This window comes from Peromyscus eremicus, chromosome 22 (assembly GCF_949786415.1).
Source record: "Peromyscus eremicus chromosome 22, PerEre_H2_v1, whole genome shotgun sequence".
NCBI classification, from domain to species: Eukaryota; Metazoa; Chordata; class Mammalia; order Rodentia; family Cricetidae; genus Peromyscus; species Peromyscus eremicus.
Genome location: NC_081437.1, coordinates 27423578 through 27495666, shown reverse-complemented (window position 1 = coordinate 27495666; position 72089 = coordinate 27423578).

The following is a 72089-nucleotide window of genomic DNA, read 5'->3' as shown; positions in this document are numbered from 1 at the left end:
TGTGTATTTGCATATACACACATATACACAATTATAATGAATTGTATGTTTTTGAATTATCATAGGACACAAAAATGACTGAAAATTTTAATGCAAACAAAACACCAATTAAAACCCATTTATATTAGCAATTACTTCCACTAAATTTATGGAAAGTTACATTTTAGAGGAAATAATATGAAATAGGCAAGCTTGTGTCTGTGAGAATGAAATAACAGTCAATGAAGATAAAGGAATACTGACTGAGTACCACAACAGGATGGATGTTTCAGAAACCATGCGCCAAAGACATTTTCACATGGCTCAGAGTATTTGCAGTGATGCTAGTCTCTTCACAGCTGAGTTCTCATAATAGAGGAAAATAAGAAGTCCTGTTAACTGGTCCAAAGTAAATTAGTAAAGGGAGCTCAGATGTGTATTCAGTTTGGGACTTGGGTGTGGCTAAAACTTGGGTAGTGTTTTAAAGTATAAGACACATTGGTTGATACATTATACTTGGCACCTGTATGTAAAGTACAGTAAAGGCATGACAATAATGAATGTTCCACATCTTAACTGTTGGGGACCCATTATCCTGGGAAGAGCTGAAGAGAAGAAAAGCAGTGGGGAAGAGGTAATTTTGCTGAATCGGTGAATACAGTTTTCTTGGACAACAGAAAAGCAAGCTGAAGTTATCTGACTCTTCTTAGGACTGAATATCTAAATGGCTGTCATACAATATCCTCGGATTTTCTGTATTTCAAAGATGATTAGTTATTTCAATTTTTTTTCAAATGTACATGAATAGAAAAGTAGCCAGTTGGGTAGAGCTGGTATCTTTTGAGTGATAATAAGTCTACTTACTGCATGGTTTGAAAATAGCATAATTAAATGAAAACTAATGATATTTCCTTTGCTCTGTGGCAATACATAATATGGATATAAAGAAGAAAATTATTTAGGAAATCCTAGTGCAGATACTATTAGCAAAACAGAATATCACTCCTGGAATACAGAATTTGGAGATGGCTAAGATTTCCTGAGAGTGATTTGGAATTCTTTCTTAACATATTAAGAGACACTTGGGGAATGTTTCTCTGTAAATATCACATACGCATTTATTGGTGGCTCAGTTCCCAATTAGTTTGTTTTAAAATATTCCAAATGAGCATAGTATCCAATTAATAAAAATCTTCCTAAGAACTCTGGATAAAAGAATGAGGTGAATGCAAGCTTCAGTGTTTACATTCACACTCAATCTACTTTTATATTTTTTTATAGTCCTGGGATGTAAAGGAAATGTCTCTAGACACCATATTAGGCTAGCACAATGCCTGACATGCTCAGCAAGTCCTTTATCCGAGCTTCACAGCTCCAGAAAAGGACCATTGCAGCCATAACCACAATGCTGTTAAGGAACTTTGTCTTGCAATAATTGTATATGTTGATTTAAAAAATTATTTCAATGAATACTTATTTAGAACACACAGTGGTAGACTAGCAATGAGTCAATCACTGACATTTATTCAATGGTAGTTTATGGTTTGGTACAGTTGTTCTCAAACATTAGATTCAAACTGAAAATCTTGTGTGTATGAATGTGTGTGAGCATGTGTGTGTGTGTGTCTGTGTGCACATGTAACATGCACATGTATGTGTAAGCACATGTACTCTTCTTCATAAATCATTAAATCCACCTGTAGCTTCTATATCTGTACATTCTACTTCTTCAGGCCTCTAGAAAATTCAACAAAGATTGAGAAAATTAACAAATTAAAATAGGAAGAATTGGCAAGTGTTGTTAATGTGCATTAAAGTGGACACTGTCTACTTAAGGCTCATGTGGCTTTTATCAGGCTGGTATAAAAGTTGCGCTGCACGGTTGCTGCCTCAAGCAGCGTGGCGGCATCCGGTTCTGAGGAACAAGAGAGCATTTGCCCCTTAGCCTTGCTTCTAAGTGTGACCATTTCCTCAAACACTTCAGGCTAGGAACACTCGTCCCTTTGGGTTTACAGTTCTGTGATGATCCTGTTTCTCTCCTGCAGCTGAGATTTCTGGAAGAAAACAAGGAGCTGCAAAATGAGCTGGTGGGATTCAGCAGGAACAACGGCTTCCTCCCACACAGCGTATTTCGGAGCTTTCTCCTCCTCCCCTCCTTTCCACCGGCCCTCTTTGTCCTGCGGATCATCATTTTCAGACTTTTGTAGAAGAGGCAACATATGCTGCCCTAATTCTTACTCTTTCCTGGCTTCGAGACAAGAGCTCCTTCTAGGATTTTTTTTTTTAAAAAGACTCTTAAAAAGCCTCTATTTGTTGACTTACTTGCTGGCTGTGGCCTGGCTGACCTAAAGGCCTGTGGGGTCCAAATCGGCTTTACATTTCCAGCTGTCACAGAAGAGTGTTCCTCCCCTCTTTGCTTGTTTGCTTGCTTTTTCCTTTTCCTTTGCTCATTTCCTGTGCACGAAAGTGTTGCATGAAGTGGGCAATCAATCCAATCTCGTTTCTCTGTGCAGAGCCAACATCATCCTCTACGCAGGTTGTACATCCCATTGCCCCAGGAGAGCCATTCACACAGCTCCTCCTGTGCACGCCCCCCCCCCCCCCCCCCCCCCCCCCCCCCCGGAGTCCTGGAATTCAGTATCCGTGCTTGGAGACCGTTGGAGGAGTTCTTTCTACCACATTTTAATTGTATGCACACAGGTAGAAAATTCAGACCATTGGTATTTTCATGTTTGGTTTTTTTTCTCTATTCATAGATTTCTCAAAGAATCCCCTGGTAAACCATGTTCTACTAAAATCCTTCACTCTTTCAAAGCACTTAAAATGATTTGCTCTTGTTCCACATTAAGATCCAGTAATAATAGAGAGGAAGAAATAAAACAGCTTTGGCGATCAGCCTTCCTTTTCTCCTTAGTTTATAAACAAAGGCATTGTGCAGTGCAGTGAATATCATTCCCAAAGTTATAAAATAGCAGTGTCTGTGACCCATTTGCTTATTTCTCACCAGGACATTGTGTCATTACATTAAATGTAGGTTTATAGGCCATTTTGCAATATTCAAATAAAAGCTGTGATACAGATATAAAACCATTTCTATCCATAACAAAAAGTAACCTCATCATAATGGAGTCTCCATAACCAAAGTACAGTCATATCTGGAAGATATGTTCTTAAGTTATCATTCAATGGATTAACATTGAACCTAGATTTTCTACAATTTCTTTTCAAGTGTTAAGAACTGACCCTAATTTTGACTAGGTACTTCATTAATATTCATTTGTGTATAATTGCCTTAATTTCAGTGATAATGACTTCAGCTACCAACTGTTTGATTGATGGGTCTTGCATCTTCTCTGGGAAGGAGCAAAGATATAAAAATCACACCATTCATGCATGCCTGGTATTTTTAGCTGCCTTTAATTACTAACCAGCTAAATAAGCATGCAAACCATGCTGTGATTGATAGGATCTCTGGGTTGAAGTGATTTTTTTCCCTGAGAATTTGGAAGATGCTTGAATCAATTGAGTACTAAAAATAACCACTGAGAGCTGAATCTTCCAGTATCCGGGTGCTTGTGAATAAAAGCATCTACCAAGAAGGGAGGATTAACCCGCAGTCTCAAAGATGATCTGAAGAGGAAGAAACATGAAGTTCTTGTTGAGTGAGAGCAACCAGCATGATAGAAGTCCAGCAGCAATCCAAACCTTTAGTTAGTGAGGACATGCTACGCAGCATCCTTCCGGGAACAGTCAGAGACAGGAATCGCAAGTCAGTGGGGGCGAGAGAAAGCAGAAAGTACAAAATGTGCAAAATGTGCAATTGAGCCCTGTGATTTATGGCTGGGAAAACAGGTTTTAGCTCAGAACCACGTCTGCCCGGAGGATAGCATTTCTCCTATTGTAACCTGATCCCGCTGAGTAAAATCATGAGGAAGGAGTGTAACCTAGAGATCTTTGGAAGTGTCTCCAGTGTAAATGCTTTCAAACTAGGCATACTGCAAGAACAGTTGTGATGAACCAAAGACAACAATGAGCACAGAAGTCACCTAAGTCTGGGAAACAAGCTCGCCAAAATAGGAAGTACTTTCAGATACCTTTTTCAAGCTAATAACAATAGCATTTTCCAGTAGAGCTATGCTAACAGACCATTACTGCGGCTGCACAGATATTTTTCATTCTACTACCAAATATCTTGCATCTGGTGGACTGTGAAGTTGGCTTTCTGCTGTCTCCTATATTCTTTTATGTTCTCTTGCCATTGCCTGTTTCCCTTTCTCCTTTCTCTACCTCTTCCCTCCCCCTATACCTGGCTAAAATCCTAGAATCCAGTATCATAAGAGGTTGAAAAATCTCCCAAATAACTAAGACATCATAATACTCTTTTCTCCAGCCATCTGAGACTTAAGTCTGCAAGGTACATTTTTAAAAGTTGGATAGAGGTGAGCATTCTGAGGACTTCAATTTACAATGTAGTTGATCGTCATTTCCTGACATTATTTCCCGCCGGGCGGTGGTGGCGCATGCCTTTAATCCCAGCACTCGGGAGGCAGAGCCAGGCGGATCTCTGTGAGTTCGAGGCCAGCCTGGGCTACCAAGTGAGCTCCAGGAAAGGCGCAAAGCTACACAGAGAAACCCTGTCTCAAAAAAACAAAAAAACAAAAACAAAAACAAAAAAAAAAACAAAAAAAAAGACATTATTTCCCAATATTGGATGAATTTAGATGTGTAAAAAGTACAGCAAAAGATGGGGTTGAAGTTTTAAAAATGCCTTTCCATGTCATTCAAATAGGTATTACAACAAGGAAGAAAAACAATGGGGGGATATCTCTAGTTGACAAATTAGCAGCCATTTATTAGTTCTAGGTTGCTTGTTTGTAGAAGGCATTCATTAGCTTCAGGGAAGGTCCTTGCTAAAGACTGGAAAGTTAACCATAATGACAAATAGTAAAGGTGAGATGCATGTGCTTCCTGTTAAGTGATCTCTAACTCAATAGCATGCAATGACTGTGTTTCCACTTGTATAAAATTTCGGTGTACAAGGCTATCTTTTCCTTCTTGTTTCAGAGAGGTAATGAATGCAGATTTATTCAGTTATTTGGTAGGGGGGCAAGGTTAACAAACTAAACACAAAGCCAAAATCAAAAGTAAAATTATACTTATGATGCTCTGCGTGTATGATTTTTCAAGGCTAGGATCCAAGGAGATGACCCTGGTGAAGAAGTCCTGTTGGTTTTCTTTCGACAGGGCAAAGGCTCCTCAAGAGACCTTTTAGCACTGGCTTTTGTTTATCAGACACTTTCACTGACTTGTTCCTCCTTCAACTGAGTTCCTTTCTTCTGCAACTGAAAAAAACAGCCCTGTGCTCCTTTTTCTCTGTAGCATATATTGGAAAACAAACAAAAATAAAAACAGAGCATTGAGATCTTGCATTTCTAGCTTCTGAAGGCCATGTGGGAGAGAAGGGAAGCTGCAATTATGTTAACATATGGAGCAGAGTGAGCCGCTAATGTACTTGGTTTCTTTTATTTATACTCCTTCTGTTCCAAAAAGCCTGCCTGGGCTTGGAGCACCCGATGACACTCTCACACGGTGCCAAGGTGTGTTCTTCCTGGAACTGGAGCTGGATTTTGTTGGTGTTTTCAAGTGACAGATAAAAATGGGAAATTAAATGCCACAGCTAGAGTCTGTTGTCTACATTAGCTCTGAGCTGGTTAAGTCAGGAGTCTTCTAGCCTTGCTCTGCTGGAAGAGACAGAGAGTACCCACTCATCTCCTGTGGGAGTCTTCTCTTGATTTTCTTGTTTACATATGATAGTCACAAGCATCTGCTTTTCCTGTAGGTCACCAATAAGCCCTCCCCTGCTCCCACAGAGTCTCAGAACTTGGGAGGAGTAGAGCAGTAGCAGGAAACCAAATACATCTCTGTTCTTCAGGTAACTGCTGCCTTTAAAAGAAGTCAGTAGACACTGGAAGAATAAAACAATCCATGTAGAAGATGGGGAGAACTATTTATGGAATAAATTAGTGAAAGAACATGAGCTAACATGGGTTTAGAGCTAACATGAGTAGAACAGACTTTGTCAAGTGTAGAAAAATGTATGAGGCTACAGCTGCCATAATGGTGAAAGTCAGACTCTTTTAAGCATTTACTTATATCATCTCAGTTAAAGAAGCCAATTAAGGTTGCCTTATTATTCTCCTTTTACATGCGAAAGATGGATCTTAAGAACTTAAGTGATCTTTATTCAGTCGTGATGCTAGATAGTAAAGGAGCAACGATGTGAATCCATTCTTACCTGATGCCAGTACTAGCTCCTGTCACGACTGTGAATATGTCGTCTCTGCAGGGCCTGTGCATATATGTGTGCATATTATATGGGCAAGTTCATTCACAGACCCCCTCTTTGCCCATATTCTTTTCTCTTCATCATTATAATTGGAACAGTTCTATTTGTTTGCCATGCTGTGTCATAGTTAATACTGTCAGCTTGATTGGGTACGGGATCAACTCAGAGATCTGCTTCTGAGTCAGTATCTTCAGACACTTCTTGGAAGGATTAACTGAGAGGGTTAGACCTTCCCTGAGAGTGGGGAGTACCTGGGTCTGGATAGAAGTCATAGGGGAAAGCTTTGCTATTTCACCGGCTTGCATTCCTTCTTTGATTATGAGTGCATTTACACTGTTACTGCTGCCCTGGTTCTTCAGTGACTCTGGAAATCAGTGTAGACCGAAGACCAGGGCCTCTTCAGAAATCCTCCAAGCTTTCAGCTTCAGACTGGGACCGCTGAGGTATCCAGGCAGGCCGACTGAGGAACTACTAGGTTCTCAGCCTTTTCAGTGTTTTCAATGTAACAGCCATTTTTGATGACCCAGCCCTTATCATGTAAACCAATCTAGCAACTCCATTCCTAATATCTACTTACTCTCTGGCTCTTGTTCCTTTAGAGAATTCCGATGAATGCACAGTAAACTAAAATGTCAACTTTCTTTGAAATTTAGATTTCCCCAGCCATGAAAGACTCATTTCTCACTCAATTATGTGTCTATACTTATTTTATAATACTAATCTTGCTAGAAATTGAATCAGCCATTCAGCTACAGCCTTAAATTCCACATCAGGCTACAGCTTCTGTGAGGAGCTATGTTCTAGCCCTCTTTATCTCTACTTGCCTAGAATATCTCAGTATCTTTTAAATGAAATCAAATTGGAAGTCTTTGGTACATCTCTTATTTCTTACATTATTCACTTCTTAGATTTTTGGATTTGAATATTTATAACCCATTATTCTGCTTTAAGTAAAGATTTCTAGAATTTTCACAGTTGTTCAGTGTGTGAGAATTTGTGATTGTCCTGAGTAAGTATGGACATAGTCAGTTTTAGAGAAACTGTAGTTATAAATCCCATGACTCACCTGTATCTATGAGGCAGGAACTAAGACAAGCAGCCTGAGGGTATTTTTCAAACATTGATTTAAATGAACAAACAGTTGTTACAAGAGCTTCATGAAAACACATGATGTATAGCTGTATTAAATGTAATTTATCCCCTCCTACTTAACATCTACTACACTAGCATTCATATAATAGTGCTAGTCACAGCTATCTGAAGAGAATGAAGACAAATGTGTTAGTGTTCAGGGGTAGAGGAAGGTCATCTTGATTGAAATATTCAAGCTTTTCCTCATCTCAAAATCTCAGTTATGGAGTGTAATAAATTACTCCGTTGTCCCCTGAGAGTTAGCAGAGATACATTATTATCCTCCCTAGCTCCCTAGCTCCCTAAAAACTAAACAAGTATTGCTTTCTCTCACACTGCTCACACTCAGTTGCTCTGTACTCTCCTCAAGGGGCAAAGCATCAGGGGAATGTATTCCTCTCTGGAAATGGAGATGAAATCTTGGAAGCAAATTACTTCAATGAAGTGGCAGGTTATGGTCAAGAGCAGGTGAAGAGGATCAGCTGAGGAACATTAGCCACAATGAAGGACATGACATCCTTTGGCTGGCATGATGAAATGTGCTTCTCGTTAAACAACCAATATGAATACAACCTGGAATGTTTTGGAGACCTGGAAACACATCTAACATCATTTTCTCATATACATCACTTCAGTTGGTTGAGATAATCCCAAGATACTGTCATCTCTAAAAAGTTGAGATCTTACCTATGTTCCATTAAATGTAGTATAATTTTTTTTCTGTTTTTTTTTTTTTTATCTTCATAGGAAACCATTAATCGTGGTCTTCTCTAATCTAAGCCTTTGCTGCTATGGAATCATTTTTTTTTTTTACTATCACTCTTTTTCTGTTATTCTCTAATACAATGCTTGTCAGTTTCTACTTTGAGGTATTTTTGTATATAGTAGAGCATATTTTATAGACAGTCAAATTTAAGATCTGTTCGGAGTCAAACATATCTTTCTTAGTCACTACCTTATGGGAAAAGGGGGACAGAAAACAAAGAAAGGAAACAGAAGAACAGAAAAGGGAAACATAGTAAAAGAAGAAAACAAAAAAGAGAAGACTAAACAGCCCCTTTTAAATTATCTGCAGAAGCTGCATGTACACAGAGGTATTTTAAGTCAGGAAACTCACAGTCACATTCCAGTGCTCTGTTTTTCTAGTTGAATGAACCTAGAACCTCTTGAAATATCAATTTCCTTCCTAAGCAAATGTTCTTAAGGCAACCTACATGGTGGAGTTGTTTATAGATTAAAAGATTCTGGTGTCTAATGAAGCAAACAGGATGTATGCTCATCAGGCAATATGGACAACAATGTTGCCTTAACCCTTTCACAATGGAACCTTGTCCTATCAAGCCAGTAACTGATTTCAATTGCTTTTTCCTGTAAGGGGAGGGGCTTCCTCAGTACCTGTTACTAAGGAGAGGGGATTATGCATGTTGGTTGCATAATAATCATAACTAATAAAATTTTATAATCCTGAAGCATACCCTTGCTTTCTCTGGCACATTATCTATCGCACACAGAGTCTTTGGACCTTTGCATGGGCTGTTTGTTTCAAAGGGGAACTCACTCATGTGGAGGTGAAGCAAGCTGATTGGCTCTTCAAATTGAGTTAATTTGATTAAAATGCTGTTTCTATAAGAATGGGCTTCTTTTTTTTGTCCTGAAAACAAAGTGATTCTCTGCCCTCTGTGACTTTGCCTGCCTCCATCCATTAATATAAGAATATAAGTCAGTTTCTTGAAAGAATCAAGGCGTGTGTGTGTGTGTGTGTGTGTGTGTGTGTGTGTGTGTGTATTTGAAAAAAGTGTGTGTGTATATATATACACATATATATCTATATCTATCTATCTATCTATGTATCTATGTATCTATCTATCTATCTATCTATCTATCTATCTATCTATCTATCTGTCTATCTATATGAGTTTTATAGATAATTGCTTCACTTAGACTACCCAGTAGGTCAGAGAAACTATCTAGTCATCTAGTCAAACATTAATTTGTCAGGTAGGGAAAATATCTAGAACAAGAGTTGCCTGATGGTGTTCCATGTATTTAATTGTCTTGTGTAATAAAAATGAAATGTGTTGATTCTGTGCTGATTTCTTCATCACATCATGAAAGGTCCCATATATATGAAAAACCTACATATATATGTGCGCATGTACACACACACACACACACTTTTTTTTCTTAAGTAGCCATATCAGGAAACAATAGAAAGCAAGTAGCAGAATCTCAACTTTCGTCAGCTTTCACAGCAAGAGTAACTACAAGTAAGAAACTTACAAGTAAAGAAGCCCTGTGTGTGTTGGGTTCTGGATTTCTCTGAGCCTGTATTGATTATTTTTCCAGTGCTGCCCTTACTCTTGAGTAACATAGTGACTGAAAGAATTTCAAGCATCATATCTGGTCCTAATAGCATCATAGGATGGGGAATGTATGTACTTTTCTTCCTGGAAGACCTCCATAGATTTCCTTAAAATTGGATTAATTGGAGTAATGACTTGTGTCCTTGCCAAGCCCATCACTGGCAAGAGGATAGATACGACTAGTATAGACTAGCCAGGATGTATATCTGAGGCAATTTCTATAGAATCCAGAGATAGAGATATATGATTGAAGAGTTTTCTGTTAAGTTAGACCACAATGGTAAAACAATATTGGGATTGGCAATATGACTCTGCTGGAAAGGGAACTTGCCATCAAGACTGATGATGCTGGTTCATTCCCCAAGACCCACATGGTGGAAGAAGAGAAACAACTCTTCTGACTAACACACACACACACACACACACACACACACACACACACACACAGTGACTTGTAACTTAACAAAATTAATTAGTTAATTAGTATAATTGTTATAAGTTTATTATACAATGTTAATTAGTTAATTAGTATAATTGTTATAAATTTAAAGACTATTGGTTGCCTTTCCTCTGGCAGTCTGGATAGATAAAGACATTCCCTAAAGTGGAATCCTTTTGAGGGGCACTGTATATGCCCTTGCATAGATGCCCAACGACATCTGCCTGTCAGGTAATACAGATACACATGGTTAGGGCTTAGCTGTCCTTTGTACTCTTGCTTAGGAGGAGCCAGAAGAAGCAATGAAGATGTCTCACTAGAGCTAAGAAATTATCCTCACAGTAGTAGAAGTGCTGATTTGTCAAGAACCCTAATTCTTTTCTCCCTTTATTTTATGTTATTCCTGACTATGTGCTTATATAGTTCTTAATAATTTTGTTGAACCCAAGAGCCACTTCATATTCCTTATCACTTAATGAATACAATTTTGCTTGTGAGGCTGACTGCGTGAATATATTCTCATAAGCCTACATCCATAAATTAGAAGGTGGGAGCATATAGAACCAAAATCCCATGACTTTCCCTTTTACTCGCTTGAGCATCTGGAAGCTTGTGTTTTGTTTTGATCCATACATCCTCTGCCCCCTCCAAGACTTGCTCCAAGCTGCCAATCTCACTGAAGGAACTTTTCCTATCCACAAGATGTTCACAGCTAACTATGTGAGATACTAAGACTTTGATAGAAGAAAATGACTCAAAAATTCCCCTCAAAGCTATTCTTTTTCTGAAAAAAGTAATAATAAAGAAAAAATTCAGAGTCATGATTTTCTTGTGATATCAGCAGTTGTTTCTTGAAGTCTCTTCTGGGTGGGAGCAAAAAAGAAATACACTGGAGAAGAACAAGAAGCCAAGGAGGTTGGTAGAGGGCACAGTGTTTGTGTTTCTACTGTAGTGTGTGTGTGTGTGTGTGTGTGTGTGTGTGTGTGTGTGTGCGTGTGCGTGTGTGTGCATGTGTGCAGAGCCTCCTTCTAAAGTCTTACCACTCTATTCTGAAACTCTATTCAGAAACACGTGGATTTTTTAAAATCTCCATCCACCACTAAAAGAGGGACATTTGTTACATGTGATGAACATCAGTTGGCACCCAGTTCTCACCCACTCTGGAGTTTACTGTTCAGTCCTGATATTTTTGTATTGTTTTTATGAATTTCTTTGGTCACAGTTGCTAAATATTTTTCAAAAGCCAAGCTCTTGTGCAGTAGAGAGAAAAGAAAAGAAAAAAGTATTCTTAGTAGGTGAAAACCTGTTCAATAAATATGTGTCTCATGTCAGTGACATGTAATTTCCTGTTGCATGTGTTTTTCCTATACAGGCTGTGGTGGGAATAGAAGAAAGTTTTTATTTATTACATTAGCTGAAGTTTGTGGTATCTACACTATACTTCAACAATCACGGCTGAACGCCAGCTATCAGCTTTTCTGTTCAAAGGAGGAAATGATTCCGGGAAGGACAAGGTAGTAAATCATTTTATATGATCAAAATAAGGACACCGTGAGCAGGTGGCTTCTAGTGGGGAGTGGCAGGGCCAGCAGCTGGGAAGAATGGAGTGGAGACGTAAGGAAGGGACATTGGCAAAGGTACACATGTAGACAGGTGATACGCTGGTAACCTTAACCCCCTCATCACGAAGAACAATTCTGAGTTTGTCTTTTGATTTATGTGTGTGTATGAAGGCATGCATCAGTGTTGCTGAATTTACTAACAAAGACTGGCATCACATTTTCAGGCAGATCAGCAGCAGAGGTATGACACATTGAGCTTTCCAAGGTCCAGTCCCCCATCATTTGCATGGGAGCACATTCAGTCTCTGGAGGCTTGCACTAAGTTAAGACTACTTTGTATCTCTGAAGAGTGCCAGCACTAAGGAGCAAAAGCCACATCTGTATCTTTGAGCCTGCATTGTGACTCTGGGATGTGGATATTGCCGGAGGGATTTCAGTAGAGAAAACCAATTCTGAATTATGTATTTTTCTAGCCATTTTGGACCCAGCCAGGCAGCCAGTCTTCCTACATAGCCAGGTCAGTAATTGTGTGCCCAGAACCTCCAGACAGCAAGCATTCATCAGCAAGCTGCATTTGGAAGCACAGAACTCCCAGGGCAGGAGAGAGACTGGGCTTCCACGACCAGTTACTCTTTGTCTTCTGAAGACTCATCTTCACTGAAGTACAGTGGGATAATGATGCTACTCCTACTGTCTCCTCAGAGGCCGAGTTGTGAGAGGAAGCACTCAGCCTCTCTACTCCTTCGTTTTCCTTGCTTGACTAAACCTGAGGACATGAACAGCTTCAGGACACATCTCACATTTACCTCATCTCCTCTTTTCCCTCCCACTTCTCAATAGCTTTGAGTTTGAGCTCCTTCCTACATTCCGTAATCGTAAAGTTAGATGCTGCCTTTAAATCAATATTTCTTTACAGCATTCCTGGAAGGGATCTTACTCCCTCTGCCATGTCCTCAGGTGATCTCAGAGGGAGGAACTAAAGCCCCAAGCAAGAACCATTTGCTCAGGTTTAAAAGGCAGAATTAGTGTTCGTTTTCCATCTTCAACAACCCCACCCACAAAGGACCCTAACTCCCAGGAAATTATCATATGGAGCAGAGGTGAGTCCATCTAGAGGATGTGGGTGGGACTGGCCAAAACCTGGCCCAAATGAAAGCATAGTAACAGTTAAAAGAATCAAGGATTTATACAACTGAGCTGGCATCCTTTGTATGCAACATGCCCATTTTAAATGTGGACGAAACCCACAAGCAATGCTGCCAGTGCATTTGATATCCACTTGTTACTGGCAATTATGCAGATTCCAAACATCACAGTCTTCTCTCATCTTTATTCCTCCATGCAGGAGGACCTTAGAACCCATGTCATGTTCTCTTTGCTTTATCATAGTCGTAGACATGTTGCCCCGTGGCTAGTTACCGGAACACAAACCCAGATGACTTGAGCTACTATAACAACTGTCCAATCTCCCTAGCTGTACTTCCTCTTCACTAAGCCCAGGCTCTTCCTCTGCAAAGGTCAGAGGTCATCCCATTCCCGCTTCTGGAAAGTTTTGTTGTAGTCACAAATGAGATTTCAGCATGGTTCTTCTCCATTGAGTCCCTCTGAGATGATTATTTTGACTGCGTGGTTCTTCTATCAAAATACAACACTTCTCAAGTTCTCTGCTGCCTTGGCAGGGAATATTATCCATCTCATCTGTACATCTCTCACTAAGCATGAGGTGTGGCAGGCACTAGGAGACTCAATGAGTGGCTTGACTCCATTGCTGTGAACTTGCTATGGGGAAAATACATCAGGTTAAGGTTTTGACTTGCAGTATCCCCAGTGTTAGCCCTTAAGTCCTAGCTTGAGAAGGATAATAATGAATTAAAGGCCTAATGTTTCTTATAAGGTCCAAGCTAAGAACAACTCCCATCTAGATCGATACACCTGTTCCTCGCCTCTTGATCTTTCTGACACACGAATAGCTCCTCTTTCATCGTGTCTGTTGAGAGATTTTTCCCTAGTGTCCTAAAGCTCATCTATATTTAGCTGGTTTCATCATTAGCTCTGCCTGGGGAATCCCAGAATCCAAGACCAACTACATGAAGAGACCTGAGGGTGTTTATCTGGCTGCTATTTATCACTATAGCATTCTGTCTTAACGATGCTTTGTGAATCCCTGTCCAGTTCATCGTTCTGTTATGGAACAAAACTGATTAATAGGCTCTGAGCTTCCCCAAGTGCAGTGAGACACTGCTGTGTAGTGGAGGGGAAAAGGCTCCAGACATGGAAAGCCTAAGATCTTTTAAATATGGCCTTTATCCTTCCTAAACTAGCCGAACAATGGAGCAGTCACATAACTCTCTGAGCCTTAGTACCCTCATATTTATGTGCAAATGAGTTTACTAGATACGTTATTTTTTTCACTTATGTGTAATGTATGTGTCTACAGGTGAGTGTCAACATGCCAGTGCACCCAATCCTCTGGAGCTGTAGCAACAGGGGGTTTAGAACCACAGTGTGGGTGTTGGTCATAAAAATCGAACCAAGTCCCTCTCCTGGAAGAGCAGTAAATGCTCTTTACCACTGGGCCATCTCTCTAGCTCCTCCTACCCCCACTAGATTTTTTTTTAATGGTGTTCTATAGTTTAAATTCTGCAAATTCTATAGTCTTTGATTCCAACTCTTCTGCTGCTTTAGTTATTATTATGCTTTGATGTTTAAATGTTTGGTTATTAAATTGTAGCACTGTTTTGGAAGGTTGTAGAATCTTTAGGAGGTGGAGTTTTGCTGGAGGAAGCAATTCATTGTAGGTGGGCCTTGATGTTTGATAGTCCAACCCTACTTCTTGCCTACTCCTTGGTCCTGACTATGGTCTCAACTAGACTAGCTGCCTCAAGCTCCTCCTGCCATGCCTTTCTGAACATGATGGACTAAATCCAGTTTTAAACCTTAAAATGAAGGTGAGTGCTTCTCTTAAATTGTGTCTCATTGATGTTTGGGAACAGCAATGAGAAACGTAACTGATCCATCCATCCATCCATCCATACACACACACACACACACACACACACACACACACACACACACACACACACACACCATTATTGTGCTAAAATACCTAGCATAAATAAATTAAGGGAGGAAAGGTTTGCTTTGTTTCAGATGTTCCAGGGGTTATGTTTATGATGAAAGGAAGAATATCCCAGAGTAGATGTGTTCATCTCTTGTATCTACGATGCAGAGATAGAGAATGTCATACTGGTTTCCTTGATTTTCCTTTGCAATTTCATCTGGGCTCCAAGTCTGTGAGATGATCCCATCTAGCTTCATGATGCTGTCTTCCCTCTTTTAGTTAGTTCTCTCTGAACAGACCCTCATAGATACACCCAGAAGAAAATGTTTGACTAATTTCCTAGACACTTCTCAACACTATCAGAATGAAAAGTCAAGATTAGCCATTGTACCCACCATCAATATGTCTAGAGTATTTGGCTTAAAGGGACCCATCTTGACTTATTGTGGACAAGTCTTAGTGTGGACAACTGTTCGCTTCTGTATAAATCTAAGATTGACTATGGGCCATAGATATTGATAGCATGCTGTCTCTAACATAGATTCATTTAGATGGTCTAATTCATTTAGATGAGTAATTTGTGAGTCCCTCTAACTAGCCATTATTATGGTCAGTCAGTGTGACTTAATGGTGGCCAGGAAAGGAAACCAGAACTTCTAAATGTAAAATTTATGTCACCATTGGACCCACATCCCAACCAGAATTTTTAATTCATAAAGTTAAACCCAGCTGAGTTTGAAATCCATTGCAACCAGTCACCGGAGGGACTATATATCTCTCTCTTTCAGTGGAGAAGCCAAGCACAGCGATTCAATTACATCCGCACTGAGTCCTGCTCTCTAAAGACTGAAAGGCCAGAGGGAAAGGCATCAAGGGGAAGACTTCCATGCTCCTCTTCACCCCCCTTGGCTAGAAACAGCATTGTGTTTGTGACCAGAAAATTGAAACGGAATGAGATCCAAGATGGCAGTCACTGCCTTCTGTTCTATTAACCTCTGAGCTGAACATCTCTGCATGGAGAAGGGTGACCAAGAAGAATTACCTCTTCAATCTTAGCACAATGCCCTCCCAATGTAAGAAAGTAATCCTAGAAGTTTTTGATTCACATCCAAAATGCCCATGATTATAAAAGTCATTAGGACAGAGGTTTTTAGATCAGCCAAGCAAACCAGGTATCTGAAAAATAAATAAATAAATGCACGCCAGGATTTCAGAATAAATGAGAGATGAAATGGTAGAAGTTTTATAATAATTATTGGCTCTCAAATTAATGGTAATAATTACTGCAGCAAATTGCCATGTAACTGTTCAGTGAACAAGTTTATAATCTAATCCTACATTTGTAACTGGTTTCTCTCTGTTTTCATGTCTTGAGGATAAAGCTTCTTGCTTTAGAATAATTCTTGCTTTAATCCCTACTTACCTAAGCCCTCATTGTGCATAATGAGAGCAAAATGGTTGAAGGAAAGGTTCTAATGAATGCCAATCCTGCATTCTGCACAAAAGGATCCACCCACTGACCTGTCCCCAGACAGTGGTGGGGGTGAGCGTTCTTTAAGAGCTGAAAAATGAGTTGTGAACTCTGGACCCCATTCTAGGCATCTGTGAGCTCAGAGTAGGTGAGGGAGGAGAAGCACACCTCCTCCACTTTCCTCAGTTTGAAAAGGACTAAGTGGCTTTCCATTTTCATTTCAAGCTGAGTGCCCAGTTGAAGGACATTTTCCTAATGGAAAAGCATAGTTGGCTTTCTTCTTTTTCTTCTAAGGTGTCCTGCTGGTTCCTCTTGTTCTTATTAGGGTCATTCTCTTGGCTTTTGATAATTGAATATCAAAGCTTTAAAGTCCTTGCTTTAAATACTGTTAATTTTGGTTGGCAGTTTATTTATTCTCATTTGCAAAATATCAGACAAGAAGCAACGAAGGAGGGAAGAGTTGATCTTGGTTCGTATGAGTTGGATGAGATGCAGACTCTACTGCAGCAGGAACATTCAACAGCTGGTCACACCATGTCCCCAGAAAGTAGAATTCTGATGTTTTTCCTTTCTTATTCAGCTCAGGACCTCAGACTATGGGATGATGTTGTGCACATTCAAAGTGGGTTTTTCCTCCCCAAGTAAACCTTTCTGGAAATACCCTTACACATATTCCTAGAAAATAGATTTCTATGCTGATTTTAAATCCAATCAAACTGACTATGAAGATTAACTTCACAGTGGTCTACTCATCATTAACTATATAATTATTGGGTCAGATAATCATCTGATCACTCAACAGGAATTGATTGTACTGAACTTATAGAAAGTGCACAGTATGCTTTCTGTGCTCAGGGAAGATATGATTTAATATAGATTTACAACCCAGGAAGAACGTAAGACATATGACTCAAACTGGTGACTGCCAAGTAGCAAAACCTAGTGTGAGGGAGGACATTCTATAGATTTGGGTCATAGGTAAAGCCTGATGCTGGAGAGGGCTTGAGATCATCTTTGAGTAATTTGTCATGTCATACTTGTTGAATAAATGAAAGGGTAGATAAAGGGGCTCTGTGTAAATACCAAAGTTTGAGAACCAGGTATTTTGATAGGAAACATGCTCCAGTGTATGATAACCAATTAGTAGGTGTGAATTCCACAGTGTGAGGAAATAGTACTCTAAATGAAGTTGAAAAAGAGTTGAGGACTGTACACCTTTACGTGTGAAGATCAAGGAAGTCACATGGCAGAGTCGTTGGCGCACATTCCACAAACAGCTGTCGAAGAAACTAATATGTCAGGTCTTATTAGGAACTGGTTAAATACACCTATGTGGTCATTAAATGGGAAAACTTAATCTATAGTCCTTGCTTTGAAAATGACAGGAATTCGAGTAAGCCACCTGTCCTTTAAGACAGAAAATTTCTCATTGACTTGGTGTAACTGTGGTAGGTATCACTAGTAAGCAACAATTTTGTAGATTGGAATTGAGCTCTTGGGTTTAAAATGATGGATAAGACTCTTTGACACAAGAGGAATCCCCAAAATATAAATTATTACTACTATACCTCCATCTAATAAGTGTAGAGACTGATGAGGTTTCGAGTGTGTGTTGAACTATGCACATGTTGGGGTTAGAGGAAGAACATGAATAAGATAATATCACCATCTTGGGAAGACAGTGCTATAAAGGGTAGGTGGTGGGATCAGTCCACTGAGGATATGAGAGCTGATGCCTCTCACATTGAAATGCTGAGGAGTTCTTTTAGTAAATTCACATTGGGGAGGGACTTCTTAAAGTATTTATTTTTACTTCATCTGCATTGGTGAGGGTGTTGGATACCCTAGAACTGAAGTTACAGACAGTTGTTAGCTGCCGTGGGGGTACTGGGAATTGAACCTGGGCCTTTTGGAAGAGCAGTCAGTGCTCTCAACCACTGAGCCATCTCTCCAGCCCCCAGGGAGGGACTTCTTAATATTCAGTACAGCAATACAATGGTACAAGGCTTGAGTTTATCAGTTTAGCAATATTGTCATTATTTCTTATATATATCAGGCTCATCTTCACAGCCATTGCCTAGGAAGCTGTCCTGAGGAGATAGGACTATGAATTAGAACATTATTTGTTTTAAGGTCTGTTCAATTTCTCATATGTGTGGCAAAAAGGAGTAGTTGCTGAGAAATGCAGTATCCATATTTGCTAGGTAACCTTAAACTTGCAGGTCCTTTAGACAGCTGTATTCTCCTTGTACTGTAATTCTAAACAAATTTCTTATCTTTTTAACACAAGAGAACCCTCAACCGAAAATTAATTTAGGGAAATTGAAAGTCCTTTTTCTGTGTTCACCTGTTTGTAAATGATAAGGACCATAAACAATAGTTTTAATAATTCGGTCCTTTGCCCAGGAGTAGCAGTTTATGATCCAGGCACCATCTCATTCCCACATGAGCTGATCCTCCATTTCAAGCCAACACTCACTTTCTCTGATGAAATGCAAGGGCTCATCCCAATTTAATACATGGCTTCCTTCATACGGAACACGGGAGGCAGAGTATCTGCTAGAGAGCCGGCTAAGATAGTTCCTCTTTCCACCAGACTGCAAGGGAGAAAATTAAATGAGGGGAAAAAAAGTTATGCTTATTTGTGTTTTCTAAAACAATTTAAGTGTTGCTTAAAAAAAAAAATTCCCATTACAGGATAGCTATTGCTGGAACAATGTGAGATCAAGTGGACGGTGGGTGGAGGGACTAACAGCAACAACCCTTGAAGGGCACTTCAGAGCCAAAGACACATGAAAATGCAACAGTGGAAGAAATGTATAACTCATATGTGAAATTTATTCAGGCAGTGACAGATATTTTAAGAGGCAGAAAGTACATTTCTTTGCAAAAAAAGAAAGTTCTAGATTCAGTCAATACTTTACTAGTGTACAGTACATCCACGCTCCCACTCGTCACGTTTTCGGGATAGGTTGAGAGCTCTGAGGTCATGCCTGGGTATACGTTCATTATGCCCATCATTTCCCTCACTGCTTTCTTTGCCATGGGACGCTGATAATTCTTAGGCTGTGTTAGTGTCCCTGGTACCCAGCAAGCTCTCTCTGTGGTTTTTCCTAGCTGTCATGTATGACAGACAGACCTGGTTAGTCAATCTAATGTTCCCCTCGTCAGTGTTCTTATTCACCTTTTGAGATAATTATATTTCACGTGATGCTTTACTTAAAGAAAATAAAATAACCATTTGTTTTTCAAAGTAAGGGTACATGGAAATTCACCTGGAATTCCCTGGAAATATCCATAATCATTTCTCAAGGTCAGAACTGATGTCCTTGCTTATAACCCTATGGGACACATATACTGATTCAATTTACCCCCAAGTAAAGTAGACATCCCCTAATTTCTCTGAAGTTCTCTACATCAGAATGTCTATCATTGGAAGAAAATCATTTCCTAGAGTTATGCTTCTGACAATTTTATTAAAAAATGATCTGAGAGTCAATGTAATTTGAATCATCAAAATAAGAGAGAAAAATCATATAATCATTGCAATATATGCCAAAAAGCCTTGCAAAAAGTTCAGCACTCTTTCGTGGTAAAATATGTTAAGAATATTATAAATAAGGAAATATTTTGTCCTGATGAAAAAGAGTCTACCAAAATTTTTTCTGTATCATACATAATATGAAAGAATAAATGCTATTATTTCTAACATCAAGTTCAGGACAAGTATATCCTCTGTAACTAATAATGTTCAATATTGTCCTGCTAGATGGTAGTTCTTGCCAGTTTGAAAAAAAAGATAAATTTTATACACACACACACACACACACACACACACACACCCTTCTCAAAGAGAGCATAACTGTCTTTCTGGGAAATTCCAAAGTGCAGAGATTGGCATAGTTCTGCATAACTGCTCCTCGGAAGGAAGAGAGAAACAGATTCAAAGCCAGCCTGGTCCACATAGCTAGTTGGAGGCCAACCAAGATTAGATAATGACACCCCAGTATAAACAAAACTATTCCTGAGTCTTTAGTGAACTTAAACTAATGCTATATAAGTACAAGTGCCATTAACAGTTTGTTTTTATATACTAACACCAATCACTGGGAATGCAAAAAAAAAAGTTTAAAAGCCAAATTACAATAGCATAAAATATAATAGTTATACAATCTAATTATAATATGTAAAGCACCCATAAGAAGAAAAATATAAAATTACAGGAAAAGAAACCAAAAAAGAACCTGCATTGGAACATTTTATGGCTTTCAGTTAAACTCATTCTGATTCTTCTTCTCTCTCTAAACCTACACAACCTACAGAGAATAAAGTCTCTGCCATTCCACAAATTGTTAGCTGCTTTTGTGATGATATAACATCTGATGATGACACAGCATTTGCAGGTGTATGTCCGGTGCTGCAGGAAGTTGTCAGTCTGTAATTTCTACTTTAGCCATTGAGATAGTACAAGGGGATTGTTATTCATACCCTGGGGGGGACAGATGTTTATAATCCCTACATTCCAGAAGCTGAGGCAGTAGGATGATGAGATTGAAGGCAGACTAGGCTATATAAGAGTCTCAAAAGAAAACAACAACAAAAAGTAAAGAGAGAGACATAATAATAATAATAATAATAATAATAATAATAATAAGGGTTAAGTGAGAGAGGGAGAGAATCTAATAAGGGTTAAGTGAGAGAGGGAGAGAATCTCAGGCTAAGTAGGATTATTTATTTAGTCAGAAGACCCCAATTGCCAAGTTCTTACACCACAGAGCTTGCATGGAGCAACAGACTAGCTGGAGATCGGCAGGCAGAGGGAAGAGCTTGTTATGCACCCGGAGATCTAAGATTAGCTGGCATGCCTGTACCTGTTGGTACACTGGCTCAGGGATTTTCACCAGCTATGCTTTGCCTCCTCTGGGGTGAAGCTTTTACCATCTGGTGGACATATGGTTTGCGCGTGTCTCCCCCATGAGGCCTTCACATGTTCTTCTCGATGTGTCTAGTTCACAGGTTATCCCACATTCCCTACAATCTGTCTTCCTTCTATAACGGTAAGACAGAAAGAAACCCCATCATCTCTCTTCTCAATAATGGATTCCATATCTGGAATCAGAAGACCAAACCTGCAGTTGGAATGGGCCTGGTCTGAAGACCTAGCCCTGCATTCTCATCAGCACCTGCTGGGAAACCTTATAAAGCCTGGGTTTCCTGTGAGCCTCTGTGCAGCATCCTCAGCCCAGTGGGTGCTTCTGCCCCTATCTTTATCACCCCCTTCCCCCTGGCTCCTTATTTGCAGCCTGCTTCCTGGCTTTGAAATGCAAAATGTGTTATATCTGGAAAGTGACAAGTGAAGATTTTTATCCATTGTCTGTGTCTGATGTGATAGCACAAGCTCTGTGTTTTATACTTAAAACACAAGCTAGTTTTGTATGAAAATGCACATACATAGAATGCAGGGGCCTAGGGAAGTGAGTTGATGAATGCATCCTGGTAGGCAATTAAGAAAGGGACAAGATAATGCAGGGAAATTATATTTCTCTCGTTTTGCCCAAGATTCAGTGCCTTTCCCTTCTAATATATCAGCCACTTCTATCCGCACGCCACATTCGAATTTTCCTGCTTGAAATTTATGGGTGCACATTGGCTATGTATCATTGCTCTTATTTAATTTCATGGCAAACACAAGCGCATCCACACTTCCCTCTAAGCTGCACCTTGCTGCAAACAACAAATCGAAGAAACATATGCCTTCTCTTAGAGAACGAGGCAAGGGATAAGGATTGTGTGAAGGGGAGGGAGGCTCTGACAGATCCTTCTCTTTGGAGCATACCCAGGTGACTCACAGCCCTCCAGGGCCTCCTGAGCTAAGAGGGAGTCTACTGCCACTCTTGTCATTAGAGGCCAGCTCAAAGATGATTTCTCTAGTTATGCTAATACACATCAAATTCTCAAGAGACTACATATGGCCTGGAAACTTAGCTACCTTTCAACTGCAGCATATGTTTGCTTTCCAGATTCCCTATTTTGCAGCATCCCAGTGGAGCTAGATTTTATTCTGATACTTTCATAGTGTTTATGAACAAACTTAGTCATGTCCTCATTAAATACTAGTGGCTGAGTGCAGGATTGGTACCGTCACCCCAAATCCTCCTTCTTCAAGATTCTTATACTGTGCTTGACATTGCCACATGGCCTGAATGTTTATGTCTCTCCAAAAAAGGTATGTGCCAAGGGTGTGTGTTTGTGTGTGTGTGTGTGTGTGTGTGTGTGTGTGTGTGCACATGAGCATATGTGTATGTACATGTACACTTGCATGTGTATGCAGAGAAGCATGTATGCAGGCCAGAAGACAACTTGGTAGAATTGATTCTCCCCTCTCCTCTGTGGGACCTGGTGATCAAACTCAGGTTGTTAATCTTGGTGGCACATGTCTTTATCTGCCAAGTCATTCACTTGTCCAATGTGTTCCAATCTTAATTCCCCAAGGTGATGATATTTGGAGACTTTGGGTTATGAAAATAGACCTTTTGGGGTAGTTTTCTTGCCTTTTATAAAAGAGGCTAAAGGGAGATGTTTCTTCCTTCCCACGGCATGAGGACACAGCAGAAGGTGTCATATGAATCATCAAGGGGGCCTCCTTGACATGGAAACTGCCAGTGCTTTTATTTTAAACCTCCCCACTTACAGAAAATGTTTCTGCTGCTTTTGAACTTCTCAGTTTGCAGTGTTTGATTAGAGCTGCCCAAGGGGATTAATGCACCATGATAGTCTACAATTTTTGTGCCCAAGTTTCGAGGTCCTACACTGGAATTTGGTACAGTTATTCTAAAAGTTACATTGATAACAAGCAATAATGGCATCTCAATATTAAGGCTCTCTTCTGCAGTGAAGCACATCTAAATATTTAAGGCATGTGGTAGCATTTAGCCCACATATCAACTTGATGTAGGCACACATAATGATCCCATTATACAGTTGAAGACATTGAGATTTGGAGAGAAGAGATTATTTGATCAAGGTCATTAATTCATTAAGTGGCTGAGATAGGGCTTTGGAGCAGGTCTTTGTGACTAACCTTTGTGCTTAGTCAAATGAGTATACAACCCCCCAGTGATTAGCAGTTCCAGGGTGCTAATTATTATCTGTCTCAAATGAGACTTCTGGCAACTGACAGGATCATAAGAAATGAGATAATGAATAGCAAGCTGCAATGAATAAAGGAAAAAGGAAATTACATGTCACAGAATTTTGCCTTCACATGATTTGGACATTTTGTGTCACAACTATAGAGCATCACAGAGTGGATTCTAATCAGGTGAGAGAGGACAAGAGTGGAGTATGCCAGGAAAGGGCACAGGCTGAGCTGGCAATGAGTGTGGGTTGTCTTTTCCATAAGAATTTCCTGAACTCCTGAACGGTAGACCAGAGCTGAGAGGAGAAGCTGCATTTATATGTACAGCAAAGTGGGCCCTAGAGCCAGGGAAAAATTGTCCCCCAGGTACCAGAACAGAGTGTCCCCTTAAGGATGAGTGACAGCTTGAATATTTACATCTTTCCAAAGTTCATGTGGAAACTTAACCCTCAATGCACTGGTTTTAAGCGGGGGAGCATTTAGGGAGTGGCTGAGTCATGAGGTCATTATCATCACGAATGGGATTCACATTCTTATAGAAGAGATTGAACTAGGCAGGCCCATGTTGACCTTCCCTTCCCTTCTGCTCCTGCATCCTTTCTGGGGCACAGCACATGTCTCTTTCTCCATGGGAAGTCATAGCAAGAAGTCATCCTGAAAGGACAAAGCAAGCCTTTACCAGGCACCCAATGGACTGCTCACTTGTGGCCTTCCCAGCTCCCAGAACTGTGAGAAATGCATTTCTAGCATTCTTCCATTATCCAGTCCAATGTGATTTGTTTTAGCAGCAGGAATGCACTAAAACAACAGGGATGCCATTATTTATATTCTTGTATATTTAAAATGTGTAGATGTGCATAGACTTTCCTAAGTCAGATATTCGGCCTGTTATTTGGGGATGTCTTAAGTTCCTTCTGGGATATCTATAAGATCTTGGAATCGGGACTCACAGAGGTATGTTGCTTGACCAATGGTTATATATATACCAGAAGGGGCAATTCTACATGCGTGTATAATTAGTCATGAGTATGAGTGCATACCATGTATAAGAGAGCCAACTGTTATTGCATGTGATGTAGCCAGAAAGAATAGAAAAATCGTTTGTAGCAAGAGCTTTCTTTGTCTAAAATAAAACAGTTGTTGTTATTGTTATTATTAAATTTTCCTCAACCACTTATGTGATCCTTTTGCATTGACAGGACCCATATCTCAGTTCCTTCTCTTAACTGTAAGAACTGAGAGCTATACCTTAGTGTCAATCCCTGGGTCAGTCCCAAATGAAAGAAGCCTCAATTGATCAGGCTCAGAACTCCAGGCTATTTTCCAAAACTACCTTTTAGCCCGGAGTCTGAGAACCAGCTGATCTAAGTAGCTCTCCCCTCATGCCTGTAAACCAGTTCAGTCTCCTTGACTCTACCGTGTACTGAGGGCTGAGTTTCCTCTTGGTAATCTGTTCTCTACTCAACCTGCATTGTTGGGAGCCTGCTCCTCTAAGAAAGAGTCCAATACCATTAGAACTCAAAACACAAAATCAAACCAATAAACAAATATAATTGATAGTATGCCTATACTGACTAAGCTTTGTGGTTCAGGTTGTGCCTTTACAGTTAGCTTTCCTGAGGCAAATAAAACACGTGTGTGTGTTTTATATATATATATATATATATATATATATATATATATATATATATATATATATATATATATATATGGTAAAAGGTACTCCACTTTCTAATGCAACTGTGGTTTGAAATATAATGTTATGTCTTTATCATGGACCTACAGTTGTCACACTCAGGTATTTATTTCCCTGGAATCAACCACTTCAATTCAGTGGTGGTGAAAAAATACCCAAAAGCTATGAGCAGTTACCTTATCCCTCTGAATGTTCATTTATCTGTGGAAAAAAAATTGCTCCTGTGGGAAGTCCCCTACCTATCAGCCATCGTCACCACTTCTGCCATATCACACATTGCTCCCACTGGATCTAAGCTTGTTCCTGTCTGGGTACGATTTGTATATTCAATTCTCTTGCCAGATTGTGAGGTCTTCTGAGAACAGGGTCTATGTCTTTTTCTAATGCTTGTTTTCTAAACACTTCACACGATGCCTGGCACTCACATCCAAAGAATGAATGAGAAAAATAAAGGGATAAATGAATTATTAAAAAAAAAATCACCTGTACTGGATCATGACATCCATCTTGCAAACAGAGAGAATATTAGCTCCATGCTATGGGGAAGAGCTAAGACCTGGACAGCCACGATGGTTTGCTTGGCCAGAGTGAAATTGGGACACAATTGCAAAACTGTCAGCTAAAATCCAGGTTGCATGCGAGACAGGAAGCCTGGGTCCCCTCTTCCATTTGTACACTTGTTCAGTTATTTTGCCTGGGTCAATTGCCTGAAAGTGTAGTTTTTGCTACAACAATATTTTTGCAGAGATGCAATGTTATCTTGAGCCAGTTATAGGTCCTTGATGTCCTAAAGTGGTAATTATTGCAATGTAAGAAAAAAGGCATGCCCTATGTTTTTGGAGGCTTGCTCCTTCCTATTAATTCAGGTGCTGAAGGTTGTGACTCTTGTCATCTGAAAGATAATTTTCCTCAGATTTAATAATCGCAGTTAAGTCTCAGATTTGATTTTAATTTCAGACCTTGATGTCATGAAGTATTAATTATCTCTATTACCTACTGATAATATTCCTACAAACATGCCCATGTTTGATTGGCAGGAATTTTTATTAATTTACAAGGATGAACTCAATTAGAAAAGCTCACTTACCGGCCCAATTCTGCGAGTACACCTGTCATTGGGAAGGGAGCACATTCTGAGCCAATGCACAGTTGCAAGGATAGAGGGTCAAGTCATATGTGCAGAGTGGCTACAGTTGGCTGATTCTAGCAGAGATTGATTGACACACATTTCATTGTCTGATCTACCTGATTTTGGTTTAAAATGAGCAATGAAAAACCTTTGGGACTAATTAAGATTCTTATAGTAAAGTAATGAGAGATTATTTCCATGTCTGCATGGCTTTCTTTTCCCCCTTCACTTCCATGCCTAGGGTTTTACTCGGGGCTGGCACAGTCACACCTCATTTAAGGAACTACATTTGTTTCCACAGTGCTTTAATTACACACTGGGAAAAGAAAGAACCCCAAACCTGAAGCCTAATGAATGTTAATATTTTATGTTAAGTGAATTGGCTCCTCACAGCTACCTACCATACATCTAAGAAAGGAGAAACTAGATCAGTGGAATATAACAACAATTTTTGAGTGAGCTAGGGACATTGGAATTTGAGGGAGCCAATCCTACTTATCTCCTGTCCTGTGTGCCACTTAGAGAAGAGGCAGAATTTGACTTGGACAGATTTCTCTTGATGAAATGAATATGTGAAATGAATAAATAAACAAATGCAAAGTTGCTTAGCATGAACTGAGTTCTCCAGTACAAGGAGAGGATAGGGGTCTTTTGTTGCCCATCCTCCCCCAAGAAGTGCATGTTTGGTAAATGACTTTATAAAAATACTGCATTCTTATTCTATATTGGGAGAGAACACTATGCTTAGGCTTGGGGAATAACAATGCAGAATTATAGAATTAAGAATTGCTAATATTGCCTTTTGGTGCATGCTTCCCAGTAGAGTGTAGCTGTCTATACAAAAGGCCCATACACAGTCAAGGAATGCAGGCCTAACTGGTTCTCAGGGAAAAATATCATTAATTCAGACCTGCTTGGTCATCTACCTGGAAACTTGATTGGGTTGGATGGAGGTGGGGGTCAGGGAGCGTAGAGTGAAGTTCAGCTAGAGTAAAATCCTCGTCATGGAAAAGCTTAAATCAGTTTAGAAGACAGTGATTTTTGTTTGTAACTTGGAACTAAGGCAAACAAAGTTTTTACTGTAAATATTTGCCTGTGGAATCACTTTATCTAGTGCAGTAGCAAAAGGAACAGAATCCTTTGTACCATGATAACACCAATAATATGGTATGGAAGTCTTTTATTCAAGTACCTTAAAAGGGACTACTGTGGAGGGAGTGTGGTGGGAAATACCTTGAATACAGAGATGCCCTTTTCTATGTCCCCTGCTGTTTATCCGCTTGTTTCTCTGGCTAAACTGCAGATAGATTCCATTGCATACTGGTTGCTATGGTTTGACCATGTTAGCTTCTAAAATTTATGTTGAAAATTAATCCCTGAGCAGCAACCTGGAGAGGAGGAGATCTGTGGGGTTGACCAGGCCATGAAGATGCTGTCTTCACAGAATGAGGACTCATACCTTATTAAAAAGTCAGGAGTAACTAGCTAAGTGTGTCTTGCATCACTGTTCATGTCTCTATCGTATGAAGAAACAATATTTACTCATTCCTCAATGTGAGAGCAGCTCCTTCTTGGGCACTAAATTCTGCTAACTAAATCTTGTAAGCCTCCATAGGTGTGACTGCTATACCTGTGTCATGTCTAAATTACCCAGGTGGTGATGGTTTTAAAGTACCAGGAATGAATTTAGACATTCTTCAAGACTTGGCTTGAACGTAGAGAGTATCACCAAAATAATGTGTCTTTAAGAAGACAACACTAAGGAATCCCATGAAAAAGACCAGAAAATAAGAATCCTGGAGAAGGTGATTGGCCATGCCAAGAGCTCACCCTGAAGTATATGGTTTTGCTAATTCCATACAGGCATAGACAGAGCTGAGATGCTAAAAAAAAATCTTTTTTTTTTGTCTTTAGAGATTAGGATAGGAGAAGGAATATTGAGGACCAGAGAGGCATTGTCTGCATGCCTCATCAGAGATATAGTTTTCCTGGCCCATGGGGTTAGTGATGGGCAAAGAACCTCCTGCCTCCAGATGAGTTCCTCCACAAGTGGTTTCTATGGAAACCTAATGAGCAGGAAGTTAATGTATACCATAAAAATAGTTCCATGCTTATGCAAAGTGCTCATTATGATAGCCTTGAATAATTTCTAATTGCAGGATTATCCTGTATCTTTAATATATTAAGTTTTGGTGCACATATACCCTTCCTAACTTTCTCTAGGTACAGATTGCTGATCACACTCTGAGCAATGTCATAATGGTTTGCTCCTACAATATCTGGGGATGGTTTTGTCCTTAGTTTAAGGGAATATATGATGGATGATGTTGCTATGTATGCTGTGAACATGTTGCTCTGATTGGTTGATAAATAAAATGCTGATTGGCCAGTAGCTAGGAAGGAAGTATAGGAGAGATAAGCAGACAAGGAGAATTCTGGGAAGAGGAAGGGCTGAGTCAGGAGTCACCAGCCAGACACAGAGGAAGCAAGATGTGAAGGCAGAACTGAGAAAAGGTACCAAGCCACATGGCTAAACATAAATATGAATTATGGGTTAATTTAAGTGTAAGAGGTAGTTAGCAATAAGCTTGAGCTAACAGCCATACAGTTTGTAAATAATATAAGCCTCTATGTGTTTACTTGGGTCTGAGCGGCTGCGGGACCAGCAGTTGAGAGAGATTTGTCCTGACTCTGGGCCAGGTGGGACAAAGGAAAACTTTCAGCTACAAATATATAATATTGAAGATGTTTTCAGTCACTCATTTGTTATACTTATTGAGATAATACATTTTGATGAAATCAATATCAAGTTTCCAGAATGATGTAAATTGTAGACTTAGTTCTAGCCCCTGTGGAGCAGAAAACACCTCTCTGCCCCACAAAGAAACAAACAACACATAGAAAAGTCAAAAGCATCAAATAATTAGAAATGGTTCATAGACTTGTAGCTCTTATGAAAGCAATAGAACAGGAAACCATGTTAGGTCTTTCTTAAAGAGACAGGGTCCTACGAATTAAAGTTGGCCTGACTTAAGTTCACCACATTTCTGTCTGGTTGGCCCCACCCTTTTCTCTGCAGTAGGCCATCTGAGCTGCTCCACAGCTCTCATCTAATATGCTTCTCAAGGATCTTAGAAGTCAGTCCAAACTTAAGATAATCTGGAGCTGGAAGGATGACTCTGTTAAGAGGACCTACTGCTTTCACAGAGAATCATCCTTAGGTTCACAGCACCACTACCTAGCATCTTACCCATGGTTCTAGCTCCAGGAGGTTTAATACCCATCTTCTAGCCTCCACAGGTACCTGCACACGCATGCATAGACTCACACTCAGCTGTGCATGCCTATAATTAAAAACAAAAATAATTTTTTAAAAGGTGTCTTGGGTAATAAAATTTGGTTTCACACTTTCAATGTATTTTGTTCCTCCATTTTATTTTGGTTAACATACCATCTTGGTCCAATTCTGTGCATAATCCTCTTATCAGTATCGGTCTGATAGAAATACAATGTGGAACATGTTTGCAATTTTAGACTTTCAAAGAGACATGTTAAATAGGAAAAATTGGTAAGATATTTTCTGGTGATTGTGATCTTTAACTCAAAATATTCTCAAAGTATTATATCAAGATGTAATCATATAAAACAACCAATCTAGCATTCTATATTTATTTCTCACAAAAATGTTTTATAATCCCAATGCATATGTTACTGTTCTATCACATAGTAATTTGTACCATCCTACATTCTGGTACTCATTTGTGATATGGACTAAAGACTGCCTTATTGAATACTCAACTTTAGAATAGTATTTCTTATAGGTGGTCCATGCAATCTCTGCTTTGGAGTCATATAGGCAATTTTAAAAAATATAAATTATTGAGTACTATTCATTTGCCCATTAATATGAGCTCCTGGAATTAAGAATCAGCAATTGTTACATACACCGGGCATTTTGATTGCTTTAGAAAATTTGAAAACCACTGCTCTGAACATTCAGGAAAACTTCTTGTAGATATGTGAGGACTTATACAAAAGAATTATTTCCACACTATAAGGCTTTGCCAAGAAAATTTATAAAACAATAACAGAATCATTTTATAATGCACAGAAAAAGCATTTTTCATTGTTAATGTTCTTAAAATTTCAAAAAAATCCTTGTGCTTATAATGTTGATTTCTTATTTAGTAAGGAACTAAGTTCAACTTAAACACCAAGACCATGCTATACTTGTATGAGGACTAAGTAAAATCAGGCTGGGTAAGGCCAGCATGTGCAGGGGTGAGCATGCACCTGTGTCTCCTGCATCTTTTCCTGCAGAGAGAAACGAAACAGTTTCTGCCCTAGTCCACAGTTTCCTGCTCCCTGTCTGACACCGGTTTCCTCAGAGGGGCAAATTCTCTCTTGGGAAATGCAAATAGTTTTATTTTCTTTGGGATAATTGCTTATTTTGAATAATATATGCTGTGCATTAATAATGAGTGCAGAAACTGTGCAAACATGCCTTTCTCCAGTTGCTTCCTACATGGGTACCAGAAAAGCAATGCTGAGTTGTACAAGCCCACCTCTCTAACTAAAGCCCTGTTAGTCCCAGCACCACTACATAATCACAAGTCTCTCTGCTGGTCTTGAGAACAGCCAGCTTCAACCTGCTGTCTTGTTTACTAAATGGACCCAGCAGATAATTTCACGGTGATATAGACAGTATGAAAATCCTGCTCAGGATTCATAAATCCTGTTTTAAATTTGGCCAGCTTACACACGGGCTGTTCTCCCTAGCCCAATCCAATTGGAAGCTGCAAAGAGACCCCGGGAATGGAAAATGGGGGTGGGGAGAGAGAAAAAGGACATCGTTTAAGTTTCATTAGCCAGACTCAGGGAAGATTGCAAAGACCACAGTGATTTGGTGCAGACAGATAGCAAGAATCCTGTTAGTTAATCAAACTAGTCAGTAGTAGGTCCAGACAGAATGAATAAGCTCTGACCTCAAACTGAAAGGTCTCTGAGGTCTTACTGGACAACAAGACTAAATGTCTTCAGTCAAATAGAGGTTAGTTAGCCTCATTCTCTCTCCTGAATTTATTTATTTTTGGATCTCTATTATTCTTTGGTTTAAGCTATTAAAATATATTAGTTATGGGAAAACTCAGGGGATGGGAGAGGAAAGAGAAGTGAGCCTAGGCAAAGCTAGTTGGTATGAGCTAACTCATGACAAAGAAGGAATCTGGTGCTGAGTTCGGGAAGTGCAAGCAGCAGACATGAGCTCCTTTTGGATCTTTGAATTCCCACAGTTTAAACTACTATTTGATGTCTACAAGGTGGAAATTCAATGGAAATCATCTAGTTTTCATAAAACTGAAAGACAAGTACACATATATGCAAGCACATATGTCATGAATCAATATTAATACACCTGGCGAAGATGTCTGGCTATTTTCCTGAGCATGATGATGGAACTATGGATTCAGCCAAGTTAGGCCAGTTTAGCTGGAGAAGTCCTTGAAATCCTGAGCATAGTGCACACAGAACCTTCCTCATCATGTAGCAGTATTTTAGGGTTCTCATCTTGTCTGTGTTCACTTATCTTGGGAACACAGAGTTATCCCTGCAATGCACTCACACTGTGACTGAGCTCTTCAAATTTAGAAAACCTAACAAAAAAAACCAAAACAAACAACAAGAATAGAAACAACAAAAAAATTCCGAAACACCTTTCTTTCAACAGGCAACAACGAATTGCTGTTTTGGACCAAAGTAATAAGGCAAAATAGTAACCATCACATCTTGCCCTGGGAAATCTCCTAAGAGGCGTGACATTCCAAAGTGGGCAGAGCATTCAGTGGGCTTTTTTTTTTTTTTTTTTTTTTTTGCTATACCCAGGACAGTTTATAGCTACAGTTTCAGAAAAATATTTCTTAGAAATTTCTTTCAAGGAATGCATATTCGTCTGTTCTGTCCCCCATGACCAAATGTCAGTGTAGATATACTAAACAACAGAACTTATTTTCCTGTTCTAGAATCAGGAATTCTGAGATAAGGCATAATAAGTTTCTGGTAAGGGATGGCTGAAGTCTACTTTGTAGATCCTCATGTAATCTTTCCTTGCTGCCTATCCATGGAGAGAGTTTGGGCTCTCTTCTGTATATTCACATGAACATATTGGTTATTGGTCTTACCAGATGACTCCATTTCTTCTTAATTACCTCTTCAGTGATCTGATCTTTAATATAATCATATCAAATGTTAAAGCTTTAGCATAAGGATTATTTGTAACAGAACATGTTTATGTGCCAGAAAGAATCGAGAGCCCATAAGCCTGGTAGTAGATTTTATGGTAGAGTTATCCCATTAAAAGAAGATCACACATACTCATCTAGCGCCCCAGTTGCACAATCCTAAGCAGAAGAGGAAAAGAACATGAAATCTAGCTATTATAGGGAACAATTTTGGTTGGAGAGTGGCTGTACCAAACTACAAGGAAAAGGTTGAGTCAACCTAGGTTTCAGATTCGCTCTGGACCCTTTCTTGGGCTCAGATTATTGAACAAATAAGCCATGTCAGGAGAAGCCACATTAAGCAACTCTAATCATCCTCAAATGGATTAAAGACAATGGATGAAGATTAATAGAGCACCATCAGGCTGGGAAAATGGGTCAGTTGGTATCAGTAGGTAAAGTGCTTGCATGAAAGAGTGAGAAACTAAGTTTGAATCCCCAGAACCCAAGTCAAAGCCAGACTTAGCAGGATGAGTGTCTTTAATTCCAGTTGTTATACTGGAAGATGGGAGGCACAAACAGGAATATTCCTGGACGGTCATGAGCTAGTCTGGCAGAAAGACAACAAAATGGTCTCAAACAAGGTAGGTGGTGCAGACCAGTATTTGAAGTTGTTTTCTGACCTCCACCTATGTGCATGGCATTTCCATACCCACATTCACACCATGAGGGCACACACACACACACAAATATACCTCCCAGGCACATGTACATGTGCGCACGCGCGCACGCACACACACACACACACACACACACACACACACACACAACCGAAGACAAAGGAGAGCATTACTATTCTTATATAAATCATAAAATTCAATTCCAAAGGAGTCAAAGGCAAATTGCCCTGTACTTAATTGCTACTGAACACTCATCATTTGCTCTAGAAATGCTTTCACTCTGCCTCCAAGGGACAGGGTGAATCATGCAGGTCTACACAGGGCTGCTTCGTTCATAGTTGAATTCATAGTTTGTATTCAGCTGCCAGGAATAGAAAGGTGATGTGTCTCATTGACACCAAAGTGGAAGCGAGGAGGGTCTCTCCAGAAGGCTGGTTTTACTGTTCAGATCTGAGTGCAGCCGACAAGAAAGAGATGTGACTATTGATGGGAAATGACGAGTTCTTGAGGGAAAATGAATTTATTTGGAAGATGTGCCCGCTCTGCAGAAAGGTTAGTTTCCACATCTGAGTTAATGTACTGTAAATTCTTAAACTATTTCCTAAACAAAGGAAGTGCATAAATGGCACATTGATTGTTTTGGGGTGGTGCATCATATGCTTTGGGTTACAGCTTGTTTGTAACTGAAAACAAACAGATAGTGACGTGATAGATTTGCCTATGTGTGAAATGATTCTTCAGCAAGGGAATCACAAAACATTTACACTTCTAGTCCTGAGTATTCCCAACGCTGTGAAATTTGCCCTTCCGATTTCATCCAAATGTGATGGAAGGAAGAAAAAACCTCCATAACAGCAGTGAGCACTTAATTGTCAGAGGGAAATAAAATTACAAACTTCAATAATACTCTAAAAATCTGTGCTGTTATGCAAGAACCGAAAATTACATACTCTCTGAAGGAAAATCATTATACTACAGGGACTCACAAATGCTTTCCAAATAGGGCTGCGTGGTCTCACAGCTAAGAGCAGTTCCTTCTGCCTGAAAGAAACTAAAAACAAAACAAAGGAAAAAATATTTTCAAGTTGGAAGGGTAGATGGACTCAAGGTGACTTTGGGTCACTCTACTATTTTGAACAGGTGCAGTTAAGAGTGGAGAATAAGGGTATGGGTCATTAAAAAAAATAGAATAAATTTAAACTGCCCTGTTATTTGATTTGAAGTATTACTTTCTTTTACTTCCTAGTAGTTTAATCTCCTGCTTAAAAAGGCTATTGGATTCTCTTAAAGATGACTACCATTTAAGAAGGAAAAAGAAAGACAAAAGAAACAGCATGAATAATTAGCTTACATAATCAGAGTGATTTTTCCCTAAGGGCGGGAGCCATGGAGCAATGAAGGACAGGTGGGAAGGGCACTGGCTTGTTAAGGGCTCTCTTAATTCAAAGTCAGGCTTTGCTTATTGGTGAGTACAGCAGGGAGGCTTCAGATGACATATTCTGAACCTCTAGGAATCAGGATAAGTTAACTAACAGGGCTCCAAGTTACTGTTATGGGTTCTCCTTGCATTCCTTGTCTACAGTGGCATTTCAGTTGTGGGTTCCCTGGGACAGCTGACTGAGCTCCCACACAGCTTGCTGAAGTCAGAGTAGTGCCATCATTCAGAGCCCCTAGGGATCCCATGGTCATTACCTAGTGCTGATGGAGATCATGTTACTCATGAGTGATGGCCTCACAGTGCAACAAAATTGTCTACTCATCCATTTCAGTGAGGCCAAATGGAAAGGGAATGGCTTTGGAACCAGAGTGCTCTGGATTCTAGGGATAACTGTGCTTGTAAGCCACGTAATTCTAAGTGTGATTTTTGAATTACATTGTCAAACCTGAAATACATGTCAAACCTGACATGATGGCTAGTCTTTGCCAACTTCACAGACCTTAGAAGAGGAAACCTCAGTTAAATAATTTCCTCCATCATATTAGCCTATAGGCATATTTATGAACACTTTTTTTTTTTTTTTTTTGAATTGATGCAGGAGGGTTCAGGTCACGTGGAAGATGCCATCACTAAGCAGGTAGACCTGGATTATATAAGGAAAGTAATTGAATGGGAGCCTGGTAGCAAGCTAGGAGTTCCTTTGTGGTTTCTCAATCAGCTTCTGTCTGGAGTTACTGCCTTCGCGTCCATTGATGATAAATTGTGATCTAGAAGCTTGAGCTTAATAAATGCTATCTTCCCCAACTTATTTTATTCAGAAGTGTTTTATATCAGCAACAGAAAGCAAACTAGGACACCTGGAATTCTAGAACTAAGGGAGCCAATGCAGGAGGATTTCTGTGAGTCAGAGACCAGGGTGGGCTACACAGTGAGTTCCAAACTAGCCTGGGCTACAGTGTGAGAGCCTGTTTCAGTCAAACAACCAAAACAAGTCCAACCAAAATTTGAATACTCTCTTTTTTCCTCTCCTTTGTAGATTGGAGCTGGTTCTTAGTTTTGTTGGATTCTCCCTTTGTTCTGACAGCAGATTTGAGTCTCTATGGGCAATGAAAATTACCACAGAGTAGGCTCTAGTTCCACAAAATTGGGTAAAAATTAAAAACTTTCCTAAATATTTTCATCTTTGAGGTTCAAGGGAACGATAGCTTAGAATTACAAGTAGAGATTTTAGATGTTGTATGCCACATGCAAAATATGGGGCAAATTTGCATGTACTGTCCTTTATCTGAAATTTATAACACAATTAAACTCCCTGCTTTTTTGTAGTACTAATCAAAAAGCCCATGAATGAATACGTAACAAAGAGAATGGGCAATTCCTTGAGGGCAGGCAAAGCTGAACATATTGGGAGGAAGCTGGCTTATTGGTACTGAGTGGCAAAATTGCTCAGTGGAAGGCTTAGCTGAAGTCCTTATAAAAACTAGGCTTGGCTAAGTGCTGTGATATGTTAGCACTTAAATAATTGATAATTGGTAACATATTCTAATTGCTAAAGTGTTTAATCAGAAATTAATTTGTGGTAAGAGTTTACTTATGCTGATTGGATATACCCTGTTGCATGATAAATGTGGATTATCTTGAACCAGGTATTTAGAGCTTAGGAAGTGAGAATATCTAATCCAGGTTAACCCTCCCCTTAGAAAATAAAACACAAGTGAATAAAATTTATTCATCCTAGGGCATCACTGAACAACAAGGACTTCAGCATACCAGCTGGGCTTCTTGGACAGTAACATGAAATAGGTAGGGTTGCCCAGCCATCTCCTCTGTAGGTTTGGGTTTTACGTCTTTCTCTTTTGCAACTGAACACACCCTGCATGTCAATGCAAATTATTTGATTTTTTAAGGTACTCACTACAGCATTTCTGCTGCTGTACATCCTGTCAGGACCGGACTGAATCCTCTCTTGATTCTGTTGCTGGTGACAAAAGAGATCACTTAGGTATTGTATTGCCACACGTAAGGACAATAGTTTATATATCTTTCCAGCATGTGATAGTTATTTTATTTTGTATTTTTTGTCTTGGTGGCAAGATTGAGAGTTTCTTTTTAAACTTGTAATTCGTTTACTCCTATTCTTTCTAATGTTGGTTAATATTTTTGTACCAGTTTCTATTGGTGTGCTAAACATTTCTATTCTAGATATTGCTATAAGGCTAGAAACACGATGTCTTTATTCATGGGGTAGAATTTTGGTTTTTAATGTGGCAAAGATGTACTGTAATGTCAGAACCTTTTCAAATGTTCCCCAGCCATATTCTTCACACCTGCCCATTGTAGATGACTTTAGTATATTGTTAATCTGTCTCCCACACCTGAGTATCACAATATTTTTTTCAATATGCATTCCACTGTATTAGATTTATTTTGTCCCTCATTTTGACCTTCATGTTCCTATATGGTGTAAATTACTTCAGGTGATCTTTCTCCTGATTTTGTCTTACTACAACTGCTCTTCTAATTTAAGTGCCGATATGCATGCACGTGTGTGTGTGTGTGTGTGTGTGTGTGTGTGTGTGTGTGTGTGTCATTGGGTATACATGTTTGAACACATGAGAGTACCCAGTTTTTGACACTGAGTCTTTTACTGAAATTGACAATCACTTGGCTGGATGGACTAGTAAGTGAGCTCCAGACATCCAGCTGTCTCAGCCCTTAAGGATACAGGAACTGCTACTGCATCTAGCTCTTTACATGGCCACTGAACACATGGACTCAAGTTTTCATCCTGGAGTGGCAAGTACTTTACTCACTGAGCCATTTCCCCAGCATCTACCCTTGTATTTTCACTGACAAAATAATAATAGTTGTTTATAATTTATTTCTGTATAAACATTACATGAGCTTGATGAAAGTCTCAAAAATTCAACTCAGGAACCTTAAACTCATAGAATCCCATTCTGTTTATTGCTTAGTTTTAGTGATTTTCTTGTTATTCTTTTTAAAACAATTTGTACAAACATGAATTAACTGTCTCATAGATATTAGGTAGAGTTCACCTATAAAAATCTGAAGCTTTAAGTAGGGACAGAAGATTTTTTTTCCTATTTTTATTTATTTATTTATTTTTTGACAGGGTCTCTGTCACTTGGTACTCGAGGCTGACCTTGAACTCCTCCTCCACCCTTTGAGATTCTGGGGTTCCAGGCAATGTTAGATAGAATTCTGAGGCAGCTTAAGGAGTCAGGAGGCCAGAAGGCAGCAGTCTAACCTCAGCAGATGGGACGGTTTCTCTTAGCCAGGGGCAGACATAACAGAAAAGGATGTATGCTAAAGAGGGAAAGGGACACTTGGAGTTTGTACAAGGGCTTTGGGGAAAGGGAAGGTCTCCCTGCTGAGGTTGCTTTCTCAGACAAGGCCTTTAGAAACTGCATGTCCCTAGCTATCAGAATGTGGGAGATAGTTGGAGACTGAAGCAGGAAGGGGCTGGAGTCTCAACACAGGGCCTTGGTCAAGGCCTGGCAGAGTTTGTTCAAGGTTTATTCCAACAGCATGTGTCATTTATAATTTTGTTTTTCTAGCTTTCAGTTTCTGTTTCCCCTTCATTTTACCATTTATTGTAGACATTTATTCCAACTAGGCTTTTTAATTTTTAAATGCCTCATTAATTTATTGCAATTATTTTCAAGCCATTTTGACTTTCGTGGCTTTGTTCTTCTGAACACATTTTTAAATTTTAAATTCTCCACTTTTTTTCTTGAATTATCATATTATAATTACCCATTAATAATGTCTTCCAAATTCGGATTAGGGTATAATACACTGTCATTCTTAGCTTTGCTGCGTTTCTGAGGTCACTGTGCTGTACGAACCTGTCCTTGCCTTTCATCCCCCTCTTCCTTTTGTTTTTCTTATGATGCTCTTGTTTCTGTTACCTAGAGTTTAATCTTCCCTTATTTTCAAAAACATCCTTCCTGAGAGCCACAAGTAAATTTGCTTCCTGCAAATTTTGATTAAGCATTCTCTTTTTGTATGCTGATTTTTGTAAATAGAGGTCAGCTTACTAACGTATTTCATTTCCAAATCCACAAGAACTTTAAAGCTCTTTGTAATTACTTTCTATTTTCTATTTTTTGCATTTAGATCACAGGGTTACATATATATATATATATATATATATATATATATATATATAAAATCTTTCATCTTCTATCCCTAGGTGGACATGTTTTCTTTCCTTCCATCCCTTCACTTAATTATTTTTTTAAATAATTTATTGTAGTTTCCTTTGGTTAATTTTATAAATGTTTTATGTGTGATCAATAAGAATATATGTTCTATGGTTTCTTGGCTGCAAACGTCTCAGTTTACCCCCGAAGATTAATTAGATTCATCTACACTATTGCCTGTGATTTACAATTTCTATTTACTAAACTTTGGGGGTCTATATATTCTTGAAAGGACCATGACACTGCTCTAGCAACAACTGACAATTTGTATGTGTATCAGCGTAATTTGGCATTATATATTTTGTGAGTATATTATTTAAGGTTTATGGTCACTTATGATAGTTTTATTTTCTTGTTATATTGCACTTTTTATTAGTACAACAATTTCTTTGATCACTTGTGAATTTTTGTTTTTGTTTTTGTTTTTAGAGACAGGGTTTCTCTGTGTAGCTTTGCACCTTTCCTGGAACTTGCTCTGTAGCCCAGGCTGGCCTCGGACTCACAGAGATCCTCCTACCTCTGCCTCCCGAGTGCTGGGTTTAAAGGCGTGCGCCACCACCTCCCGGCTTGTATTTTCTTCATATATACATTTCTCTCCCAAGAGCATTTTCCTAAGTGGATTTTCACATGTCTACCCTTCCACAAACATGCCTGAAAGTACTTTTATTCTCCCTGATTTTTTTTTTCTTTTATGGTTGCATTCTGTCAGTTGAACCCATGGCCTTGTCTGCTAGGAAGCTCCCTCAGCATCTTACCTTCTATTTTTAATGGTGATTTAGTTTCATAAGGAACCCTAGAAGCCAATCTCACCACACACTGCCTGCAATTGTGTGTGTGTGTGTGTGTGTGTGTGTGTGTGTGTGTGTGTGTGCGCGCGCGCGCAAATGTGTTGGGATGTTTGGTGCTTTGGATGAACCAAGATGACCTTTTCTTACCTAAGCTACTGGATACTTTCTGGGCCCTTCAAGACTGAGGTCTCACACTGTTTTTAACTATGGAAAATTTCCCTCTATTCTTGTGCAAACACACCTCTTTTTCTGTATTCGTTTTCATCTTAAACTTACAGAAATTTACACTGCTACTCTCCTCTGCATCCCCCAGGTGTCTCATACATTTTGTGTCTCTGTCCATTTTCTGTGTATTCTTCGAATATTTTTCAATGTGATCATTTTCTTACTCATCCAACTCTTCAATTGGACTCCTATTTAGAAAACAAAAAATTTCATCTGCTGTACTCTGCATATTTAATATTCCAATTTTAAAAAATGACTTCTTACTCCTGCTTCATATTATTAATATACTCCCTCCTATATTCAATAATGTTTATTGTGCTTATTTTATATCCCTTGACCATCTGTTTTGGTAATTCTGCTACATGGGGCATATGTTGTTTGGTTTATAGTTTTTCTCCAATAGTTATAGTACTCCACAGGTGCATAAAATTTAGCTTGCCAGTTTGTACTTTCCTGGATGATAGTTATCTTTTTAAGTTAATGCCCTGACCAAATTTGAATTCACCTGGAAGTCTGATGGATGAGGTCCTAATCGCAAAGGAGGTCCAGACCCCATATGAATGACAAGAGTAGGTACGCCACAATGAGTCATGCTATTGTGTAATACTCTTTTTTAAATACAAGCAGGGCCTATGACTTATTCTAACCAATAGACCTTGAAGAAAGCAATGAAATTCCATCTGCTCCAATGTGATTGTGTTTTGTTTAATGGGATTTCATTCTGGTAGTCTTTAAGGAGAGTTTCCTGTGCTAGCCTTAAAGAAGCAGATAGCTAGGTTGTAAATTGTCCATAGAGAGAGTCGCAGGGTGAGGAACTATGAGAGTGCCCTTAGAAATGAGGGCATCGTCTCTGGATGACAAGAAGGAAGGAGAAGTTCCAGGCTTGTAGCTTCAAGGAGGTAAATGCTTCTGACAATTGACAGTTTGGAGGTGGATCTTTTTGAGCCAAGTGTATGTATTATCGGCCAGTGCTGGATTCTGTCTGATTAGATACTAGACAGAGGTCCAGGGAATCTCTACCTGCATTTCATGTCATGCAGAAAGGAAAACACATTTCCTCAAGCCTTTGTATTTGTAGTCATTGATTGTACAGGAATAGAAAACCAGTAAGGACTCATGTCTTGGATGTCCCTCTGGCTTTCAGTCTACTAGGCAAGTATGAACTTCTCTTTAACTAATTAGAGAAAAACAACTTAGAAATTAGAGGGGAAGGAAGATTGTATCTCCTATCAAGAGAAGTTGAGGAGATGTGGAGACAGATATCCACAGATGTTGAAAAATTTCCAATTGTCTCATTTCTACCACCAGAAATTCATCCTCTAAGATTTCATAATTTGGTATGAAACAATAATGCTTACTGAGACACTTGATTACTTCCATAAACTTTATAATATTTTCACTACTTTTCCTGTAGCATATATATGTAGATTTTAATTTTTGAGGGGTCTTTTATAATGAGGTTCTGTTTTGAATCATCACATCATCATCCTCATCACCATCATCATCATTATTTTTGTTATTGATTATTGCTGCAGTACTATGAGTGAACCTACGGCCTTGATTTTCCTAGGCAGATGCTTTCCCATTCAAATGGCTATCTATTTCTGCATCTTTATTTTGTTCTAATTCTTTGTAGTACTATAAACAGTGTCTAATGCTCTGTCTTCCGTGTTCATTCATTTCCCTAGATTTTCCGTTACTTTTTTCCGCTCTTGGATCTCACCATCAAATTCACAAATTTAATAGTAATTTTATAGAGTTTGGTAACTACTCGTATTGTAATTTTAAACATATTTTTATTGTTTTTCATGTTATGCCTTATAATTCTGGTGTGTGTGTGTGTGTGTGTGTGTGTGTGTGTGTGTATCTCAAATTCAGAAAATCTGTTTTCTTTTTTATATGCTCTATCTAATAAATCTGACCCCTTCCTTGGTAGCTGCTTGTGTTTTATCCATGTCATCATCTTTTCTTACTCTGTTTTTAAGGTACTTCTTATTTTTATTTGAAAGTGTTGATCACTCATATTCATACAGAATCATGAATATCTATATACACATTATTCAGTGTGCTGATATTCGTTAAGGAAGACTATATTCAAGTGACTTTTCAATTTTTCTCTTTAGTCTCTTTCTCTTGAGCTAGTTATAGTCTCTAGGGATGAGGGGTTCCATGCTTTCCTACTGAATGGAATGTGTTTCGGTGGCCCTGGCATATTCATTTGCTGCCTCATTCTCTGGCATCCTTTTTTCTTAGGCAAACCCTTGAACTTTTTGGCTTAACAACATATATCAGAGTAGTTCTGGCTAAACTTGCATGAGTTTAGTTAATCTTGGGGAACAAACCAGAATGTATCCATGACTTAGGTTACCCAAGAAGGATGTTGTTCAATTCAAGCAAAGGTTTATTTGCATTACATATGCACATGACATCAGATAGTACAGGAGATGGGCACAGAATGTCAGAGCACCTCACACTACATTCTGCGGTTCAAACACAGGATAGGTATACTCTAAGAGGAGATCATGGTCTTATGATTTAGTGGCTCTGGGGTTAGCAGCATGTGCTGCTTTATCTCCTTGTAAGTTCAGAATAAAGAGCTGTGTACAGACATACTTGGGAACTAACCAAGAGCCAGACTGTCATGAATATGTGTGGTTTACTTAATTTAGTCACTACTAGACAAACACTGAGAAAATCAAAGTTGATTTCATTTGAATTTTGAGAGATTAAAGTCAATACTTAATTTTAAGCATTTCAAGGGATGCCTTATCCTGAGGTGAATACCAAAACACACATGGATTGTGTGTTGTAAGGTCATTGAATGACCTTACCCTTAGGTGTATATTTGGAAGTATATAAAATTATAGGGATGCTAACAGATTGGTTTTGTATGGATTGTTTAGTATGTATAAGAGCTTTAAGATGGAGATAGTGACAGTAAATTCATTGATTTCTGGTAGAGCCCCCGGTGTACAAGTTTTAATGCAGTATTTTTTTAGATTTTTATTTTAAGTTTTTTTTATTTAACTTTTTTCATTTTACATACCAACCACAGTTCCCTCTCCCTCCCCTTCTCCTGCTCCTGCCTACCTCCTCTCCCACCCCACTCCCCATCCACTCCTCATAGTGGGTAAGGCCTCCCTTGGGGAGTCAAGACAGACTGGCATACCAAGTTAGGGCAGGTCCAAGCCCCTCCTCCCTGCGTCACGGCTGAACAAGGTATCCCATCATAGGGAATGTGCTCCGAAAAGCCAGTACATGTACCTGGGATGAGTCCTAGTCCACTTCCAGGGGCCCCACAAACAGACCAAAACACACAACTGTCACCCACATTCAGAGGGCTTAGTTTGGTCCCATGCAGGTTCTCCAGCTGTCAGTCCAGAGTCCGTGAGCTCCTACTAGCTTCAGTCAGCCATCATGATGGTTTTTCCCCCCATCATGATCTTAATACAGTATTTTTTTTTTTTTAAGGCAGCAGTTCTCAGCCTTCCCAATGAGGCAACCCTTTAATGCAGTTTGTCATGTTATGGTGACCCTCAGCCATAAGATTATTTTCGTGGCTACTTAACAACTGTATTGATGCTACTTTTATGAATTGTAATGTAAATATCTGATAATAGATGGTCTTTGGCAACCACTGTGAAAGGATCATTTGACCTTCCAAAGGGCTTGCGACACACAGGTCGAGAATGGCTGTTATAGGGGATCATTTCACCTAAAGAAGTACATCTGTGAATAAACTGGCAACGCTACTGCTGAACCATCTGCTGATTTCAGATCTTGTCAGTTCATCCAGTGCCTCTGACATGAAATTTATGCAACTTCTTTCAATCTGTAAAACCAATTGTATGTGTGTAGAAGGACTACGAGATTCAGTCTGCAAAGACGACCGGTATACCACAGGGAAGTGAGGCTAGAAGCAGGTTTGTAAGCTTGGTGTTTCCTTTTGCAGAGAATGGGACAGCAGTAAGCAAAGCTGGAGAGGCAGGTGATTCTTGTCTTTAGGCTTCATGGGAACATCCTCCAATTGCAATTTACATTGGGAATTTACCCAATCTGCTTTCTCCCCACTATGAGTCCTGAATAATTTTGGCACAGAGCCTAGAAGAGATGCATTTTTTTTTTCTTGTCCTGGAAACCTGGGAAGAGAAGGTATTTTGCAACTAAGCTGAGTTGTTTCTTAATGTTTGAAAAGAAATATGTCTTCTTGTGGATTTATTTTAAAGTTGTACAGAAACACACTCTCCCAATGTACAGAAACGCCTTTTCCATATTCATGCTAGATTTGCATTTGAGCAACACAATGATTTCATTCCTTGATAGTTTGACAAGCTCAAAAATTAGTGCGAGACACACTCCCACTGGGATCCCTCTGCAAATGGGATTGTCAGCAAATGGGAGGGGAGCACAATAAGCCCTTCCTGTGGAAAGGAGAGATTTATGTTTCCTGTTTACCTTTATTGGATATCCTGGCGGGTAATCACCTTCGACATTTGTAAAACACCCTTCATGTAACAGTTCCACAGGTCATCCTCACTCAAGAGTGGCACTCAGGATGTCACTTCTGTACTCAGTGACATGTTATTATCTAAACGGAGGAGGCCTCTGCCTTCAAATGGTAGGGAAAAGTACGACATGCTTAAAGCAGAAACTGAAGAAAATAAAAGTCCCTCCAGGGAATAAACAGGCTCTGAAAATCTTGTGCATATAAACGATCCTGCCAGCCCATGTGGCTACTTAGGTGAATGTGCCTTGCAATGTGGCTTCCCTCCCAGGGCAATTATTAAGTATGCCTTGAGTAATTGCAAGATGATCGGGAGAGTCCCTTTAAACCTAGTTTATGTAAACTTCAGTGCCGATGACAGGAGCCCCTCAGACTGTCATTTACAATAGAGCAAGTCTTCCTCAAAGCATAAACCTCCCAAACATGAACACACACACACACAGTAACTGCTACCAGTCAGTCTGTTTTGGGAATAGCTTCCAAATGGATGAATACAAATGGCAGCAACGGTTATCCTTCCTTATTCACAGTATCGTCCTGTCCTGAGAAGCTACTGTGATGGAAATTAAGAGCATATTGCTTCATATTGCTATTAATAAATTACATGCTAGAGCAGCAGTGGTGGTAGCTCCCCAGGCTGATGTACCAGAATATGTAAGTATGTAGAGCATTTGGCTTCCATGGAACCTAGTGTCACTGTTAAGAGATTTGCAGAAAACGATGTCCAATTATGATTTACTTTCCTCCCATACTGTTTCAAATATACCCTCTATGTGTTTGCCTGCTCAGAATAATTCACACACAAATATTTACATATTGATACATTTTATTTTTGCTATAAGTTGTTTTGTCTGAATGAATTGAATTGGATTATCTAATTCTGGGGTATCATTTCTCACCAAACAGCTCTCAAGATAGCAAAACTCTTTGTGTTGTCGGTGGGTTAATGTAAAGGCAAAGAACATTCTTCAAATTTTCCTAAAATGGTCTTTTTCCAGGGGAGGGGGCAGAGTTATAGGTTTTTAAAACAGTATTTTCTATGGACACATTTTCTACTTTTCAAATGTGCAATGTGCCTGCCTTTTTTTTCTCCATCCTTAAAATTTCTAGTTCTGATTCACTCAATTATATCAAGGTTTGAATTGTTGCTTAATAAACAAACCCACACGTGGTATATATTTGCAATAATACATTGGGCAGAAATAATACTAATTAAAATATTAAAATGATATTTACAGAAATAAGTTGACTCAGGATAATTAATTTTTCTGGCTGAATTCAGAAAGCATCAGTACTTTTAAAACTCAAACCCATGCTTTTCAGTTATTTGAAAGTGATTTGAAAATTAATACTTCTATTTTAAAAATGTGACCAAGTAGAGATAGGTCAAACTGCATATCTACTCATGGTCTTGTCCACACAAACTATGTATACCTTAAAATGAGCAGCTATTCTACATGATAAGGAAAGGTATCCATGCAAACAGGATGCTAGATTTACTTCCCATGTCCCATGAAATGTAGCCCTGAAGTGATAACAACTGTATTGGAATACACCTGGCATGTAGATAAGGTATCTATTCCAATGTGACGTCCAGACAATTAAAATGACTCTCCCCTGGATTGAAATTAAAGTAGATTCTGAAAGCATGGAAGAGATGCACGATTTCAAGCTTACATGATACTGGAATGAGGACCTAGGCTTAAGCGAAGCACTCATTTGTAGTTAATACTCAGGAATGTGAAGTGAAAGGGGGTAATATAGTCTTTACATCATGTGCTGTGAAGTAGGGAGAATGGCCAAAGTGTAAGAAAGAAGGTTACAGGGGTTTTTATATTAAATGCATCAAGGACAGAGATTATGTAGAGTAGACTACATAATTAAATCCCCATAAAATGGCTTCCATATATGGACAAGATTAACTAGCGGTAACTGATTCATCCTCCAACATTTCAAGAAAGACAGATAAAATGTGTGAAACTATTTTTTTTCAATAGCATTCTGTATCAGATTCAGTCCAGTGATACCTGAGAGCAATAAAGATGATTGTATTCACAGTTGTTGACATGGATTCTATGATTACAGACATGAATATGCATTGGAGGGAATGGCAGATTAGCTATACATAGCATAAAATTGTTGAGCTGAAAAGCATGACAATAGAGAGATAATATAAATGAGATTGAAAAATCTTTTTGTAAATAGAATAGCTGTGTCACTCACTAGTCTACAAGCAGTTGGAGTCATCAAAGAAGAGAGGAAAAACACAACAGAATCTTTGAAGAAATAGTGGCAAATTTTTCCAAATTTGACTAAAACTATAAACCCAAACATCAAAGTTGATAGAAATCCAGTATAAGAAACACAAAGAAAAAAATGTCAGTTTGCTCAAAACCAGTGAAAAAAATGAGAAAAATACTAAAAGCAGCCAAAGGGGGGGAAATAGACCAGGTATAGAAAAGCTCATACAGAGAAGAATGTTACTCAGCCATGAAGACAAATGAAATCCTGTCATCTATAGTCACGTGGAGCAGAAGGGGGCCATGTTCCACTAAGCTGAACAGGCACAGAAGACAACATTGCCATGTTCTCCATCATATGTGGAGACTAAAGAAAGTCATCCTGAAAGCAGAATGCGGAGGTGTGGAGAGGGGAGGAGAAAAGAAACTCCTAGGGTTGGGAAGGAAAAGAAACCAACATAAGAAGACTCAGAAAAATAGTGGAAGAAAGGAACAGAGAACTAAAACCATGAACGTATGAAATACAAGGGCTGATATGGAAGAATTTTGTTCCTATTAAAATCTCTCTAAAATCTGACTAATAATTTAACAATGAGTGGGATATAACATAAGTGAAGATAAAATATATTGTAAATATGGCAAGAAAATTAAGGAGAGAAATAATCTTGAATGTTTCTTATCACATTTTCTGGGCAGTAGAACACAATCTTTTTTGAATATTGTGTATGTTAAGTTAAAGGTGTAATATACAAGTTCCAGGGGTACTATTAAACAACATAGCACCAAAGAGACTTAGAATCAGTAAAGCAATATGTGAAATCATAATCCTTATTCAATTTAAAAATACGCTGGGCAGTGGTGGCGCACGCCTTTAATCCCAGCACTTGGGATGCAGAGCCAGGCAGGTCTCTGTGAGTTCCAGGCCAGCCTGGGCTAACAAGTGAGTTCCAGGAAAGGCACAAAGCTACACAGAGAAACTCTGTCTCAAAAAAACAAAAAAAAAGCATAAAAGTAAATGTACATCTCAAAGTCTGTGGTAAAACTCAATTCATTCAAAAGCACATTATTTTTCAGTTGTCTAAATTTAAATGTCAGAGACATTTAGCTTGAATAAAAATCATGACCCTGCTAAATACTGCCTGTTAAGAAATGTACTTTAGATATAATGACATAGTAAAGAGAAAATGGAAAGAAGGAGAATGATGCATGACATATTAACAATAATCAAGATAAAACTGGAATAGTTATTATCCCGTGAAGTTATTAAAGAGCAGAAATATGTTCCTAGGGAGAGGAAGATGATTTTGTAATGCTAAAGGTGAATGATGCTACTTATAGTAAACACATTTTTTCAACATAGTAACTTCTTTATTCAGATATCTTTACTGATGGGGGTCTACTGCATACGTAAGGCGGAAACACTGAAAATTGTATTAAATTCTCCCCACCACAGACAAAAAAAGAAAAAAAGAGAAAGAATAATTCTCTATTCATGTTTTAAAGCCAACATTAATCAGATTATAAAATAAAAATTTACAAACAATAACCTAAAGGCAATATTTCACAGGATATACAGACAAAAAGATATTGCAAAAGTCACATCTGATAAAGAATTATTTGCTATTCCAAAACACAAAGGACACATAAAATTATAAGAAACTGGAAAATGCTCTGCAGGTTGGTGAGTGGGAAGAAGCCATTAACAGTCCCACCCAACTGTCAATACTCAAAGCCACAATAATAACCAGCTGGCTTGGCAAGATATTCTTATAAGGGCTGGGTATCATGGCACATGCCTTTAATGCCAGCATTCGGGAGACGGAGGAAGACGACCTTCTGTGAGTTCAAGGCCAGCTACTTCTACATAGTTAGTTCCAGTCCAGGCAGGACTATATAGTAATAGCCTTTATTAAAGAAAACAAACATATGTCCATTTGATACATGAATATAACACAGGTAACCAGCAGCTCTCTAACTAGATATAAGGCCTGCTCTATTTGAGCAGACTCATGCCTGGAACTGCAAAAGTGGCCAATGGCTGCTGCATTCATAGACTCTACTACTATTATTTTGTTAAAGTATCAAACTGCCTTATAAATACCTCTCTTTATACCTACAGTGTAACGTAATTCTCACCCCTCAAGAGAGATGATTCTTGGTGCAGCAATGGGTTGGCTACTGAAAAGACTCCCAAGTGGTCACTGGGCAGAGAATGAGTGATCTTGGACTGCTTATCACTAAATGTGACATATATATCATATACACCGACACCATAAGGGTCAGGGAACACTAAGAAAGAGGGAGTCGGAAGAATATTAGAGCCAGAGGTTGGGCAAGATTGCTGTGAAATACTGTCTTCTGGGCATGACGAGGGTGTTATAATCATGAACTCCATCCGCAGCAGCCGTGGTTCCTGGCAGAAAGCCTGAGTAAGATCAGCTAGTGACACTCCATCATGGAGAGGGAAGGAAGTCACAAAGGCTCCACTAATAACCAAGTAACTATTAGCAATTGGTAGCTCCTGGGGGGAGGAGAGCCCATTTTCCTCAGGGATGTGGCTGCAGATAGGTTGGCTATGCTCCAGAAGATGGAGCATTATACCCCACGCACAGAGGGTATAACTAGACTTTGCGGATTGTAGAAATGACGTTGGGAGGGAGTTTTGGGTGAGGGGAATCTTGGAGGAGTTAGAGGAATCTTACCAAACACATCAACACAAAAGGAAAAAAAAAAACGTGGCAAAGAGTATTTGAGGAGTTATTTTATGTCCTCCATCACCGCAGAACTGCAAATGAAAACCCCGGTAGTGAACTTTATACACCTGTTAGAATGCCTGGATAGAGAACACTGATAGCGTGAGATGTTGATGAGGGCACAGAGCAACAGAGACTCTCCCACTGCTGGTGAGAATAATAATAAACAGTAGAGACACATGGCAATCTTCTTACAAACTAAGCTCATGAGACATGGTCCAGTCAATGAACTCAATGACACTTTTACCAACTTACCAGACTTGAAAACTTGTATCTCCACAAATACCTACCTACTTGAGTTAACGGCAGTTTTTTCATAATTGTTAAAACCTGACAGCAATCCCAATATTCTTTAGCAGGAATGAATGGATAAGCTGTGATCCATCCAGATAGATGAGTAGAAGTATAATACAATGTATACATTATATATTATATATTATATATTATTATTAATATATATTACAGATTATATTCCTTAGCTAATCATATATCAAGTTATTAAAAATATGAGAAAAGCTTAAGTGCTATCAGTAACAAAAGCAATGATTAAATTTATTTCTACTCATTATATATTGCCTAAATTATAGTGCTTATAGTATGTATTACATATTATACATGCTATATTGTTTTGGGCAAATGAGATATGAAGTCTTTAGAACACATAAGTGGTATTACCAAGTGACAAAAGTCAATGTTTAGTTAATTTTTATTTAGTATATCACTCCAATGTTTTCCTCTAGTGCAGCTTCAGGTTTGGACTCCTTGGAAGTCTAGTCATTCCTCTCTAGTCAACAATAAGTTACGGTCTTACAATCCATGCTGTTAGGATTATGGTTTACCCCCTCTCTCTTCTGATTGAAGGGACCAACAGCCTTAGTGCTGCATTTCATGGACTGCCCTCTCCTGGGAGGAATTCCCTGTGTGACAAGCAGGAGTAGGGTAAGGATGGGAATAGCCTGAGACATAGATAGCACAGACTTCATCGCTTTCCCTCAGGCTCCAGAACTTTGTCTTGAGGAAATGCCACATGCTTTGTCATATCCCTACTGTTTGCATCAGCATCTGGTCTGTGAAGGCTTTGCCTTGCTTACTCTATCTTGTCTGTCTGTTTGTTTTGTTTTGTTTTCTGAGACAGGGTTTCTCTGTGTAGCCCTAGCTGTCATGGATCTCACTCTGTACACCAGGCTGACCTCGAACTCACAGATTCACCTGCCTCTGCCTCCCGAATTCTGGACTTAAAGCTATGCATGAGCCACCACTGCCTGGCCCCTCTGTCTTTTAATGGAGAGGCGGAACTTCTGACTTTACCAAATTGGAAATCTTTATCACTAGTGTTCTAGGTAGCAAAACTATGAGTTGGAAGAAAGCAAAAATTGCTGTATTCAATGACGGGGACATGTTTAAGAAGATTTTTTTTTGGGCATTATTACTCCGAAGTTTGTTGTTTCTAACATTCTCTTTGGTAAAATGGGCAATTAACAAATTGTTGGTTGTTTTTTTGTTTGTTTGTTTTAATTCTTACAGGACAAATATTTTCTGAGGTTGGAAATAGAATTACAGTATGTCTGACATGAGGCTTGCATAGAACACATCTTACTTCATTTTACAGTGGACTTTTAATCATCAGAGAAGAACCTTCAAAATGTTCTCCATCTCTGAGAACATTGCTGTGAGGGTCTCTCTCTCCCTTTCTGTGCCCATTTACTCCCCTGAGCTGGGTTCATTCTTGTTAGAGAACTATTTTTCTGAAGGCATCACCACCTCTGACTTCAAGTTCTACTATAGAGCTATAGTAATAAAAACAGCTTGGTATTGGCATAAAACCTGACATGTAGACCAAAGGAATCGAATTGAAGACCCTGACATTAATCCAAACACCTCTGAATACCTGATTTTTGACAAAGAAGTCAAAATTGTGCAGTGGAAAAAGAAAGCATCTTCAATAAATGGTGCTGGCATAACTGGATGCAGAAGATTTCAAATAGATTCGTATCTATCTCCATGCCCCAAACTCAACTCCAAGTAGATCAAAGACCTCAACATAAATCCAGCAACACTGAACCTGATAGAAGAGAAAATAGGAAGTAACTTTGAACACATTGGCACAGGAGATCACTTCCTAAATATAACACAAGTAGCACAGACACTTTGAGTTTCTCCTCATTTAATTTGATGTTGGCATTTTTTTGTCTTTATTATGTTGAGGTACATGCCTTGTATTCCTGATCTCTCCAAGGCCTTTATCATGAAAGGCTGTTGGATTTTGTCAAAGGCTTTTTTAGCATCTAATGAGGAGATCATGTGGTTTTTTTCTTTCAGTTTGTTTATATGATGGATTGCCTTGATAGATTTTCATATGTTGAACTATCCCTGCATCTCTGGGATGAAGTCTACTTGTTCATGGTGGATAAGATTTTTTTATTTGTTCTTGGATTCGGTTTGCCAGTATTTTATTGAGTATTTTTGCATCAATTGTTCATGAGGGAAACTGGTCTGTAATTCTCTTTTTTGCATCTTTGTGTGTTTGGTTATCAGGGTAACCATAGCCTCATAAAAAGAGTTTGACAGTGTTTCTTCTGTTTCTATTGTGTGGAACAATTTGAGGAGTATTGGCATTAGCTCTTCATTGAAATTCTGGTAGAATTCTGCACTGAAACCATCTGGCCCTGGGCTTTTTTTTTATTTGGGAGACTTTTAATAACTGCTTCTATTTTTTTAGGTGTTAGAGGTCTACTTAAATTGTTTATCTGGTCTTGACTTAATTTGGGTATGTGGTACGTATGCAGAATATTGTCCATCTCTTTTAGATTTTCCAATTCTGTGGAGTATAGGTTCTGAAGTATGACCTAATGATTCTGTGGATTTTCTCAGTGTCTGTTATTATATCTCTCTTTTTGTTTCTGATTTTGTTAATTTGAATATTCTCTCTCTGCCTTTTGGTTAGTTTGGATAAGGGTTTGTTTATCTTGTTGATTTTCTCAAAGAACCAACTCTTTGTTTCACTGATTCTTTGTATTGTTCTCTGTTTCTATTTTATTGATTTCAGCCCTCAATTTGATTATTTCCTGGCATATATTACTCCTGGGTGAGTTTGCTTCTTTTTGTTCTAGAGCGTTCAGGTGTGCTGTTAAGTTGCTAGTAAGATTTCTCCAACTTCTTTAAGTAGGCATTTAGTGCTATGAACTTTCCTCTTAGTACTGTTTTTACAGTATCCCATAAGTCTGGGATGTTAAAGTCTCCCACTATTAGTGTGTGGGGTTTGAGGTGCAATTTAAGCTTTACTAATGTTTCTTTTACAAATGTGTGTGCCCTTGTATTTGGGGCATAAATGTTCAAAATTGAGATTTTGTCTTGATGGATTTTTTCCTGTGATGAATATGTAATGTCCTTCTCAATCTTTTTTGATTAATTTTAGTTTGAAGTCTATTTTGTTAGATATTAGCATAGCTACATCAGCTTGCTTCTTAAGTCCGTTTGATTGGGAAGTCTTTTCCCAACCCTTTACTCTGAGGTAGTCTCTGTCTTTGAAGTTGAGGTGTGATTATTGTATGCAGCAGAAGAGTAGATCCTGTTTTCGTATCCATTCTGTTAGTCTGTATCTTTTTATAGGCAAATTGAGTCTATTGATATTAAGGTATATTAATGACAAGTGATTGTTAATTCCTATTATTTTTGATGGTAGTATGTATGTGTTTCCTTTCTTTGGGATTTGTTGGAATATTATCTATTCCCTATGTTTTCATGGGTGCATCTAACTTCCTTAGGTTCAATTTTTCCTTCTAGTGATTTCTGTAAAGCTGAATTTGTTGATAGATATTGTTTAAATCTGATTTTGTCATGGAATATCTGTTTACTCCGTCTATGGTGATTGAAAGTTTTGCTGGGTATAGGAGACTGGGCTGGCATCTGTGGTCTCTTAGTGTATGCATAATGTCTTGTCTCAGACTTTCTGGCTTTCAGAGTCTCCATTGAGAAGTGAGGTGTTATTCTGATGGGTCTGCTTTTATATGTTACTTGGCCTTTTTCCTTTGTAGCTCCTAATATTCTTTCTTCATTCTGTAAGTTTAGTGGTTTGATTATTGTATGGTGAGGGGACTTCTTTGGGGGGGGGATCCAGTCTATTTGGTGTTCTATAAGCTTCTTGTATCTTCATAGGCATTTCCTACTTTAGGTTGGGAAACTTTTCTTCTACAATTTTGTTGAATATATTTTCTGTGCCTTTGAGCTATTATTCTTCTCAGTCTTCTATCCCTATTATTTTTAGGTTTGGTCTTTTCATGGTGTCCCAGATTTCCTGGACATTTTGTGTTATGTCTTTGTTGGCTTTAATGTTTTCTTTGACTGATAAAACTATTTCATCTATCATATCTTCAGTGCCAGAGATTGTCTCTTACATCTCTGGCATTATGTTGGTAATGCTTGCATCTGTAGTTCCTGTTCATTTACTCAGATATTCCATTCCTAGCATTTCCCTGGTTTGTGTCTTCTTTATTGTTTAAGATGAGTTGCTAAATGGTCTTATTAATAAAATCCTGGAGCCAGATATTGGGGTGAAAAACTGAGAGATCAGAGAAATAGGACAAGCCACAGACAACCTCACCTCATTGACATCTCAGTCTCCAAACAGACCTACTTCTTGTATACCCACACCTATGTACTTTTTTTGTTCTGCCATCTCATTTCCTCTCTCTGCCCAAGTACATCACTTCCTGTCTGTCTGTATAGACCTCCAGACCTTTATGGTTAACTAGTGTTGGAATTGAAGGCACGTGCCAACATACCTGTCTCTGTTCTTAGTGTGGCTTTGAACTTACAGGAATCCAGATGGATCTCTATCTCCTGAGTGATAGGATTAAAGGCATGTGCTACCATTGCCTGACCTCTATGTTTAATATAGTGGCTGGCTTTTTCCTCTGATCCTCAAATAAACTTTATTTGGGTGCACAATATGTTGGGAGATACAATATATCACCATGTTATTACCTCCAGTTCATTTTTCAAGTCTTGAACTGTTTCTTTCACCCATTTGATTGTTTTTTCTTGGCTTTCTTTAAGGGATTTATTACTTTCTCCCAATTTTTTGTTTATTTTTCCCCTGATTTCTTTAAGGGAATTTTTCATTTCCTCTTTAAAGGCCTCTTTCATATTCATAGAGTCATGTTCGAGGTCATTTTCTTGTGTTCCTTCTGCATTGAGATGTTCAGGTCTTGCTGTTGTTGAAGCACTAGGTCTATTGCTGCCATATTGCTCTTTGTGTTGTTGAATGTGTTCTTGCACTGGTGTTTACCCATCTCTTCTTCCCATTGGTGCAAGTGATACCTGTGTCTCAGGAAGGCCTCCTTAATCCAATTGGCACTGGCAGTGTTTGTGACTCAGGGAGCTGCTGGGGTCTCAGGGGATGGGTGAGTTTGGGGTAAGGAGTGGGAGTTGTAGATTGCAGGGTCCGTTGGAGGGTGTGTGGGGGGGCTTGCCTGCAGGAGTCTTGCCTGCTGCCCTGCAACTAGGGCTGCAGTGGGTGGAGGTAGGGGGGCATAGGTTGTGCCCCTTGGCCTAGGGCCAAGAGAATAGGGTGACCAGCTGAAAGAACAGTCACTCCCTTCCTGGTCCAATTGGAGCTGGCAGAGTCTGTGTCTCAGGGAAGAGCTGAGGTCTTGGGATGGGTAGAATTGGGGGACAGAGTGGGATTTGTAGAATACAGGGTCCAATGGGGGTGGTGGTTGTGGGCAGGCCTGTCTGCAGGAGTCTTGCCTGATGGCCTGCCATTGGGCAGTAATGGGTGGCAGTCAGACTTCCTTTTCTAAGCCCAAGGTTCTTAGTCGCCATTTTGTCTAGATCATCTGTTTGGGCTTCATCTATCAAGATCTCTTTCTTTCAGTATTGTAGACGAATTTCTAAATGGTCTTATTAAATAAAAAACACAGAGCCAAATATAAGAGTGAAAGCTTTAGGTCAGGGAAATGGGGAAAGCCACCAGCCAACCTTACCTCACCAACTCTGCAGCTTCCAAATGCGAGCTACTTCCTGTCGTACCCATGCCTATATTGCCTTGCTGTTCTGCCCTCTCATTGGTTATCTTAGCCTAGCCACCTCACTTCCTTGTCACTGTCTATACAGACCTCCAGGTCTGTATGGTTGGTACTGGGATTAAAGGTGTGTGTCACCACACTTGGCTCTGTTCCTTAGTATGGCTTTGAACACACAGAGACCCTGCCTGATAACTGATTGGATTAAGGGTGTGTGCTGCCTGACTTTTTGTTTACTTAACATGGCTGGCCTTTTCCCCCTGATCTCCAGGCAAGCTTTATTAAAGCACAAATAAAATATCACCACATTTAAGCACAAATAAAATATCACCACACAGTGCCACATTCTGGAGTCACCATTACACTGTCTTGACATTTTCTTCATGGCTATTCTGGTTTTCTATTTTATTCTCATCAGGAGCATCACCCCAAATGACATTTTTACAGCCAGCACAAAGGTGCTATCCCTGTGGCCCACAGGCACTCAGAGATGGCATTTTATTTTATTTTCATTTTAATTGTAATTACCTAGGGCTTCAAAGGATGTGGATTTAAGTGGATGGGAAACTGGGGGAGGGAAAACCTTAATCAGAATATGCTATATCACAAAAATTGTTTATTCAGTAAAAATAAAACATTGAAATATTATAAAAAAGAGAAAGGAAATGAAAAAGAATTAGCATAATGTTGCCTTCTTGTATTTGGCGATCTAATTTATTTTAGCCCATAAGTCCTGGTGCTAAAAGAATAAAACACAAAAAAGAAAGAAAACAAAACAAGAAACACATGCCTGCACACATGCTCCCTGCGTGAATCACACATATAATGTAGTGAACAGCCAAGTATATGAAGAGAGATACCATAGCAACTCATTTCACTGTAGGAGAAAATACCAAATCTGATACCAGACACATAGTCATTATTGAATCCATCCTTCTAGAATACCCTGATCTTCATGTGGAAAGGAAACACTTACACTTTAAAAAAAAATAAGTTAAATCTTCCTTTTGAATGTTTGATATGTCTAACAATACTACTACAAACAGAAGTTGAAAGATTTTTTTAAAAATTCGCTATTAAATAATTACGTAGATCCTGACAGAGTGACTCATTAGTTGAGTCCATTAATCTTACCGAAGAGAAGGATCCAGAAGGAATTGAGAGGAAATGGTTTATGACTTCTTCGGAGTTATCAGGTCTTCCTCCACCCACATCTTATGAAGGGAGGCTTTATACTTAGATTTACTAAGGAGGCATATTGTTTGAGGGATGACCAAAAAAATCACTGGCATAGATACCATTCTTGTTTTGTTTTAGGGACAGAAAAGTAATACAAAACCTTAAAATCTGTGAAAATTTACACACCTACTATGAGAAGGGGCAATTGCTGTATGTGATGCTGGCATTTTTCAGAGAACTGTACAAACCTGTAAAGAGGGATAGCATCCAAGTACACACAGACACACATGTACTCAGGAAAACACAAAGACACCCACAAATAAACGCACGCGCGCACACACACACACACACACACACACACACACACACACACATACAGGCACACATGAACACACAGACAGACATACAGACACACAGGCACACACACCATGGACTACACCCCCTTTTTTTCCTTATTAAAAATGCTTATAGATTTCTTAGCAATGGTTTCATAGCGAGATTCTGTAAGCATCCTTTGAAAGCCAAATTTGCCTCTTTAACTGAGAAACAAAGATTTCTGGCAGGTATAGTATAAACAACACGAAGCTGGATTCAATTGGATTGAAAGTTTTAATGGCTGGTTTCATCTAGAATTGCCTGAACAATTCACTTAATCTCACTGTAATTCAGATTTTGTAACTGCAAATAGGCAATCAAAACAGCTGACTCAATGTTGTGAGGATGATATTAGTCAATGTCTGTCAGTTGCCCTTGCCTTACCCTCGGTAGATGCATAAAGGTACCCAGTCTTTGATGTTTTAGTTTTTGGTTTATTTTTTCCCCCTGGTACTGATGGGGGGCGGGAGAATGAAACTGAAAATCTGAGGCTTTAAATGAAGAATATTGAATCTCCAAGAACCAAGATCTTTCAAGATGTAATAAACCTGCTTTTATCCCATGAGAGTTGTAGAACTCACTGAAGGGTAAAGAGTTATTACAAAAAAGCAATAACCACTGTACTGGGGAACTTAAATGGCTCACAACAAGGGGATGCATAAACCACTCAAGACCTCAGGAAAGGAAGGAAAGGGCTTGGATTTTCTGTAGAATAGATTGTCGGGCACTTGGTTTCTCTCCATTGTGCACTAGGACCCTGTAAGCTGAGGAAGCCAGGGGAATGCATTCCTGCATTTCCCTTCCCTTCTCTGTATGTTACCCACTCCACCCTGAAGGCATTTCTCACCAAGTGTTTCAGATAAGGTGAGGGTGGGCATTGGATGGGTATTCCTAGGGCTATTCTGCCTGGTGCAGGCTGACTCATTCTAACAGTGTGTCTAGCAACATATGATTTCAGGCAGATGGAAGAAGTCGAAATCAAAAGGGTAATGGTTGCTAATATCGTGCAAGCAGTCCTTACAAGAAGCATAAAATGACTACAGCTAAAATATTCACACATGTGTGCTTTGCTCTATAGGGTTCTAGTACACTTGAGACACTCCATTGTCAGAAATCTCTTCCTAAAGTATGTCTAGTTTCTCTTTTATAGATACAATCATTTTGCCCTCTGAAACAAACAACTGATTGACTGCTAAATTGCTCAAAACAGTGTTTTCAGTTCTGTGAGGGATAGTGAAAATATGAAAACCTTGACAGCTATTCAAAACATGTACAGAAGTCACCAGGGTACTATAACTTAGTCTTGGTTGTATCCAGTACTTACCAAAAAAGTTTCAGACATCATAGAAATGCAGTGGGTTTTGAAATCAATTCAAAAACCTCTTTATGTCATTTAGAAGGTGAATGTATTAGCATTTTCTCCTCAAATAGTTATTTTATTGCACAGGGCGAAGACAAAGAATTGTGTTTATCCTGTATTCCTCAGGCTTTAGACTTGAATGCCCATTAGAAACCAAATAAAGACTTTTTGTTTAACACAGAGAAAATATGTCCCCTAAATAGAAGTACTATGGAAGTGTCTGCTGCTTGTTTGAGTCACCGTGGAAGAAGTATGTGCGTTATCATAGTTTTCAGGAGGACTGGACTGTAGGAGTCTTGTATCTTTATCACTCACACAGAGACAAAGTCATTCTTAAATTTTTTTTTTGTGTGTGTGTATCATGGATCAAACCTTTTCCTTTGAATAGCCAGGCCCTAAATGGCTTCTCATCTCAAAGGGTTATTTATCTTTCAGGATGCAATGTACATGTGAAGTGATTAGCTGTTATCAGCTCAATCAATGATTGATTAATTTTATTGAATGATTCATAAGCACTGGCAGTGAGTGAGGAAAGTTGTCTTGTTGGGATTAATTGTGCTTTAATACATGAATTGGGCGTGAACAGAAGAGGTAGAGAGTGAGGCATTGAACATAGCCAGAGAAAGGAGATTGAAGGCAAGACAGGGAAGCAGAGATGATTAGGAACATTGTTCTTGTAACAAGAACCTCCAGCTAGCCTTGTCTGCAGAGAGAAGCACCAGAATTGTTCGTAAGCTTAGAGTTCAGTTACTTCCGCTTTTATGCTCCCCATCCTGCTCGTCTTCTTAGATAGATATTCCTCAGTTGTACCTCCCATCTTGAGAGAGTGTGACACATAAAACTCTAGGTCTGGGTAAAAATAATTTTCATTTTCTGTGAATATCTTCTATGAGCCAAGCACTGGAGATACCAAATAAGAGAGAAATCCACCTTCATGGAAATCCAGGCTGTTGGCAGTAAGCCCTTCCGAATTTGGTATAATACTTGAAGAATTTTGGGTTGTACTCAAAGAGAAAGGATGACACTTATATATGTTTAGGAAAGAATGGCTGCAGAACCAGTTCACACAGTCATTGAGTTTGTTTATTTGAGACAGTGTCTCATGTAGCTCAGCTTGGCTAGATACTTTCAATGCAACTGATAATGCCTTTGAACCTTTGATCCTCTCTACCTCCATATGGGAGTTACAGGCACGCACCAGCAAACCTAGTTTATGTAGTGCCAGAGACCAATGTCAGGGTGTTCCTGCATATTAGGTACGCACTGTACCAACTAAGTTCTCCTCACTCCACCTTGCATTTTTCTGATGAGAACGTTGAGTGTCTGCATGAGCACAGATATTAACCAGACCAGCTAGGCGAGCCTAGGACTGGGGAAATAAACACATACACAAAATGAGGAAGAAAATAATCAGTTGCAAAGAAGTCACTCTTTCTCTTTCACTTTTAGAGTAAATATTGTAGACATTTGTCTATGCATATATACAAATACACACACACGCACACACACACACACACACACACACACACACACACACACCCATGCATACACGCATATGTATCATTGCCTATCAGACTCTGTGTATTTTATTATACTGCACTCAGATTTCTCGTCTGTCAGCTTAGAAGTTATATACCATTCGTTGTTCATTTCTAAGTAATCTTGTTTCTACTATGGCTGTTCCTACAGTTGTTTCTATGTTGCTGGTGTTGACCAATTCTCTAAAATACAAAGTAGATACAGTTTTCCTGAAGCTACTGATTCTCACTGAGGTCTAGAATATTCTCAGCCATTGCTTGCTCAATAGCTTCTTTAGATTCTTTACATACACTCATTCTGAAATCAAGTCAAATGCATAGGAGCTGTTCTTATTCAGCATTCGGCCCCTACACACTTTATCTTATCTTCTATCTCTTCTGCAGCATTTATATAATTTCATAAATTACTCCTTCAATTATGTTTTATATACCCTTAATTCTTCCATTACATATTTTCAACATTTCTAATACTACATTTTTTTTTTAAATTTGAGAAGCCATATTTTGCTCTTCATTGACCACACATAGCATTTTCTATTTTCTTAGAATTAAAATTTATTTGTGGAATATATCAAACATACAGATTTTTATCCTCAGAGTTTCATAATTCCTCCAGTTAGAGCAGCTGTACCTGGGATTCTGGGCTCCGAGTTCACTGCCAGTCCTCATCCATTGTGTCTTATTTTCTTGAGTACACTTTCTAATTTTGACTATGATTCAGTAAACTAAACACAAATTTAATTGTCTGAGCTATTGTTGAGAAAGGTATAGGGAGTTTGTGTTTGCTTTTGTGAGCACCTAGAGTATTATCAAAGTGGAACTTTTATTATTTTGAGTGTGGTTCTCTATAAAATAAAAGTACTGAAAATAAAGTTCATGCTAAGCATTCAAAGTGAAGAGTGAAAGATGTCATTTCATGTTGAAAATATGACATATCCTTTAAACAGTCAATAGCTTTTTATGAATTTTAAAGAGAAAGAAATGGCAGGTTCAGTACTAGGGTCCTAGGTAGACTGTCTGGGTGGCAGTGTCTACAATAAATTTAAGATAAGGCAAAAGCACTAAACAAAATCCATCAGGTAGTTTATTATAACAAAATAATACAATATTTACTGATATTGCATAATTAAATATATTGATATGTGACAGGAATTGCTAACTGGTCTTATTAATAGAAAACCCAGAGACAGATATTGAGGTGAAAGCTGAAAAAGCAGAGAAGCAGAACAGGTAGCCACTAGCTTACCTTTACAAATTCCTCAGCCTCAAGAGAATGAGTTCCTGTTTCCTCACTCCTTATATACCTTTCTCTGCCCTGCTATATTACGTCCTGGGATTAAAGGCATGTGTGCTTCCCAAGCAAAGACATGAGATCTCAAGTGCTGGGATTAAAGGTGTGTACCACAGTGCCTAGCTTTGTTCCCAGTGTGGCCTTGAACTCACAGAGATACAGACAGCTGTCTGCCTCCCAAATAATAGGATTAAAGGTGTGTGACACCACTGCTTGACCTCTATATCTAATTTGGTGGCTGGCTTTGTCCTCTGATTCGCAGGCAAGCTTTATTGGGGTACACACTATATCATTACATTCATATGTACACACACACACACACACACACACACACACACACACACACACACTCAGGGAAGAAATAATGAAGGGTTAGAAGTAAATAGGAGGGAAGGAAGTATGAGAATAATATGAAGTGAAGTTTGTGATGTTAGATTGAAGTAGAGTGATACAGAAAGAAGATAGACTGAGCTGAGTGGACTAAGATTCTTGGGCTGGGTCAACAGCTATGCATGGTGGGCATTCACATATGGAGGCAAAGAATCCATGGGATGTTCCTGCCTCTGCAACTTAGTCTTGGATTAGTTCTAGCTTTGGATGCAAGTTTGGGGTGTGGAAGTACTGTGATCAGCAGACATTGTTTATTTTTTTTAAATGTTTTCTGTGACAATATGTATGAGACTCTCTGCTATGTAAATATAATATGCAGGGTTGTGATCAAGAGTACCATTTGGAAGCTATCTATATAAGCATTATAGACAAAAATCAACAGTATCATGAGGTTGACTAATGAGCATTTCCACTGTGAGGAAAATACTGGCGATTTAAATGACAGAATCCTGGGGGTGTTGAAGTTTGCATGGTTGGTAGGGTAGGAATCAGAATAAAATGGTAGGGAGGAAATATGTATAGATAGAAAAAATAGAAAAAAAAATGAAATTTAATGAGGCATATATATATTAATGAAATAAAAAATAAATGGGAAAACAAAATGCATTTTACAACAATTATAACAAGGGAGCAAGAGCTCCATAATTAGGTCATAGAAAGTATCTTCTATTGATTTTAAACTCATTGGTATTCTATTGTTAAATATCTAGTAGAATGATCTGCTTTAAGTATTTAGGGTATATTAATAGCTGTATAACAGAGCAGATGAATACAGCAGTCAGTTATAACGTGGATGGAAGCGGAAGATAAACAAACAATAAAAAACCATTATCAGCCCAAGTTCTGAAAATAATCAGGGAAGGCTTACATTTTCCAAGAATTTTAGAGATATGAATATATTTAAACCTCTGAAGGACATTAAGTAGAATGGAGGTAGCTGCAGATAAAGCTTTGAGAAAAATATGGAATAATAGTCAAGAGGAGAAAGGATGGGTAGGAAGACACAAGTAAAGTTGTGGTAATATATTATGCACCCTAATAAACTTGCATGAGGATCAGAGAACAAACCCAGCCGCTAGATTAGACATAGAGGTCAGGCAGTGGTAGCACATACCCTTAATCCTATCACTCAGAAGATAGAGATCCATCTGGGTCTCTGTGAGTTCAAGGCCACACTGGAAACTGAGCCAGGCAGTGGTGGCACACACCTTTAATCCCAATACTGGGAAGCACACATGCCTTTAATCCCAGGAGGTGATGTCTGGGCAGAGAAAGGTATATAAGACATGAGGAAAGAGGAACTCAATCTTTTTTGGCTGGTTGTTCTGCTTCTCTGATCTTTCAGCTTTCACCCTGGTATCTGGCTCTCTCTCTCTCTCTTTTTTCTACTAAAAGACCATCTAAGATTTGAGCAACATGAAGTGGGTAAGAAGTTAGTTAATATAATATCCGAGATGAAGGTAGCATTTGTGGAATGTTGATGTTTACCTTCTACCAACATGTAAATGACAGCATAATCTCTTTTTGTATTATTATCAGTTTTAAGGAAATTGCTAGTAAAAAAATTGAGGTACATGCGACATATCAAGTATCATTACATCATTCAATTCTTCCAACAAATCTAGTTGGTGCTAGCTCATTCCATCTCTCCTTTTTCTTCTCTTTTTCATGATGAGATAATGGAGGCACCGAACATTTAAAGAAATATCCCATTGCCATGGTTGGTACGGAAGGTTCAGAATATGACCTCATGCAATACATTTCAGCCATAAGAGCATGCTTCTGAGACTTGCCACAGTAGGACTGAACTTTTTTGTCTACTTAATACTAGAAGACATCCATTGCCTCTTCTTGAGACCATTCTTTATTTCCTGCCTCAAAAAATATCTTAGAGCAGGATGTATTTCCAGGTGCTCTAGAGCTTGCATACTTTCTGGCTTTTAGGAAAGAGACTACAGATCACAACTACTCAAGGAAAGTCTAGGCCATCACAGGCCTGGGCTTTCTCCAATGCCCAGCAACAGGCTCTTTGGGGTTCAAAGAAATAATTTCTTATGATTCTGAGGAGAAGATGCTGGTACAGAATAAGACAAAAATAAAATTCTGAGGTGGATTCAGTTAAAGAGAAAGCAATAGAGTGGGAAAGAATGATACAGTTGAAATAAAATTCTAGGTAATAAATGCAAACCAATTGTGAACTGACTTTGTTTTAGAATGAAAAATAATGTTTTCCCTCCCACGTACAGATGGTATAACTGTTTTAATTGCTGAGAAGCTGATGTAGCAATTTTTTTTCACAAAGGAGTTTGAATAAATAAATCATCTGTCACTTCAACATTTCAATAAAGGGATGACCTTTCTTTTTGATGTTTTAATGTATACAAGATGCAAAATAAACATTTCACTTTGTATTTGCATTAAAATAGTGGCAGCAACATTTTCATGTAGCAACTTAATATTGCTTTGAAGAGACTATAATCTCCATCAAGTAAATATCAATAACTGGGCATCTTTGATAATTATTTTTTGGTTTTTTTACTATTGTAGCTAACACTGCTGTGAACATGATGGTTTTTAAACTTTTTACTTCTGATGAATGATTTCTTTAGCGTGAATGTTCATGAGAAAGGTGATTATGTTAGGAGTTAATAGTTTTATAATTTCTACTGTAAACCAGATAGATGTAAAGCTTAACTTTTCTTTCAATTTATTAAAAATATTAACTTATATTCCATTTAGAAAGATATTTCACAGACCTTATTTTTTAGGAAAACCCTACAAAGAAAGAAATCAAAGACTAGTAGTGTATCAAAGGGCGTTCCTGAGACTAAAATAGGAGCAAAGAAGAAACCAAAATATGTGCAAATTCCTAATATACCTCCATTGCTTCTTGCACTACACTCATTTCTTCTGCATATTATTTCACTTTCAGTACGTATGCCCTTCAGGAAACTAAGTATTCCCAGTCATGGGGAAATGGAATTCAGTCCTCCAGCTAGAGGTCCTAGAGCACATAATTATAGTAATGGATGGATGGAATACCTGTCTCTTTAGGACTTTTCTTACTGAAACAGCACTTCCTTTTGATTTTAGGAAACATATTCTACCATTATTCTTATGTGCTTAACAAAACTTTATTCTGTAAAGGTGAACACAAACCCATCCCTTCACAATGTGGAGCTTAACTCAATTAATCTTCTTTGCTCTTTTACACATTTACTCTTCAAGTAGGTAGAAGGGTGAACCTAAATAGTCCAGTGGTGAACTGAAGGAAAGCCCTCAAGCAATTTGAGATGAAAAGAATCAGTTTTTCCCAATAAGAAGTTGGATAGGCTGTGACATAACTAAGAAGAACTCTGCCTCCGTCATATTCAATCACACAGATTGAAAGTTTGGTGGTTTCACTGTAGGCGTGACAGTCCTGATGGATTCACTATACAGAAGGATGAGAATAAACCCACAGGATCATGTAGGAAAATCCCCAAATGCCCGGCCCTTTGCCAGGAGGTGGAAACAAATTTCTGAGGAGCTCAGCATCAGGTACTGAGTGTGGCTCTTTGGCTGTTTTGACTGAAGAATGGGGCTCTAATCCTAAGGAAGTTGTCATTTGTTTCCCAAATGCCTGAAGCACTGGGGATATAATATTTTGATAAAGGGGTTGACAGTCTTATCTTCAGAAATGAGTCTCTCTGTTAGGAGTTTTTTGTTTGTTTGCTTTTAACTATTGGAATTCTCTAAAAACGTTACTTGGCCTAAGTGATTAACAAGTAATGAACACAAGGACATGGCCTCTAGATCATTACACCACTACATTTATGAATTCAATATCTGTGATATCAGAAGAGACAAACAACTGTGAAATCCCCCATGTAGGGTCTGTTGGATGAGACTCTAGGGGAGGGGGAGCCAACTCACATGGAGAGATCTGCCTGAGGTGATCAGGCTGGCATTTAATTTTATTTAAATGTGTGAACACTTTTAATAAGGCTCTAGAGGTATTATGAAGTTTGCAGAATTTTTCTATTAGAAAAATGTTTTATTTTGCTTGATAACGCATAGAAAAGCCCTTATTGTGATTAGCATGTGAATAGTGGGATCATCTTAACACTCCTGTTATTAAGATGACAGATTTGATTTTCCCAAAGGTGACAATTGAACCCCATTCTCAGATCAGTTAATCCATGTATTTATGTAAATTGAACTTTCCTACCTTGTAATTTGGTTCTGGAGTACATTGGATTTCCTACTGCCCTGTGGGGCTTATACACCAATTTAAATCCCTTAGTAACTGGCCTACATTCTCTGATACGAAGATGTCGATTTCTTGCCTGAGTTTTGAGCACTGTTTATGTCTGTCTTTCCTTCTGGCAACAGTAAGCAATGTCACGACGCCACTGCATCTGCTTCTGAACCTTGTGCCTCGGTTGGGTCCACCCTGCTTTAAATGAGTGATAGTTCCTGAGTACTCACTGGAACCTGTATTACAAAAGTAAGAATAGTAAACGGAATAGAGGGTGGGGGTGGAGTGGGGAATAAGATGAGCTCCTTGATTTTTACTTTTTCCTATCTCTAGTTTAAGCATCACATTTCCTCTCTCCGAACATATTACAGTTTTGTGTCTTTCCCATCACATTGCCCTTGCTTACACCAAAGGCTGTCAGCCTACCTCTTCATGAGTTTACACAATGTTGCCTCTGCCTTCATGTTAGATCCAAGTTCCAGAAGATCTCTGAAGGCAAAGTACTTATGGTTTTGCTGTGAAACGTCACCATAAAGACTCATGGGTGGTAAAGAATTCCAGCTAGCAGATTTAGTCATTGAGAAATAGTTGAATCGTAAAAAGTGCTAATCTTATCAATGGGCGAATCCCTTGATGGATCAAAATATGATGGAGTTATTGGAGGGTGAGTCCAGATTGGAGCTATGCCTTTGAAGCATATACTTTCCTTTCTCCATCCTCTTCCTCCCTCTCCTTTACTCTTTAGTCTTCCTCCTTCATGTCTGCAGTGAGGTTACACATGCTTCCTTCTTCATGATACTCTCCTTATCCTCAGGCCAATATTGTTGGAGGTAACTGGCCACAGACTATAACATCTGAAACCATGGACCAAAGTAAATGTTTCCTCCTTTAAGTTGCCTTTCCAATGTATTTATCCCAGTAATGAATAATGAACCCACAAGCACATGATTCCTGAGTCTACACGGTGAGTTACTTCTCTGATATTTTCCTGTCAGAAAAACAACATTCCTCAATGAGACTACTGCCTTTGCTTAGAAGGCACAAGGACTATGCACTCAGCAGTGAAGTCACCAAGAACACATAAGACCCTGGTGGCTTGAGGTCAACAGATGGAGAGGTGAATAGAAATTCAGATTTTTCAAAAAATCCATAAGCTCTTTCCATGCCAGTGTTTCTTGTGGGTTGGTCATTTTGCTGGAGTCTCTTTCATTCAGTCAGTATTTCTAAGATCCCCATATTTGGTCCCCGGACACCTCCCATTTTGTTGCTGCCTATCTTCTGTATATATTGATATGATCACTATTTCTCAAATGCTCCCACAATGTTCTCATCTGAGACTATTCATAAAAACCCTTCTCCTCAGTGTGCATAAGTATTAAATGTTCTTATATGTTTATTTCGAGCTATACTCTTTCAAATCGGGGATAGAAATTTCTCTAAAGTACCCAATAATAAATATTGACTATATTTTGGACATCTATAAGAATATGAAAACGCAGGCCCTCCAAACTATAGCCATGGTACAGCCTGTGGTAAACTGGATATGAGCTACATTGTTCAGAACCAATTCTAGTCATTGGTGGTCACTGATGAAAGCAAAGCAAGAAATGAAATAGGAATGAGTTAAACCTAGATTCTAGTCTCTTCTTAGAAACTAAAGATATACATGACTTTGCGAAGCTTAACTTGCCTGTCTTAGGTAGTGTTTTCATTACTGTGAAGCGACACCATGAGCATGGTAACTCTTATAAAGAAAACCATTAACTGGGGTGGTTCGCTTACAATTTTAGAGGTTCAGTCCAGTATCATCATAGTGGGAATCATGGTGGCATGCAGGCAGATGTGGTGCTGAAGCTAAGAGTTACACATCTTGCAAGCAACAGGAAATCAACTAGCTGTCACACTGAGGGAAGCTTGAGCAAAAGAGACCTCAAAGCCCACCCCCACATTGACACACTTTCTCCAACAAGACCGTACCCCCTCGAACAAAGCCACACCTGCTAACAGTGCCACTCCCTTTGGGGGCCATTTTCTTTCAAACTACCACATTATATAATGTATTTCAGTTTCATTTTTCTGCAAAAAAGAATGATATACATAAAAGTTATCTTTATAAGGAAATTGTTACCAGAAAGTCAAATTTATTATAACTTTAGAAGAGATAAATAATATGTAATATTCTTTGAGAATTCCATTCTCTCTCTCTCTCTCTCTCTCTCTCTCTCTCTCTATATATATATATATATATATATATATATATATATATATATATATATATATATATATATATATATATATATATCCTGGAGAACCATCCTTCCCAAGAATGTAAAAACACCTCCATATATATATATATCCTGTTGAACCATCCTTCCCAAGAATGTAAAAACACCTCCTTTCACTTTATGCCCTTTCTTAAACACATTGTGCCCTAGTAATTCTACTAATATGTGCATGAGTGTGTGGCCATCCACAGAGCATGGAAAACCTACCAGGAGACAGGTCACTGAAGAAAAATGACTCTCCCTGATTCAGTAGCCATCACATGCCAATAGCTTCTTATGTACGGCTCGGGTTCCCTTTGCTTCTCCTCCAATCATACTGGAATATTGAGTAGCTTTATCTTGCAATGAGTTTCACATTCTTACCAAACTCTTCATAAAATCACAATGCATCTTCTACACTCAATAAATGTAATAAAGTTATCAGTCTGTGTTCATTAAGAAGAAAAAAACAAGATCTTATAGGTAAGTATGTTAAACTACCATTGAGAACCAGTCTCAATATTTTAAAAACCAGGCTATGTATTTATCCTTTAAATACATGGCAGTTTTCTTATTATTTTGACAGCAGGCATCTTTTTTTCCCTCCTTAATTTTATTTCAACAAATAGTTTCCTGCTATGCCTGTATATCAAATGAATGAACACCTAAAAATAAAATTTAAAGAAAAAAGTGTGCAAGGTTTATATAGATTGACAGAGTTGGATTTTTCCATTGAAATGGTAACATGCTTATCAGGAACTCAAGGAGAATGACTTGGACATGGTGGGGGGTGGTGTTGAGAACCTCTGTTCCTTTGTGTATTTCATGGTCTGAAAGCTGGAGGATGGACTAGTCAGCCACCCTGGAGTTCATTTTCTCCTTGAGAATGGAAGGGCAGGTACATTGGTGCACACTTACTGTGAATGAAGAAGTGGGAAGCTTTTGCTGGAATATTGTGCTAAAATGATCCTCCAAAGAGCCAGCAGTGGTTCTGGTGGGCATTTGGCAAAGCTGGCAGACCCTGCTTCCAGCCATTAAAAATGAGGAAATTATTTCTTCCCGGTTGCTGCTCTGACCAGAGAGGCAGGATCACAACCTACCTCTGACAATGATGGCTAATAGGCCGAGGCGTTAGTCACATCACACTGTCAGCCTGCACCACATTGCTGACAAAGATATTGACCTTTGGTGGACTTGATTCACTAAAATAATGAGAGGTCAGGAGGAAACTCGTTTGCATAATGTAAGGAATGTGTATGTTACTGCCAGAGAGGAATGCCATGTATAATAAAAATGCTAAGCATTCTGTCCTTCCTAACTAGATGTGTAACCCCAGGGTCAGACACAATGAAAGTACAAACCCTCAGAGCATTAATAGGGTGCGGATCTTGTGAAGTTTTCTGTTTTGGGCATCTCTGAAGACTTCCTTGGTATAAAGCAGAGAAATAGTAGACATGAGGAAAATACCATGAAAAGAGTTTAGAACTGGAAGGCAAATCCTTTTCCTATTCTTGCTTATTGTGATCCTTAACATAGGCCATTTATTCTTTCTGAGACTTAGCTTCTGAAGCATGAAATGATGACAATGATGTTGAGGGGCTAAATGAAACAAATTTCATGAATAACTTAGGTTACCATCAATCCTGAATATGGAATAAAATCATTAATATCATAAGACTGCTTACTGTGCCATCTTAGTCTAGGACTTCCTTCCAAGAAGCACTCATGAAGAAGACTGTTTTGTAAATGAATTGTCTATATGGAGAAAGCATGAAGCTGTGTGGGCTGGAAGAGCAGACATGTCTGTTTTGAGTGTGAATCCAAGGAAGGAGAATGGGAGAAAGGCCCATGAACACGTCATACACAGATTGTTGTGCATCCTAGGAATTGGCAACACTGTCCAAGTGTCTTTATACAAAGACGGCTGTTAATGGTGGTCCTGACTGTCCTAAGAAGTGTGTGTCTTAGTATCACTACCAATCTTGACCTTTGGCTGAGAGGTATTTCTTCACTGCAAACGAAGGGTGGGATACAGAAGTGCAGTGGCTGTGTGTCAGTGATGTCCTCTCTGGGTAGAAGTGTTGGAAGAGCATCTGCATAGATGCTGCTTATGCATTGTGCACTAGATGTCTCAGAAGTGACAGCCTGAATGATAGGCAGGAACCAGCTAGGGAGCGATAGGACAGAGTTATAAGCAGAAAAACTGTGAATCTGGGTGCTGAGGGCAACTGAGCTGTAATATCTTCAAAGTGAGTGTGGCTGAACCATAGTAAATAAGGGAAGAACAGGACCTTATTGGACACCTGTAGATTACAGTTTGGTAATTACTATTATGTTTTGGCTACAATGCAAAATCATTGAAGTTTTTTTTTAGACAAATAATAGACTGATAAATATTAACTCTTTAAGATGCTAGTATGTCTGGACTAAGTGAATTATATGGGGGCAAGGGTAGAAGACAAGAGCCTACTTTTGAAATCTAGTTCAGATGACAGGAGTTGGATCCAGCCTGGAGCAGGATGACAGGAACACACATGAAAAGGAGTTGTGCAATGTATAATGTGACGGAAGTCTAACAACAATACTTTCTGATGGCAATGGATGCAGGCTGGAGGAAATCAGCATTGGGAGATCATGCCTGAAACTTTGGCTTTCTTGGCACCATGCTTGGTACTGTGTTTTCTTGAAGTAGAAAAGTGAATAGTAAATAATTTGTAGGAATTAGATATGGCTGGCTTGAGATAATTAATTGACATTGAGTAAAATGTGTAGGGATGAGATCTGAAGATATAATTTAGGTGATCATTGGCATATTGATTATATGTAAATCTCTGATACCTGTTAAGATTACGTTATACAGTAAACATGGCAGGAAGAGCTATATCCTAGGATCACATTTTGGAGGCATACCACTTTGAAAAAGCTACAGGCGATGGAGCAAAATACACTATTTGGTAACTTAGAGAGAGATGTGCTTGGGGAACAGAGAAAGAAGTGATAAGATTCTTTTCAGCTAAGTGAAAAGATTCAAGAAATATCTGTGCAGAACTATAGTTCTTTCTTCAATATTGTCCCTTTGTATATAGAAATTTAGTGATTGGTCAAGAAACACACTGCTGTCATATGTTGTTGGCTAAACTCACACAAAGTTGTAATACATAAAGTGGATGTATAACATACACAGTAATATAAATACCACATGTGTCTGTTAGTTCAATAAACATCTTTTTCATGCACAATATGACTGATCACTATACATTATAATAAAATTGAGATTTTTTTTTCCTTAGGAATATTGGAAACTTTGAAAGGAAAGCTGAGTCTATGTTGTCATTAAACATGGCATTTAGAGGACTTGGAGTTTATTAGTTGGTTGGACAAGACTGAGCATGGTTACAAATAATGTTGGTATTCAATTAGTGTGATTTTTTTTTATTTCACTAGTAAGAAATATTTCTCATACTTTCTTGCCATCTATGGGTACAGTGGCCATTTTTAAGATAAGCTCAGTTAACTATGGAAAGTCAGTGTTGTTTGAGTTCCCTTAAGAAGTTCTTTATTACCAAGGTTTTTAGTGTTTTCCTTGAAAACATCCTTTGGAGAATTCCATACATATATTTTGATTATATTCACAACCCTCATAACCCTCTTGTTAACTCTTTTCCTTTCTAAACCTCCTCTTCCAAATGAGTTTTCTAGTTGGAGAGAAGTTGGAGAAATTGACACATCCTTTGGCAGCAATCATTAACAGCCAATAGTTCCTCAGAAAGGGGCGGGACTTGTTGGAACTTCCTCTATCCCTGAAGGAATGTTAAAAGGCCTTGTCATGTTCAGGCATCCATAGCTGTTGTAGGTCCAACAGTTGAACTTTGGAGATTCAAAGTAACTTAAGCTAGGGACATAATACTGTCTTCAGACACACATTCTGCTTTGTGACTCATTTCATATAATCGGCAATGCACAAAAAATTATGTTTTATAACTAGCAGTTACTAATCGTGAATCCTTAATTGGGGTGGCTTAAAGTAAACACAAACAAGGGG